This window comes from Amblyomma maculatum, chromosome 11 (assembly GCF_055883805.1).
Source record: "Amblyomma maculatum isolate TAMU_Amacu chromosome 11, ASM5588380v1, whole genome shotgun sequence".
NCBI lineage: Eukaryota > Metazoa > Arthropoda > Arachnida > Ixodida > Ixodidae > Amblyomma > Amblyomma maculatum.
The window spans coordinates 18,692,373-18,764,461 of record NC_139354.1 but is presented as its reverse complement, the minus strand read 5'-3'; the positions used below and the strand labels follow the sequence as shown (position 1 = coordinate 18,764,461).

The window sequence follows — 72,089 nt, the reverse complement described above, 5'->3', positions numbered from 1 at the left end:
CAGATGTGCAGACAAAGAAAAAAGAAGATATCAAGCTGTTTCCTGTACACAAGTGCCTAAAGAGGAGATGGTGCAAAATACTTTATTCACGCAACTAGCGCTCAGCTTGTGAGCGCTCGAGTTTTTGGGCCCACTTCAGGTGCCAAAAGTGACGCAAGGCCAGAGAGTGTAGAAGAAGAAAATGTCCTCGCACCAACACGACGGCACCGGTAAGTGTAGATTTGGACTGAGTTTAATTTTCCCAATTCTCTTTTTCGATACTTTACTATCTCTGATACTTCTATTGAAATCCTTTCCATCTTCCTAAGCTATTTTTCCGGCTGTGTTGGCTTTAACTGAGCGCTGCTATTCCATCTCTAATCATAAGTCTGCACAAACCTTATTAGCTGCCCTTTCAGTCGGTATGTGCCATCGGTCCTTTGAGGACATACGCATGTGTTGTAAGGGTGACGGAGGAAAAAGAACGTCTTTTTATAAGTGACGACCAGGGTATAAGTGACAAAGCCTGCTATTGTCAACAGGCGCCGTAGAGTGCCTCAGTGCCAACCTGCTTAATCGGGAGGCAGCGATCAACGACCGCTGTATACATAAATTTCGCATAAACACTGTTGTGATAATTCAAGTTTTATTTTTCTTGTAAGGAAGGAGGGGGAGGGGTACAAAATAAGTAAAAATAGTTTGACAAGAGTACGCTACTGCGCGTTTTGGCTACACAGCAGTGCACATACGTAATACAAAAAGGTATTAAAAGTCAGCCTTATGCATATAATCTCAATTTTGCTGCGCACTCGTTATAAGTTTAAATTTGTTTACAAACACTATTGCACCCAAAAAAAAAAAAATGAAAGTAGATTCATAAGTGAGCAAACGTGGAGAGACCACGCGCATTACAAAACTGCACGCCAGATTTTTTCTGATGCTGAAGCGATTATTTCTGAGATATCAGCCTAGGGTACCCTCCTAAATATAATTGTCATCTTGTGCAAGCGATTTTGTTTGGCACATCTTTTTAACAGAAAAGAAGAAAACAATCGTAGCCGTTCGCGTAGTCTAATTTTGCTCACGGGTGCACATGTCTGGTTAGTCGATGAAGAAGTGAGTTTCAGTGCTTAACACAAAAACAACAACAAAAAAAAAAAAACTTGAGTTTCTTAGTAACACCAGCGTACAAGAAATGAAGTATGAAAGCAAAACAAAAATGAGAATAGAAACAAAATTGAAGGCTCCTTCACACTTGCACTGATGACCGTATGTTGAGGAGGAAGCCTTATACATGCCACATTAGCAACAAAATCTGCATTGTCTAGGAAAAGTAGTCTGAGAGCCTCAGATTGGTCAAGCAGGACTGTGATGTGGTCACCCCGTTGGCCAATCAGCAACAGGAGACGCTCTTTGCCCTCGTGAAGAGCTCATCACAATCTCTGTGGGGTTTCTCCGTGTGTTCCGACAATCCACGTCGCGGGCTGGAAAAGGATTACTCTTCAGAGCCAGAGAACCGCTGTGGAGTGTCAGAGGGAAGCACGGCATAATAAGAACGTGCGTGCCTTGTTAAAAAATAAAAAGTCACAGAAATGAGTGAAAAGGAAAAAGCTCATGAGACATTCATGATTTCGCCTTCACAACTCGAAAGCAGTCTTAAATTCCCTCCCTAACGTTTCTATGGTTTCCTCTCCCGCTGTAGTCAGCTGTCTTAATCAGTGAACCGTGCCTTTGAAGCAGGAGCTGGCGAAAAACTTTGCCTTCTGGCTGCATTACGCAAAGTTCAATGCGGCCTGTGCCAGTGGAAACAGGCTGGCGAATGAGGGGGTCGAATTACCCACAAAGTGCACTCGGACGTTTCTTTTAGGACGCGACTTCTTCTGGGCAAAAGCTACTGCATTGCGTATTGGCTCTAGTCGCATTCTTTCTGAGAGCTCCTGTGCATTAACCTTATTCCAGGTGACGTAAACCTTCTTTGGTATGTCACAGCGAACCATGCAGTCATCCACAAAAGTTGAAAGTGAGACTTCCTCCCCCCCCCCCCCCCCCCCCCACTAACCTCCAACCATTTTTCCTTATGTCGACGTTAGGGAGCGACAATCATGTTAGGTGGTATTTCCCATGGTATTATAGCTTTCGACTCCGTGCTAATGGGCGTGCAGAATAATAGAGACATATATGAAGGGATTAGTGAAAGCAAATGACTGAGTGCCTGTACTCGAACGAAGAGCTTTAAAACTTTCGCGTGGCCCAAGTGTTCCCCAAAATTGTTGCACCGTCGTGACCTAGACGACATTAGGGACCCCGATGTTGACATGTGCTAGAGAGCAGAGGTGGGCATTTGACCTCAAAAAGTGCAACCTCACCTCAACCTCAATAAAAATTTCCTGACCTCACTCAACCTCAACCTCAGGCTTTGAGGTTGAGGTTTGACCAGGTGACCTCACCTCAATTTTTCTGATGCCACCACCGACCTCACTCAACCTCACCTCAAACTCAAACTGTGAGTTTGAGGCCGGTCGCTCGACCTCAAAAAAAAAAAAAAAAGAGAAAAGGTTTTTCACTTGAGAACACTAACTATAAAACGTCATGGCACAAGTCCTGTGCGGTGACACGCCAGAATGACGACATAAATTTTAAACATTGAATATGATGAGGCTTACTTGTAAAGTAAAAAAAATTGAAATAAACATTTGCCAGCGTGGCTACTGATTCATAGCAAGCTGACCTAATAACGGCAGTTCAAATTGGTCAGTTTCAACTCTTCAAATTTTATTTTTATTTGTTTTGATATGGTGACTTTTGACCTAATTCCCGCTGTAATGCTTGTGTGTCCTTGGCACTGCTGGATGCGAACCCCCGAAGGTCTGCAGTGAAACGTCGCACATATCTGTGACCGTCAAATAGTGTTTCCTCATGACAAGAAAGTCATAATTTCTTGATGAAGACATTTTCCTGCGATTTGAAATCGAATCGGATGAGAAAATCACAAGCAATCTAATGTTTCTTCAGTGTTACGTCTCTGTTACAAAAAAAAAGAAGTAGATCGACCACTTACGTATATATGGAAGTTGCAGTACCATAACATTCTTTTATTAAATTGACTTCTGACGTGGGACTTATCACAAGAGGCGGACAGAACAAAATGTTGCGATATGCAGAGACGCTTAGTTACAAAAAGGTAAAGCGTGCTTGACTTTTAACATTGTGCTACTTTCGATAATCCTGACGAGTGGGTTGTGCTGTATAGAACAAACGCCGTGACAAATTATTGGAAAGGTTACCCTCCCTTCTACTTATAATAACTAACGGTGAATTTGCAGCCCCAAAACATTAATTTTATCATTGATGTAAGTTAAAGAAATAATACGTTGGATTAGGGATAATTCGCACATTACCTTGAGATGCCGAGAGAAGCTCAAAAGCTGGTTTCCTTGTCACACAGTTTCTTGTCGCAGTGAATGCATTCCAAGTTTACAATGCTTTTCGTTTCTTTTGCGTGGCTTTTGTAACGGAAATGGCCTTCGATGTCTTTGTCAATTCGACAACTGCGCGCGCGCACATCATCGTCGGTATATTTAGATTTTTTCGCTATATCTGCCATAACCAGACCTGCCATAACCGCAACCATGTCATGCACCCTCGACGCCGAACGCAACAATGCGATAGACCTCTAAGAAGAAGGGCGGACCTCAGCTGGAAAGGGCGGAAACTTCCGTCATAAATTACAGCAAGTCGCCGACCACGGCATGGCTGCGTGTCTTCGCTTGAAAAAGACGGCCACGGTAAATGGCGAAGAACACAGCATGCTGTTTAGATGCTGCCTTTTTTTTTTTTTGCCGATTTCGGGCGGCTCACCGACGCCGTTTAAGGGCGACTTCCAAGCAGACGTTCCAGGAACGATTGGTGTCGATGAGAACGTGGGGCTGAGACACCAGCTTCTAGTCGCGACGAGAGAACCACGCCCACTGGGAGAATGAAGCGCGAACACTTAACCCATGCTACGGGAGTTGTTTCGTTTTTCTTCGACTGCACAATATCCGTCAAGAGAGGAAGACTAGCGGGGGATGAGCAGGGTGGCAACGCGTCTACACGGAGGAAGAGCAGAGTTTGAACACTGACTAGCGTGTCCCTCTTGCGAAACGATGAGATGCCTGCATGGTCGACAAGCGACAGAAGTCCGCGCAGCCGCCGCGGTGTTCCGAGAAGCGAGAAGGGCCTGTCTTTATATTTCTTTAGACCAACAGGAATACGCCAGTCGGAAGTATAGCACACAAGCAAAAGCTAAAGAAGGAAAAAAAAAAAGAATGTTGCGAGAGGAAGAATCTGAGAATTGTCTTCTCTGATTTTTTTGTCTTTTTTTTTTTCTTAGGCGGAGGGGGGGGGGGGGAAGGGTGACGATTGGCCGTACCGCAGAAAAGCGGCCGGTTGTGAGTCAACGGGGGTGCACAAACGCGAGAGGGGGAACTGGTAAGTGACCACACAAAACGAAAATAAGAAGTGAGGGAAAAATAGGGGTGGTGCAAGTGTACTGAAAAACTAAAGAGAAGAGGAGACGCAGATCTTCACTCGCGCATTCACACGCTCGAGCACCGCGCACACATCTCGCTCTCTCACCCACACTTCCACTGTCCTTGTAACTCTCGGCCCCGTTGACAGAAGCGCACTTAAAAATACCTAAACTCACAAACTCCCAGAAGCGCGCGTATGTGCAGTGGCTTACTTTCCAAGAAATGCCGAGGGGTTCCCGGGTCCGCGCTTTGTCCGCTTGTTGAGATCGGACACCGGCTGCGGAGCCGAAAGCGCAGAAGCCAGCTTACGAACAAAAGGCGCACCCACCACTTTGGCTGCAAGCTGTAAAACGGAGGGGAGGCCCTCGATAAACAAACATGTAAATGAAAAAGGCGCAAGCTCATGTAGGGTATGAGAAAGGAATGACTGCAAAGTCACCTGTCTTTCAATGATTCTTCGAGAAGGGCACATTAAATTTATCTTTTTATGTAAGGGTTAATTTAATGTCTAGTGACTAATAATAATAATAATAATAATAATAATAATAATAATAATAATAATAATAATAATAATAATAATAATAATAATAATAATAATAATAATAATAATAATAAAAGAGTGGATTGCACTGATACAACTACGAACTACCGTCCTATTGCTTTCTTTCGCTTTAACTCGTACCATATACAATAGCAGAAGCAGATTTTATTTACTAAAATACAGTCTTCGTGGGGTGACTTCTCGTCAAGTCATTTATCTCTCGTCTCTTCTGCATCCTTGTTCTTTCCATATGCCTCTCTGAAACCTCCTCTCTCGTGCCATCCTCCCCAAGCAATTCCTTGGTTGCTGGATCTTGCGCTTCCCTCTTTTCTACTATTCTAGCTTTTCTTTTTTTTTTTTCCCCGAGAAGCCGACACACCCACGTAGGTCTGGAAACCCTTCGAGTTTGCGCAGACTTTCTTTACTTCCCAAACTCGCTCGGAATGGTGGCGGGATCTTGTTTCACCTTCTTTCGTGTCTGCAGCCGTCGTCCGACCCCACTTGTTTGCCGCGCTGCACTTTACGCCCCCCCCCCCCCCCCTCCTTCTTTTTTTCGTGTCGAACGCAAATGCACAAACGCAAACTGTTCGTTACGTGCGCGTTGGTAGCCAAAAGAGTGTACACGACAGGCATTATGAAAGGTGTTTTGCCAGCTATTTTATCGCTGTGGGAAACAATAATTTCGACCTCACAAGCCGACCTCACTAAGTTACGACCTCACTCAACCTCAAACTCACGCATGAGGTTGAGGTCTCATTTGCTGACCTCACTCAAAAATATCTCAGGTGTTGCCGACCTAACCTCAACCTCACCTCACTCCGTGAGGTTGAGGTCATTTTGAGGTTGAGGTTGACCTCATGATGTCGAAACCTCATGAGGTTGCCCACCTCTGCTAGAGAGTAAATGCCGACTGCAGTGACTCAGTGGAGGGTTCGGCGACCACTCTCGGGCTTTCGCAAACCGACTTCACGGGAGACGCCCAGAGAAGCGAAGAGCGATGCTGGCGCGTGTCTCCAATGTTGAGATGGCCGGGACACGTGGGTGAGAAGGTTTTACTATTGGCGAAATTCTTACCGTTGTCCTTCTTACATGCATGACAGGGTGCGGGTCGCAGACGGCATATCCCCTTTATACTGGCATTGTAGTCACAGTTGAAAGAAGGTAAAAAATAAAGGCGGCAGAATGAAGTCGGCATTCGCCTGTACACAAAATTCATAATGGTTAGATCCGACTCAACGCTGAAAAGAATTCAATTGTATCATTGATAGCTCGACCACTGTTAACGCACGCTCTTCCTTCAGCTACCCGAGATAGTCAAAATTTCCGGAGTCCTTCACTAATGCGTCTCTCATAGCCTGAGTCGCTTTGGGACGTTAAAACCCAAAACCAAACCAAACCAGATCTTCCTTCAACTCTTGCTGCAGCTGTACAAGTTAACTGACACTATTGTCAGGGATTTTTCTGAAGAATTAACTTCAGATTATCACATCTGTCAAGCGAAAGTGAGATCGACCTCATCCAACTAGGGAGGGTTGGGAGGCGGCCTTGTCCATCTCGGACTTGGAGGCCCAGCGAGCTCTGCACCGTACAGAATGCTCGGGCAGCGGCCATGGTCAGTCGTGTCCCGGAATAGGGACTTCGACCCAGCGCCCCACAACCATCTCCACTTCCCTTTTCAAAATCATTTCAGGGCCTGAATAAACATTTTCTCCTTCTCCTCCGAATCCACCCTGGCTGTACAGTTTTGCTTTAAAAAAAAGTCGCGCGCTCAAACGTACGGGTGGCACACTGATAAACGTCCCGTGGGTTCCCAACTTCTATGTCGTCGCCTGTTCTTGCCTTGACGAGGATTGCGTTCTTTCGGGGTCGTCCCTCTTCCTTCTCCTTCCCCTTTATATAGTTTAAGATGTTTTCAGATATCTTCTCGCCTCCTCTGTCACCTTCTTTCCCATCATGGCAGAGTTTGCAATAAACAGCTGAAACAAGTTTCCTACAAACCTTTGCTTTGCCCATTCCGCTTCCTGGCCCCGATTACACTCTGCCTTCATGTGCGACTTTGCTTGTGGACCGACTCTGCGGTGTTAATTCACCAGGAATTTGTTCGAGACAGGCCTTTGTTGTTGTTGTTATTGTTGTGGCTGTAGGAAGAAGGAAAAGAAAATGCACGGGCCTGCTACTGGCTCTGTAGCTGAGCCACCTCTGCTGCCTCGTGCGGACAGGAGATAAAATAGAGTAGAAAGGAAAAAGAAGAGGGAGAGAAAGACGTGCGCCGCAGCAACAGCCGTCGTCCCCCACCGAAGCGGTGGTGGGTGCGATGACGGCCTACAACAGATAAAATTTATCCCCATCCATGGCCATGAGCCTTCCCATTCAATAAAGGACATTCAATCAATCAATAAAAATTATGTGGCAGGCTAGCCCCCGCCGCAAGCGGCGGTGACCTACCTGTCCCAGCCCCATCAGGGGAGTACCAAAAATTCTGTGGCAGGCTAGCCCCCGCAGCAAGCGGCGGTGACCTACCTGTCCCAGCCCAATCAGGGGAGTGCCATATGGGCCCCGCCGGGGTGGTGGAGCAGTGGCAAGACGCCCGACCACTGTCCGGAATACCCGGGTTCGAACCCGACCTCGGCGGCTGCGTTTCGATGGAGGTGAAACGAAGAGGCGTCCGTGTGCTGTGCGATGTCAACGCACGTTAAAGATCCCCAGGTGGTCGAAATTATTCCGTAGTCCTCCACTACGGCTTCTCTTTCTCCCTTTCCACTTTAACTCCTACCTTCCTCCCTTCCCTTACGGCGCGGTTCAGGTGTCCACAGACACAATTGTGTGACAGATACTGCGCCTTTCCCTTCCTGTGAACCAATTATTATTATTATTATTATTATTATTATTATTATTATTATTATTATTAGTACCATATGAGAGGCGCGCTTTTGGTGTGGTTTTTGTTTTTCGATGTTTTGTTTTCTTCCTTTGCTTGTTGCTGCTCTGTTCTTTTTCACCCCGTGTATAGCCACTCCGTTTGTCATCCTCCTCAATTCCATCCCTCCTTCTGTGAAATAAACGTTCGCTTCAAATCCGGTGCTTGTCCGTGTCTCTCGTGTGCTGACTCGGCCGCACTGCATATTTTTTTGCATTCTTTTTCGGACGAGAAATATTTATACTCTCTGGTACTCACTCATTGCTTTGAGTGGATCAGTATGGCGTCGGGGGCGAGCCACACGTTAAAATTTAGAGGGTCTCGAAAGCCTGCCCTTTCTCTCCTATCACTTGCTTCTCATCGTTTCCCGCTTATCAGTGTCCGTTGCAGTGCTACATATAATTATAATTGGTTTACAGGAAAGGAAAGGCGCAGTATATGCTACTATTTTTCGGGCAAGTGTGAGTTTCGACGGTACACCATCGCTCCTGTCGCGTGGCGTTCCTTTGGCGTGCGTTCAAGTGTGGGATTGCAGACGGCAGGGACGCTAGACAAGAACACATCTCTCAGAATCTCGCGGAATATGACAAATCTCGCGCACGTGATTTCGTTCCATGAGCCTATTAAGGCTTTAGCCTTAATACTTCCTGAGCCGTGATATGAACTCCGGACAACTCTCCGTGTCTCTATGTAGTTTTATTTACAGAAACGGAATGGGACAATCCAGCTGTTCAATACGTCCCTGGAGCGAGACTTCCTCCTACCTGTATCTCTCTACCTTTTAAAATGACTCGAAGATGGGCTATGTGGTATGCTTTCTCCGGATTCGTTTTAGCGGAATTTAAGAGACGATCACAGAGGGAAAGAAGGACACGGGACTAACGCTATTCTTGTGTCCGCTGTTCTGGCTCTTAAATCCTGCGTCCTTTTTTCTGTCTGGGATAGTCCCTTATATTGCAGTGTAATGAAACCCTCAACATTCATCACCTTCAAATACTCATGATTGTATTATCGCTAGCACAAATATCTGGAAACTCTCATCCTGGTGTGTGAATACCTTGCCATACCACACTAGTCCTGAGACAAAGTGCAGCACTGCGCAAACTCTTCAAACTTATCTTTGCACTGTGAATTTATTGGTTTTATATTTTCGTTTCACTTTCAGATGAGCGGCCCGAGTAAGCAGAAAAGTCATTTTGTTATTTCTATTTCAAATTATGGGGGAGGAAAGATTGTTTTTGGTGCATGAATTTGATATTTCAACATGCAAATGTGCCAAGGTGTCCTCATTTGCCAAAATTTTCCAAGTGGAGATCTATCCAAGCGCAACTTTCTTTAGCCATCCCGGAATGATTAAAGCATATAATCTTTACAAGCATCGCCTTAGCGCCACTTTCAAATTAGAAATCGGGAATAATGTAACAGATATTTCGGATTTTATCCGAACTGAGATGGAGGCGAAACGAAGTGGCGTCCGTGTGCTGTGCGATGTCAGCGCAAGTTAAAGATCCCCAGGTGGTCGAAATTACTCCGTAGCCCTCCACTATGGCTCCCCTTTCTCTCTTTCCACTTTCACTCCCACCTTCCTCCCTTCCCTTACGGCGCGGTTCAGGTGTCCACAGAGCAAGTGTGACAGATACTGCGCCTTTCCCTTCCTGTGAACCAACCAACCAATATTTAAATAATCGACGTATCCGTTCCATACTTCGAGAAATCAACTGCGACAGCTGGATTTTCTTCGTGCTTCTTTTTTCGCGCTTCTTTTTTTCATGCCGTTACCGATGCTTAAAGAAAGGTGCTTAAAAAGTTTGCATGGTTCAACAGACCTTGTAAATGCACTGTAACGTGCCCCACCCGACGGTCAGCGCGTCTGAATGGACGTACGATACGTGCTCGCAAATATGAAGAATAAAGAGGTATACAATACATAATGAAAGAGCGGCACTGACTTGCCAATGGTTGTTTTTATTGCTATCGCTTGCACAAGGCATTATTGAAAGGTATTCCTTGTAATGAATAATGCTTGTATCCTTTAAAATGTAGGAAGCACCGATATAATTAATGGTCTAATCTTCCAAGTAGTCTATGAAGTTTGTGGTGTTGCCGAATAGCTCGCCCTAGATCAAGCTCAGGGTACAGCCAACGCCTCATCTATTTTAGGAGGCGTTGCTACAGCCAGCATTCACCGCGCGCCTGTGCTCTCACTCAGAAGGAAGGAAGGCGTAATTAATACAGAGCACAAGCGTTTATTGACGTCATACACTTCTCATCAATGGAAATCAAACGACATCGACTGTCACCACATCTTTTATCCCCGATAAGGCTTTTAATAATATCGTACTAATATACAGCGTTACCGGTAAAGGGTGCGAAGGTAAAGCCGTCCGCTGAAGCCAAACACAATTTCGCCGTCTCATTCCCTCATTGTTAAATGGCTTGGCTTGGTTTTGGGGGCCTAACATCCCGAAGAGACTCAGGCTATGACAGACGTCGTAATTGAGGGCTCCAGAAATTTCGATAATATGGGGTTCTTTAACCTGCTCTGACATCGCACAGTACACGGACACCTTACTTTTCGCCTCCATCGAAATTCGGCCGCCGCGGCCAGAATACGATCCCGAATTCTTGGGCACAGAAGTCGAGCACCCTAACCGCTGCATCACCTTGTCGGGGCACTCGTTGGTAAATGATATTGCCTTCCTAGCTAATAAAAGTTCTGACTTAATAGCAACGGTGGCGTTAAACAGGGATGAAAATTCTACGCGTGTTTGCTTCGCTTTGCAAGCATTTAAGGAAACACTGATTGAGAGAAGTGATAAGATGGGACATGTACTCTTTTACGTTGTACTTGTTCTCGCCTACATCCTCTCAGAGCCAGCACTACTGCCAACCTGTGTTTTCATACATCTGCTTGTAGTGGCCCGAAAAATGGTATACTCATGATAGGCGGCTAAGTGCGCGGCTGTGTTTTCTATGGTTTTCACACAGCGCCAGTGAGATCGTCCAGTACAGCGGCGGCAGGGGCGTTGGCGGGGCTAAGCGAAGCAAGAAGGCTTTCATCTTCGCCTGCCTGGCCTCTGTCGTGCTCGTCGCGGTGCTGTTTCTGCTGGCCTTCCGGAACAACGGCAGCAAGCCAGTGATGGGTACTCAGCGGCTGCTTGTAACTCCCGGAGAGGGAGGTCGGCTGTAGAGGTTCCCGATTGATGTTGAGGCCAGAGCCAGAGCTCGACGTCGAAGGATCGAACTATCCCATGCCTTCTTAGGAGGCGCAGAGATGAAACGAATTTGCATTTACGCAGAGTGCACGAAGTTGAGAAGCGCAAGCAGAGACGTGTTTACAAGAACGTCCGCGCAAGACATCTCACATCATGAGCCCACGCCATACTATCTGTCCGCGTCACGAGTCCCTCATGATTACACCGTCCCTGCAGTGCCAGACGCATGTTGTGTACAGTTGTCAGCGAGTCGCTGTAGCTGTACATGTAGATCCTTATGTCGGAGCTGGGCACATGGACAGTCAGTGTGTGGAACGTTCTATCACGTGCACATTCACACCGTGGTGTGTAAACCCGTGAATCTCTTTCAACGCCGCGTCACCGGCACGCCCTTCGCACATAGCAAGTTGCGGCTAGTGCGCGTACGACCACGCCGTTGCGCTTGTAGTACACGTAAGCTCTCATATAACCGATCATAGCGGCACATATGCAATGAACAAAGCTCTGCACTTGTTATGTGCACTGACAATGAGCATCGGGCATAGAGATAAGAATATATCGGAGCAGAACATCCATGCAGCCTATAGTCGCGAGCTTCTGAGTGATGATTAGGGAACGAGCGATAAGGTATGTTTCTTGCTCCTTGTGCTTGCCGTCGTGTCTCGCTATTTGGATCAGTCTCACCTCGGAATGTGGCATAGGTGACGGTGAGCCTGGCAATTAGTGCTGTTAACTGGACGATGAAGAACGAGAGAAAGGCTACGGTACTTTGCCGCAGCCCATTTCGTTTCGAGCCGTTGTAAAGGCAGAAGTTATTAGAGCATTTTTCATTGGCCTACTATGCCCAAGAAAAGTGTTATTCCTAACTTTCTCGGATAATACCCTGCGTCATCATCAGATGTATAATAGTCTGTGTCTTAAACCAAGCACGCGCCATTGCCTGTACCACTGAACGTACAGTTGGTGAGCAGGCCCGAAAAAACATTTCTTTTTTTTTTTATATATTGTGCAGCCACCGTCAAAAGTTTCAGGGCAAAAGGGCTACATGACTTTACCACCGTCTTTGCACGCAATCTGGAATAGATGTATAAAGCCAAACTGTCGTTGTAACGATTTCATAGCGAGTACTGTAAAATCGTCGCGTCGACATTTGAGACATCCCTACCTGTAGGTGGGCTCTTATCACGCGGCCAATTGGGATGCACACTCTATAGTGGCCCTGCTGAACCGAGGAGGAACGAGCCAGCTAAAATGTTTCTCGGCCAGGCATCACTGCCAGGGGGAGTGGGGAAGGGTGGAGACCGTTGACTCGGTTATTATTGGCTGGTAGGAGATGTTATTATGGGCAAACAAATCGGCGCTTCTTTCTCGTCCACTCATTCTGGGTGGAACTTGGTCCGGCGCGGCAGTCTCGTGTCTGAAAAGTTGGCTCAGCGTGTGAGGTCGTCTCGCAGCTAGCCGTCTCTGTTTGTGAAAAATTGTTCATTATGTTTGCCTCAATCAAGTTCCACAAACCATCTTGTGTGCGTACATTGAGCCTGTTCGTGCAGGTCCCGGGGCAGGGACTGAGCTGCACGCCATGATATGCGCAAATCCCTGCCTCCAGCCGAGCTTCGTTTGCCACCCGAGCTCAGACCGGGATGACAGGGGCTGCTTCGAGGCCGGATGCACTTGCTGTAAGTGAGCGAATGCACAGACTGCACTGAAACAGAGGTAACGCTGTTTAATGAGGAGCCGGGATTGCTGACGTCACCATGTCAGAGGAACTGATACCAGGGGCATTCTGTCAACGACGCTGACTGGAAAGTTAAATAAGAAGCATGCAGAACGAACAAAACTTTACGTTGGTCCCGAAGTTCGATAGAAGTACCGCTGCTTGCATCTTTTTGCGCACCGGGTCTCATGTTGTGCTTATGACGTAAGCACTCGGAAAACGAGGGAGAACTCAAACCTGGACATTGGCAGTGGCACAGGAAGCAGCCAGTTATGCTATACTGTCATATTATATTATACTATACTATACTATATTACACACACAAAAGCTATATTGTAGTTAAATAGGTATAGGAGGAGAAAGTTAACTGCGTGACGCTGTCAAATAGAAGCAGCTGGAAGAAGAATTAACGCTAACTCTTCTTTGTTGTGTCGCCGAGGTGCCTCATTTGAAATAAAGAACGCTAGAGGGCATTGTCGTATGCACTACTCCATACCCTATCTATGTGCAGCAGTTAGAAGACTGGTGTGGTGTCCGCACAGCAGACTGTAGCTTAGACCGTTAACGAATGTTATTGAGAAATGCCTCTCTCGGTTCTCAAACCTCTTCACACCTAAATGTGACAATGTGGAGTATTGATATTCTTAACTGCATTAGAATAACGTTCATTCTACTGTGGCATCGCTCACAATCAAGGTAATCTAATCTCTTCTTTATTCGACAGTCCCAGAGCACTGTCCCAAGCGGTGCCCCCTACACCAAGAATGCATTGTGGAATCCAAAGTCGACGCGCGGGGTTGCTTTAAGCCCAACTGCAAATGCGGTAAGCACAATTGCTGGTGTACGTACACTGCACGTCATAGTCTACAGGCGTTCTACATGCATGGAGCAGCTGTAGGGGGAGTGACACAAGGCTAACACGAAGTGATAAATGGGTCGTCACTCCAAATAGCACAGGATTGCATTTTGAAAACGAAGTGTCTAAAGGTACGTCCGACGTATCCATTCGATTCTCGTAAAGATACGGCGGACGTCGATATACATGGCTCATGGCTGTATGCACGTCGAGCGCGCGGCCACCCGGCCACATTCCGCTCGCTACGCGTGAATGGATATCAGCTATCCGCGACTCTCGATGAGGTGCTACGAAGAGTGCATCCGTTCGGTCTTCTCTCAGGGTTGTGTACGGCAAGCATCGCTGTCTCGCACATAGCTGCAGGCGATGCTACGTACTGCACCAGCTCTACCAGCTGGCATCGAGATACGCACATTCACGAGCAGCTTTCGCTTCGCACTAAACTATCACCTCGATCTGCCCGTAATGCGAGCGAGCTATTCCTAGCATTTACGCTGTCTTAGGTCCTGCATCGACCACCGAAGATCTAGCGCCGGCACAACACACACACACCTCGCCGTGCAGAACATTCGGCAGTCCAAAGTATGTATGTGAAATGGCATTATGCTCGTTCCTCTTAGCAGACCGAGGAAAAAGGATGTTTCTAGCTAAATTATTCGTTTAAATTCTACCTCAGAGCCGTGGCAGAAGACATGCCGAATCTACTATGAGGCCTGCGCTGCTACTGCGGCGAGCTGCACATCGACTCGTCGAGGCGAAGACCTACTGCACCGCACCGCAAGAGTGCACAACCGGAAAGCCGGAAGCGCGAGTGATCCGAATTCCCTGTGAACAGCAATGTTCTTTGCTATTTAGGGGAAGACTAGACTAAAGTGCTTAGCCTGCATCTTTTTCTTGTCGTTGAATTTTGCGTACATGTAGTTTAAACCCCCGCATGCTCGAAGTTAGCCTGACCCGACTGAACGGCCGCGCAGCTTTGAAACGATCGGGATCGATATGCATGCATCGCCGGACTTAGGTACGCGGTAGAAAATGTGCGCTGCACATTTCGTTGCCGAAGCTGACTCTTGGAATTTTGCAGAGTGCGCCATGCAAGTGATCGTTGCTACAACCACGCATCTATGTTCCAAAGGCTGGCCTACCCCGAGGCGCATAAATGTTCAACCGTGGACGTATCAATGATCGAAGAGAGGACAGATTTTCACAATATTGGGCGCGAAATCGATAGCTACCAGTGCTCAGTGTTAGAGAAATTCTGCCTTGATCATGCGCAATTCAGTGTTTCAGGTGTGGTCAGTAGCTATAAGTTTGAACAGTTCGCCTGTCAAGTCAGCGGCGCCAGCGATGGACCGGCGAAGCGATTTTCCACGCTACACCGCTGTCTTGCTAGAAAGCCTACCTAGGCGGCGTTTGACATTCAGCAGCTGTTTTTGGGCCCCGTAATTGAAAGCAACGCCTTCAGAAATGCGTTAAATGCTCAAAAATGTATTCTCTTCAACAGTTTCACTTCAGGCTGTCAAAGCAGGCGGACGTTGATAAAACAGTTGAGCACTCCAGTCTTTAGAAATCTGTAGAATCGCCTTCAGTTTGTAAAAGTATTGGAATAGGTCACTTTCCGATCGCTGGGACATAGACCCTCATGACAGCGCTTTCACGTGAATAAGGACCACACCAGACCGAAAGCTTGTCTCATATAACATAGCTAACTATACCTTACAGCATTGTGTTGATTTTTATGGTGCATAAGCGACTAATGCTGCCATGCACCAAGAACAAGGTTTAATGTACTTATTTTGTGTGTAATGACTAAAATGTTTTTTAGGATGTAGCTTGTTTAGGAACATTTTAGGAAACCAAAAATGCAGGAAATTTGCACGTCTCTCCTAGGATCATGCTGGGATGGAAAGGGATCTGTTGCAAAATTGTACAAAATGTTTCCTCTTATTTTCTCGACTCTTGCGCACGTGTAAGATATGGTTTATTGTTAGTTCATCTCCACACTCCTTGCATATTGGTTTGTCCTCTTCCATAAGTATGAAGCTGTGTGTGAGGTGTGGGTATGTGTTTTGTGAAGATGACCTAAAATGGCCTCCATGTTGTGTTTTTGTTTACTGCATGATTTCCATTTTTTAATGACAGGTTTGACAAGTATAGTTTGTAGTTTATTTCAATGTTTCAAAAATCCTGCCATTTCACTTTAACTTTTCTTTGTACAAGTTTCTTGGTATCTTCATGCAGCATATTCACCCTCTGTAATTTAGCATTGTGTCAAGGTAACCTGGTTATTTCTTTTCATCACCTTTTAATCCTTGGAAGTCATAGAAATAAATGAGATCCACAATCATGAGCTATCTAGGGTATGCATATGTCCATCGCTCAGTGGAATGGTGTCAGTACGCTGTCAGAACAGGTCTTGTGGTAACAACAACCATTGTCTGAGGTGGTCCTTTAATGGGCATTGAAATGCTATGTAACTACAGGTACTGATAAAACTCTTGATCATGTTATGTGATGATGCGATCCTTGCATGCATATGGGTATACATTTCAGAATCTGCAGTGCACCACTTGACCATTTGCCACCAGTTTGTGTGAAAATGTATTTTTCATGCATGTTAACCAGTATTTAACAGATGACCCCTGTGCACAAGCCAAAAGTGCCATGAGCCAAATCTCACGAGGCCACACGACATGGCAGGAGCTGTTAAGTCAAGCTTACAAAGTTATATTTGAAATATGTTCTGGGATATTTCAGCTCCAATTAAGAAAGGTTGAGGCTTACAGAGGTCTATGCCAGGTTGTCTATCACCTTACAAGGCAGCCTACGACCGTATGCTAATGAGTATATCTGAGATAACAGAGACATGAATTAAGGAATTAGTAATTATGTTTGTAGCAAAGGGCATGTAAATTAACGGGAATCCACAGTGGGATCTGCAGACAAAAACCATTAACGCTGGCACACCATACCCTTACAGGTGGAGATTAGGAGTCCCCCTAATTTTTTTTCTGCTCAAAGCTTGTCATTTCCTTCATTCTTCCAGATGAGGAAGATGTGAAAATGATAGCATCGAAAATTCCAGAGACCATCGTTAACAAGGATGCTGATCCCAACAGCGTAAAAAGGAATTTCAGAAAAGATGGGTGACTAGTAATGCTGGCAACAGTTGAAGCTAAGTGGAAAGGCATGAAATTGAAATGCAACATATGCAGACATATGTTGCGAGACGACCAGTCTGTGGTGTGGCGACATCTGTCTCAGTTAGTTTCATCAAGTGATTGGCCGAAGCAGATGGGGCTTGTGGTTTTGTGATAAGTGCAGTGTAGTAGCATAGATGCAACCTTGCCCATTAATAGTTGGAGTGGAGTAAGTGCATTGTTTTGTTTTTGTAAGATGTTCACGGTTTCCATGCAAACATTATGAGAATTTTTTTCCTAGAGAATATTTGCTGAAATGTGAATATAATGTGCAATAAAACTAGTGTTTTCTTGCTATTTACTTTTCCTTGTATACATTAGTTCTGTGAAGAAAACCACAGGCTAGAAACAATGTAATGGCATGCATTTTGATACTTGGTCCCGTTGTGCTGGATCAGTAGTTAGAGTGCTTGGCTGCTGAACCCAAAGATGCAGATTTGGTTCCAGCCAGAGCAGGAGCATTTCAATAGAGGCGAAACAATAGGCCGTCATGCACCGTGCGGTGTCAGTGCATGTGAAAGAACCCCAGGTGATCGAAATTATACCGGAGCCCTCAACTATCGTGTTCCTCACAGCCGTAGTTATTTTGGGATGCTAAACCAGGTATATATCACATCATACTCTGAGTAAGATGCTATTCAAGGTCAATTAATCATACACTAAATGATCAGTTTTTTTCTGCATGGTACAACAGCTGTTGTACAATTTTACTTTAGCCTTCATGAAGAATATCACACTGGCTCCGCATGGCCTTCTGTTGACCCTTGATATGCGTCACAATCACACACCCGAGTATGTATTTGTCTAAGGGCACCTATGCATGCAAGGAGGGGACCGTTACTTTCCATTTGTCAGAACTGAAATGCACGATCCACATCATTTCTGTAATTCAACTGCCTGCTATTTGAACTGTCCAGCACTGATGCAAGTTTCAAAGAACTGCAATTAGCAAATTAATCCAAGCAGGAAACCATGCCAAGAACTGCTTCGGTTTCATCTTTAACAACTGTTTGAGAACTAAAATTAGCCAAATGTTGCAAAACATAGACGAGAGGTAACAAAATCTAAAAAACAATGCAACCTACCTGTGGCATGTAGAGTTTCACATCCTAAAGTGACATATGTAGCTATGAAAAATACCGTAGTGGAGAGCTCTAGACTAATTTGACTGCCCGGCTTTGTACTTTGCGTTGACATCTTGCAGGAAACAGAAGCATTTGCATTTCACCTGCACCAAAGTGCGGCTGCCATCACTGGCATTAAACATCACGACCTTGGGGCAAGTAGCCGAACGTGCCACTAAGATGTCGCAGCGTCTACGTACATATGCTATACACATCAACCTTTCTAGTATTAAAGCTGTCACATGCATGGCAGATATTCATGTTCAGCTTTGGACTGACAAGTTTAAAAGTGTACTATTTGTTTTTTTTCTAGCATGAAAAACAAAGGAAACTAAGGAAAAACGAAAAAAAAAATGAACATATGTTGAAAAAGCACTAGTCATTGACACATAAAGCATATTCGTTCCTTTATTAATGATAAAGTGGCCTTCAACAATAGTACAAAGCCTGAACATTTAGGAAGGTGCTGTGCCAGGCAGCTATTTTACAGAAACCTGAACCATTTCACCTGTAGTAATGCGCATCGGCGGTGTGGGCTAGGCACTTATTTTTCGGTCCACTCCAACATGCGAAAACTGTATCATGTGCATTCCCATTTTCCGAGTTTTGAGCTCTGTAGTGCAGGCTAACAAATTGCCGATGACTTTTTTTCGTCTGATTCTTGCACAGCGCGTGTAAATAAATTACCACTGCACCTAATAAACACTGACATGCACGTGCAACATCGCCGATCATAAACGGACACACTGATGTCCGTCTGGACATCGGCGCACTCATCACAGCACTCTTCGTAGTCTCACACAGCACTCTAGTAGGACGTAATCCGTACATCACAGCATCTCACGGTAAGCACAAACCACACCTACAACAAACACGAATGACGCGATGCTTGGGCTAGAGACACGCCGGCGGCACCTAGCTTTTTCAGCGCCGCTATGTACTACGTGGAACCTGCAGCACCAAACTTCAATGCGAGCAGAAAGCGATGCGTTACGTGACGCATCTCATCACAGATGAAAGTGAGCAAACTTTGAAGAATCAAAACTACATAACGACCGTCGTAGACGTTAATCCACATGATAACGAGGACCAAATGAGCGGGCCGCAGGCTGGCCGTCAACACTGCGATTACATGCGCTTGCGCTCTGGTCGTGCTTGCCACCCTGCCGCGGTCCAACCAGTCCAACTCACGTAAACCTATCATCATGCCATCACGTAGTATATCACCCATTCTAGGCACTATTCTTGCCACTGTACTACTCTTTGTAATTTCACATTTCACGCATGCAGTATGTAGTACCGTAGTACATACTTCTTGCACCTCGCACGTACACCTCATACAAACTTCGATTTGGCTACATATGGCTACCATGTTGTTGCTACAACCACATCTGGGGATCTCGGATCCGTCCGGCTTTCCCGACGGATCCCAAGGCCCATATCGGAGAAAAATGCGTTGGGTCCGTCGGAAGAACCCTACCGATCGGGTCCGTCCGCCGTACCTCTGAAAAATATTTCCCGGATCCGTCCGTCGTATCCCGAAGAAAAACGCACCGGGTCCGTCGGACGTACCTTTAAGACCATTGATCGGGTCCGTCCGACGTACCTTTAGCCACAGCCTTTTGAAAACTGCGATGCCATAGTAAGGAGGATACTACACATGAAAATTATTTATCGGATTTTATTTTCTACAAATAAACTTGCAAACTATAGACGCCGCAAATATTCATTTCATGTTGGTGCGGATCTAAGTGGTGTCCAGTATTTCCTCACAATCGAAACATTTTTCCTCGTGGAAACCTAGCTGAAACCTTTTACTTTTACCGAAGCAGTCAAGGTTCAAACAATACTGCCCACTTTAGAGTGACCTATGAATCCGTCATGGTGGTTGAAGAAAACACACGTGCTGAGCGACGAACAGAAATGAAGACTGCTTCCAGGGCGAACACACCCAATCGATTCATTGCATTCCCTTATTGCTTCACCTTCAGCATTACATCTGCACATTGTTTTCTGTACATTCCAGCCGCCCCTTTTCAAATCCTATTATCGTAGCTCACTATCTAAAAAGCCATCATCGTTTAACATACTGGCAGAATTATGTACAGTCTGACTTCACGCGAAAGTTAATTATTAAATAAATTTAACGGTGCAAAAAAACCAACAAAACACATAGGGAGACGGCGAGACGAAGCCTCATTTAATGGCGATTTCCACTGGTCGATCGGAGCTGGGCGCCCGAGCCGACCTAAAGCGCTACAGAGCGAATCAGCCTTGGTCGACCAGCGGAACGCAGCGCGCGGCGGAAGTAAAGCTGAGCCGGTTTCGAAAGTTGTAGCCGCATCCCAGCGCCAAAATGTTTGCGGTTGATAAATAGGCAGGATTGCGGCCCTCAACAACTTGCTTTCTCATTTTTTTAACGCTGCAGACGTTTTTCGATAGACGCACTTCGACGTATTCGCGCAAAAAACGGAGACATCCAGCGTCCTCTGCCGATGGGCCGACGTTGCTGCGACCCGGTTGGAATAAGCTAGAAGCTTGGTGCAACCGGGTGAAAATAAGCAAACCGTTAGTGCAACCCATGGATTGGCTTGGCTTTGTTTATTATTTTCGGATTGGGCTTTTTGCAGGAAAGCCCAAGGCAGATCACGTGTCGTGTGTTTGTAAACGACGTTTGGAATGTGCGGTCGTGTGAATCGCGATTTTTGTGCCGTGCACATTTCGTGCCTCAGTGCTCATCTTGCAGTTTCTTCATGGATTACGTTAGTAACGACAGAGGCGATAGACGCAGTAGAGGCTTCGTGCATCCACGGAAGTTGAGAGAGTGCTCCTACCTGCGGACCCCGTCGGTCTCTCCGTTCATTCTGCAACAAATCATATTTGCGTGTTGCTTCACAAACAGGGCGTCTTGGATTTATTTTTGAAGCATGAATGGTGCACAGTGTGGCATACTAGAAACCAAGAGCGTATGTAAAAGGCCTGTGTATGGGGATCGTGATTTGGTTTGTGCTGCCATGGAAGAAGAATATTCTCAACGTGTAGGTGGTCTTGGCTTTCGTTTTGAAGTTTGCGGTGTTTATGTAATCACCGTATGTGATCGCTTGGCTGATTCTGGAAGGGCGTTTATGTGCTCTTTCTTTTGCAATGTCGGGCACTCAGATAAAACGGGTCTTTTCGAAGCTGCGAGCAGTTTTCCCAAAACTGCCTTAGCGAAAGGACACTTCTATTTCGCGTTATTCACGAGGTGTGCACGTTCGCGTAGTGTGCAAGAGTGTGTAAAAAATATTTAGCATTCTCCCGTTCCTACGCTCCCTGAATCGCACAGGGTATAGGCACTAAGATGGAACCGAAATGGTGCCTTTCGCCCTTAATATATCCCAATATTAACTTCTAAAAAAATATCCAGCAGGTTCGGTACTCGATTTTCTTTTACCGCTTTTTCCAAGTTGCGTCGCCTGTCTGCACGCATTTTTCACGTTGCCCGCATTCTGCTGAAGCTGCCTGAATTGAACAAACCTCTATCCACTAGTTTGATCCAAGGCTTTCTGACCGACCGCGCGCGGTTTGTTACTGCTAATACCCAGTCCTCTTTTTCAAAGTTTTCTTTCAGCTATGTGTTCCACAAAGCACTGTCCCTTACTCTTAACAATCTCCCTTCAGTAACTTCTACCATCCACATTTTAGTTGATGACTGTGTACTTCGCTGCTCTGTAACCAACTCGTCCGACGCTTCTGCCTTATATCTATATCTAATTCGCATACAATAGTGATGTGCTATGTGGCCTCCGTCCCTGAGAAGCTTTAGACTGTTGATTTCTTCTCACCACTGCCAAAACAACACATCCTACTTACAAAATTAACACTAGTACTACTTTTTCAAAGAATTTGTTTAAGTACCTTGGTGTTCACCTCACTAATGGCTTAACATTGTCTTGCCTTGTAAGCCATGTAACTAATTACTCTAATAGAACTGTTGGATACCTCTATCGTAACCTACCCATGGCTGGCACCTTCTTGTGTAAAATTACTAGATTGCAAAACCCTTGTGTGATTACAATTTTAATATACCAGTCATATAGTTGATCCACACTGCTGTAACTTTACTGAACCTTATGAGCCTGTTCAAAACCATGCCACCAGTTTCATTCCCTCGAATACTCCTTCAGCATCTCTGCCATGAAATCTGTTACAGTCTCTGTTCTCGTCACTGTACTTCATGCCCCTGCCTTTATCACAAGCTTTTCATACAAGACCTCATGGCAGTCGTCTCGGCTAACCTGTGTATAGAACACCTCGCACAGGTCATCGTAAAAGTGGCGTTTCACCGCATGCCCGCACAGCTACATTTCATGAGTCATTCTTCGCAAGCACTGTTCACAACTGGAATCATCCCTCATCAGTGATCCTGTAAGCTTCAATACTGCCATCGAAGAACCTGTCTAATCATAGCCATGTATACCACTAGCCTGTTGCCATTTATCACTGTGCACAAGCCCATTCCTTCTGTAAAGTCTCGCATTAGGACCTCTGAGGTATCAATAAACACATAAATAAAAGCATGGTTGATAAAGATTCCTTACAATATGGGAACTGTGATTATGTTCGGCAGGAATATATATATATGTAACTGGATCATGTTGAACGGTGTTAAGCTTGAGCTTGGCACAATTGTCTTTCCTGTGATATTGAACTTAGAAATTAGGATACTGAGTGATAACACTGACATGGTGGCTTGCCTTTTGAACTTAGAATGAACTTAGAATTTTATTGCAGTATTCCTTTCTTTGCATTCATCCTAAATGCAGGGGTGGAAGTGCTGCTCCATTTGCTTCATTCTGCTCCAGCCTGCTTTCCCTGCTCAAAAATTGCTCCAACTCGACTGCATCAATGTTCTGACATTAAATTTAGTGGAGCACGGTTTTGCCGCACAGTGGGCCATTACTGGTATTGACAGCAAGAACCGCAATCCGAGACGATTAAGTTAAGCGACTATGAGAAGCGCAGCTGGGCAATGGTCTGTTATGAGTTCTGTATACAGGGTATGTGGCTAGTGTAGTCAAAACGATGGCAGCACACCGGTAGCAGAGGTATAATGCATCTCACCCGAGCCTAATACGTATAAAATTTTAATATACTAGAAAAGTATGCAGCATAATGTTTGCTTATAAGCAAATTTGAGGAATTCGTTACAGAAAATGTTCTGTGCACTTGATATAGCACCTACTCCCAGCCTTTTGAATCGCCTGTGGTGAGGGAAATGAGATCAGTGAGTGAAGCAGGCGCACCAAACTACTACGAGGTAGCGAGGCACTGGAAGTGGTAGGCGAATATGCTTACTTAGGACAGGTAGTAACCGCAGATCTAGATCATGAAAGGGAAATAACTAGAAGAATAAGATTGGGATGGAGTGCATTTGGTAAGTATTCTCAGATTATGACTAGTATCTTACCGCTATTGCTCAAGAGGAAGGTATACAGCAGTTGCATCTTACACTTACTCACCTATGGAGCTGAAACGTGGAGGCTAACGAAAAGGGTTCTATTTAAGTTGAGGACAACGCAGATGACTATGGAATGAAAAATGGTAGATGTAACTTTAAAAAATAGGAAGCACATAAAGTGAGTTAGAGAAATAACTTGAGTTAATTACATTCTAGTGGAAATCAAGAAGATGAAATGGGCATGGGCAGGGCATGTAATGCGTAGAGAGGACAACCGATGTTCGCTTAGGGTAATAAACGATTCCAAGGGAAGCAAATCGTCGCAGGGGACAGCAGAAAGTTAAGTGAGCGGATGAGGCTAAAAAAGTTTGCAGGAGTAAAGTGGATGCAGCTAGCACAGGTAGAGGAGTATGGGAGAGGCCTTCACCCTGCAGTTGGTATAGTCTGGCTAATGATGATGACTACGAGCCATTGGAAACTTGTCCAGCTGCAACGAACTACACAGTTTGTTTCTAGCGATTCTGCTGTGAATACAAGCAGGTGCTTCACCATCTAGTCTGTCATGCCTACGACAGACAAAAGCACACTTGGAACTCTTATGGAAGTGATGCCACTTAGGTGCCAGTCACTAAATGTGTTTTCAAAAGTGTTGGAAAGTCATACAGGGCCTATCGCCAGTGTGTTGAAACTAAGATAGCTCAAGCAATAATTTGAGCAGCCACAGAGGGCCATAAAGCAATGAATTTGAAGGGGAAAAAGGCTATACTTAAAGTGCCACCTATCTTCCCTGAAGGCGTTACTGGCCAGTACCCAGAAATTTATCGGCACAGGCGCAGGATCAAAAAGAATATGCACAAGATAGAAAGCAGAAATGTACTGTTCATTGATGTGAACTTCGAACTAGTGGCAATACTTGAATGCATCGAAGTGGTGAAGTCCACCTTTGAATCTTACAAAACAGTATAAATCTCTTAGTTAAACGATCTTCAATTATGAAGTGTAGAAGGCAGCATTCCATTTTCTGCTATTTAACCCTTTGACTGGTTTTGCCGTACAGGTGCTGCGGCCGCATGCCGTCCCGCGGCGTTTTTGCAGTACGGGTATTGCACTAAACGTATAGCGTTTGAAACAGTTCAACACTGGAGGTGATTTTTTTTTTTTTTTTTTTCGGAATATTCGACAGTCGAAGAGTTAAGTGAGGAAGCTAGAATTCTATTATTAAAAGCGAGTCTAGAATCTTGCTCCAAGACATAATGTGATTGCTCCAAAACTCTCGCTTTATTGCTTCAAAGCTGCTCCGAAGTTACTTTATTACTGCTCCCTGAGCTGCTCTAAAATGCTTGAGCCTGCTTCCACCTGTGTAAATATGATTACTTTCTTCCCCTGTACGGCGCTTCAACCAAGAAAAAACTCTGTTATAATTTCTTTCCCGTGTTTTTTTGTTTGTGTGACTAAGCTATTTAAACTAATATTCTGCCTTGAGGTCTTAACCAACTTAATAATCTCCTTAATAATAAGTGAAGCATATAAGCAGAAGGAGCGATCACTTTCACTTTGACATTAGATGTTGCAGAAAGTCAAGTTCATCATGGTTGACAGCAAAGTCTTATTCATTGTAATAAATTTATGACTGTATCAATACTTGTGCATGTTACTATTGGAATGAGGTCTTTGAGATTGAGATAGATGTGGTCAGAGGTAGGGAGATGAACACAGCACCAACTGTCAACTGAGGTTTACTGGAAAACGGAGGAATTTATGCACATTTTCAGAACATGTGACTCAGCCGAAGTCAAAACGTCATATACATGTATACCAGTTTTCTCTCCTAACAAAGCATTGACAAAAAAAAAAGTAACAATAAACAAGAAATCACAAAAATCCAAAACGCAAGTGAAGTAGTATACACCATGAGCAAGCACATGCCTCACCGCTAAACATTCGATGTAGACAAATGAAAGCCAGGTTGAGCTGTATATGGGCTTCCATTGTCAAAATGTAAAGTATGAATGAGCAGGATTAAGTCGTGTCGTTAGCCTTAAAAACCACCAGATATAGAACCGAAAACTGCCATACAAGAAAAGGTATAACATACTAAGTGTTTTGAGTAAACCTACGCTACTTACAGGATCTCAAGTTCTTTTTCACTGAGCATTATCGAAGGTGCACTGACGCACAAGCCCTTTTTCTATTTGATGACTCTTGCCTCCAGAATGTCTCTTGTAATCTGCTTGTTGCTTCTACCAATAATCCTTGTTTTGTGAAGCCCAGTGCTTAATATTTAAAGTCTGGCTCAATCGGAGGGGGTCTGTAGTGTTCAAGCATTGGTGGAAAGGGAAATAAAGAGAGAAAGTGGCTGGTTGCCTGTTTTGCAAATCGTTTTATACAAAGGGGAGAAATCATTATTTTTCTCCATCTCTGGTTTTTATTAATACTCAATGTGAAACGCACTGTTGAAACGATAGAGAAGAAATCTTTCAATTACACCACTGACAAGAACAAAACAATGGTTACCTGGTTTGTATTCTTACAGTCCTCGTGCTTGAATTCAAGCTTGTGGGGATCTCGGACCCCTCTTAAATATTACGGGGGGGTCTCTGACACACCCCCTGGCTTTAAGCCCTGTAGAAGCCAAGGCATACAACCTGTGCACCTGCTGCAGTGCAAAGCAACGTTTCCTTCGCAGATGTTTCTTTTTTGCAAGTTTTTCATAGGTATAATTGTGTTCTCAGAGCCGTTCATTGAGGCATCTACCCGTTTGTCCAATGCAACGTTTCCCAAAGCTTAATGGGATCTCATACACCACATCTGTGCTGCAGGGTACAAATAAAGTCGGGTGTTTTATGCTACATGCGCGTCGCTGCACACCACAAGTTTGAGTGATCCTACAAAGCTTCAATAACTTTTCCGAAGCTGTAAAAACTACTTCGATATTTACTTTTTTGCCTATTCGTTTCAAATCATGCGATATGCTGTGCAGATAGGGTATTGCAACCAGATTTTGTTGTTGTATTCTGTCCACTGTGTTAGGCATAGCTTCCTTGCTGTTTGTTTTCATTTTTTTATAGGTTCCTTCAGCAACTGAAATGACACCACGTTCCGGATAGCCGGCTTCTTTCAACCTGTCAATTTGATGAATGAAGCTGCTTTCCAGGCATTTTCGAGATTATCTCATTCTTCTTTTGACACCTCTTCCTTTCTTCTGTCACTAAATCTCATGTCAAACGTAAAATGGGAACAAATTTTCTCACCATCCCGGCACATTTCATTTTCCGCACTTTTGTTTCCCGACCTGGTGGGCTTGGCTAGTCTTGCATCAGCTGACGGACTGGTTGGCCTTGGTGACCCGTACTCAGGATATTCTCGGTGCCTAATACTCCGTGTCATTAAAGTTTCTTCCTCCTTCTCCCAGTGCATTTCTTTCTTTACCGTTTCCACCTAAAGCATGTTGTCCCAACTATATCTCTCATTTGCATTAACCTAGAACACTGCTTTTCCTTTGCACCATTGCCATTCAGTCCCCCATTTATCTTGACTCTCCTCCTTTTAATTGGTGTACCTGGCTGGAGTCCTCCATTTCGAAGTGACAGATGGCCCTGGTTCTACAAGTTGCAAACCTCTTTGGCACTCATTTTTGTAGCCAAATAAAGTTTATTACTACTACTTCTACTAGGTCTTGAAGTACAGTTTAAAGAGTTGAGGAAAGGTCTACAGGGACCAGCATAGCTGAGAGCGAAACTTAAAAAACACAATTAGACCTTAAACTTGGGTCGTTTTATTTTGCAGTTCATAACTTATATTTTTGATAGTTACAATGAAGCTCTGAATGGTCGCTTTTGATCGTGCTTCTATACCGGTAACATTTCTAACTGAAGGTATGAATGCATTCTAGAAAAGAAAGCAAAAGCCTTCAGGGCTAGGCTTTTTTTGTGCTTCTAAGTGTTGCAATTTTTTAGAAAAATTTGGCATTGGCAGAACAGCCAAGTTGAGTATTAAATTTGGGTAAACTGAATTCTGCTTTAACCATACACACTAAAATTGCCCAGTACTGTTGCTAAATTTTGGGGGTGCTATTAAAATCATTTGTTTTGACATTTCAAAAGCATTTTTCTATTTCTTCTTTGGCTGCATATACTGCAGCTAAGTCTCTTGATTTTAAGCGAGTATCTCAATTTTAAGGCACTTTTGATGACTCAGTACTCGCGCCTTTTCCTTTCTTAGAAACTTTCGCCTCAAATTCAAGTTAGTTTTTTATTTCATACAAAGAGGAAGCAGCCACAGTTAAGCAATTACTGTAAGTGTCTTGATGAGCTAGCCCATCAGGTGATGAGGAATGCTTTGTATATACTGATTCACTAAATGAGAAGCATGGGCATGTTCAACTCAAATAAAATTAGCTACCTTTTCTTAATCTTCAAAAAGCATTTGATACAGTGACCATTAAGATTTTAACTACCAAACTGAACTACTTAATTGTCTTCTGCTGTCCATTTATTGCTATTATGAATTTTTGCATCAGATTAAACAACCAAATCAAACCTGGTGATAATGTATCAGTAAAGGGGGTTGTAAAGGGTGGGGTTTATTCCATCTCCCATACTTTTTTCCTTAATTTAATAACACAAGCCCCAAAATTTAAGCTTCCACGAGTTTGTCCTTCTAGAATGAACAAATTATGTCACTAAGTGTTCTGACAATGCAGTTTCAGTGAATAAGAATCTGTTGGCACCATGCAGGGGGTCATGCCGACGCCCATGTCAGTATCTATATCAGTGTAAACTTTCCCAAAACATAATTCTGTTGGCGTATTTAACGAAAGAAATTTTGATGCGCGGGCTAAATTGAAACCACTGTGATGATCGAGCGCGTACCTGGCCATAGCCTCCTCTATTTTTTCGAAAAAATAGAGGAGGCTATATGACCTGGCTCTCTTATGAGCCCGCTTCATATGTGCGGGTATACCTTGCTCTCGAAGCTTGCCGTCCCTCTTGGGCGCTACGAAGGAGCAAGTGACAACTTCGGAGCAGTACGCTGCCATCTACACTACCTGCTCGGGTAGTTTCGGCCGTACACAGGCGAAATCGAAACTACACAGCGGATGAGCGCAAATCGCCATGCTAGTCATGCATGCTGATCTTTACGATTCAATACGCGCCACGCACCGCCGCAGGTGTCACTCCTTTCATAATGTTCGGGAGCGCCCGGGAGGAATGGCTAGCGAAGCGATCGTACAACGTACAACCGTACATATATATGCCGCTCGTACTAAATTATCCTCAACCGAGAGGTTTCATTTTCTGCCATGCGCGGCCTAAACTCATGTGGTAAAAGCGGGGACGATAATGGTGTTTCCAAAAATTAAAAAAACTGATATAGATATTATAATTGCGACCTCAGCAAACCTATAGCTGTTAGTAAATGAGGCGCTAGTGCGCATGACTAGTTAAAAAGTATTATCAGTTATATACCAGCGCCTGCTTAATTAATTGTTACCACGTGTTACCTATTGCCTGCTCCACACCACCGCAGAAATCGCACCGCATACACGGGCACAATTAAAAGCCTCCAGCCGAACCAACCCGTGAAACTGCATGTTAATTCTGCAATGCCCGCAGTCCCGGCATAGTTTCTTTTTTCACGACTCGCACCCGCAGCAGCGGAGGCTGCAACGAATTGCATGCCGCCCGTAAGCGTGTACGTGGCGTCGATCGGCATTGCAGTGCACCGTTGTGATCATTTAAGAGCCAACAGATCCCGTACGTCTTTGTTGGCCAGCGTGTACAAACGAGCGACTCGAGCAGGGTAAGCCATGCTAATTCGACCAGGGGGCGACTTCGTGCCAGGAATTGCATGGTTGCGATTTTATAGGAAGTCGAGATTGAATTGCGATGGCCCAGTGGAAGCTAGGTGGAACGGGACTGCATGGCCATGTCACAAAAATGTAGCAGCAGCGGGCAAAACCAAGCACCCAACAACGCAACAGTGTCTTCTGCAGTCCCCCCCCCCCCCCCCCCCCCCCCTCCCCCGCTGTGCTGGTGCAGTTGGCGTACTCGACTTCTGTGTCCAAGGGTGTGGGATTCAATCCTGACTGGGGTGACTGCTTTTCGATGGGAGCGAATACTAACAAGGCGCCCGTGTGTACTGCGCGGTACGGTAAAAACCCAGCTATGGTCGAAATTCTCGGAGCCTTCCACTATATACGGCGTATCTCATAGCCTGATCGAGTTGCTTCGGGACCGCATAAACCAAACCAAACCATCTTTTGCAGTGCAGTTTAATTCGTCCCCCACGTACCCACCTTGCATACACAGCATATGTAACGCGACTCATTCGAACATTTGACCTCGAGGGCTATTATTCGAACTGAAGTGGAAGCGCGAATTTTCATGTGGCACTTGATCTCAGTGCGTGGTTATGCATATGTTTGTTGTGAACATAAAATATGGAAAAAGAAGTAATTTTTTTTTTACTATATATTTTGCGCGGCCGGATTTACAAGCAATGGTATATCCAGCAGCCAAATGACCATTTATATCGAACAATTTGTTCAAATTATTCCATGTTGGTCTCTAACAAATCCAGTGCGTAAGATATGCATCAGAGTGAATCGCCGAACTTTCATCCTCTGATATGCTCTTTATTCGCTTCGCCGATTACGCGACTGCCATAGGGCTGCGCTGTAAACTAAACTCGATAAAATATTTTATTTATGTGCTCAATTAGTAGAGATGGCTTACCTGCTTATAGTGCAATAATCAGCGAAAATTGATGGCCATTAGCAACCAAACTGGAAAGAGGGTTGAATCTGTGCCACGGAGGGCGTGGTGTCGCTAGGAGAATCGACGGCGACGATGCGCCGGCCGACAGCTGCCAGTCGATGACCAGACGCATAGCATGCTTGGTTTGTAAAGGTGACCACTGCTCAAGTGCTGCCGATACTTTACGTCGCAGTCGACAAGAAAGAAGTGAAAGCGATTAAGTTGATTTACGTTGCACTCTCTCCAGGCGTTTTAATTGAGCAGTAGCCCGTCCATGTTTGGTGTCAGTGCTGCGTTTTCATTTTTAGTATCAACCAAGCAGCTCGATTAGACCACATTAATTGTGCTTGAGGGAGTATATACGACAAACACTAAGTGACGACTAGATATACCAAATTTTCTTTATTAAAAATAGTAGTTGGCAGGGCCCTTACCTGCAGGTATACTTAAAGCCTGATAGCATCTGGTTTAAGCACCCTTCCATATATATTTCATGGAAATCAAGTTAAGCCTAGCTGAGTCCACTTAGAAAGGTACCCTCTCGCAAAGCATGGCTTGCCAGTGCGAAAGCACGAAGGTGCTGTATAGAAACTAGCAGATGTCGTCCTTGCATGATGGAAACTGGCAGCTTGAAATATGAAATCTATATGTGCCAGGAGGAATTCTATGTAATATTAAGCATTGCAATACTTTGCTTGAAGGCATATGCTTTTTTTTTTTTGCTCATTAGTTTCATTCACAGTGAACATATGAGGTGTCTACTCGGAGAAATTTACTCTATTTTCCTTTTCCAAAAGCTTGCTTCGTCCCTGACAGAGTACTGCCAAATTTTTCAGTTTTAAGCTAAGAAAATTTCTCACTGCAAAATTGGAAAGTGTGCCAAGTAATTAAGTAAGGCAACAATGCTATGCTTCAGAATACTCAGGCTACTGGAGGCATTAAGCTGAAAGTTTCATCATTAAAATATTGTCAAACATGAGGATAGTCCGAAACTGAATTGATAAACTACTGATGTTAATACTGCATTTATGGTTCCAAAAATGGCTGGGATCACACGTGTATGCTGATGGCACAGTGTAGCAACTTTTGTTGCTATACGTACCTTAATTACTATTTTTCAATTTTTGGAGCGCTGTCATCTTGACAATGCTATTTTTTTAACTGCCGATTTTACTTATAATTACTGTGCCTAAAGGTTAAAGGTGTGGGAAAGGTTATACCAGAAACTGAAATACACATAAATTGAGCAAATGCAACAAATATTTCGGGGGCACTTCAGCACCGCTGTTAAGGAAAACATGCCACAGCATTTACGACTCCTGTATCCTCATCCCTGTACATTTAGTTGGCTACTTGTTGACTCACCAATCTTAGTTTGCACTTCTACCACACATACCAATTTGTAAAATTACTAATTACCACATTATGTAAATGAACTCCCAACTCACACATCTGACGGGATTCTGAAAGGCAATGAGTTTTTCTCATGTCAAAGGAGCTGCTGGGTAGGCAGCTGGACCATACCATGGTCCTCGCATCACACAGACCAATCCATCCGGTCATACTATCTGCCACTCATCCTTGTCTCTCAAATTGCCTTTTTTGGTAAATATGGCCTTTTAATGCAGTCACATTAAATTAGGAGAGGGCTTCAACTATTGTTACATGTTAAGAATTACTGCACACGCTTTTTATGCCCTTTTAGTATGCTGCCTCACCATCCCAGTAGCATAGAGGCACAGCAATAGTGTATTAAGCGGGCATCCAAGGTTAGATCTAATCTCATTGCTACAAGCATGTCACCTCGCTTTGAAGGGCCAAGAGTTCAATATTTTAGTAAAGTGATTAGCACTGCCAAATGTTTGAGCATTACATGAGGTGACAGTATGGGTGTAAGTAAGCATTGCAATTAAGAAAGTTGCTGCTCATCTGCAAAATACTGAATTAAACAAATCTTATGCAATTCAACAAACACCGCCCACTTTGCCATTTTATCATCAGTCCCTGTCTGCAGTTCGAAACATCTTCATTGGGCTTACCTCTAAAAATTGTCTACGAAATATATCTGTGAACTTTTCTTACTTCACTGGTTTTGCGGATTATTTCCCGTCTCAAAAGGAATAACAAATACATGTGGTTCTATGACACATACAGTAAATACTTACCTTTCTAGGTAGGTTACAAAAAGGGAAGTAATGCAGAAGGTAGGCAGTCTAAACATAAATGAGTGTGTCAACATGGTGTTTTGGCACTGGAGTGTTTATTACTCCAATCATGTGCGTTAATAATGAATGAAAAGGCACATAAGTAGGAATACTTTATTTTGACACAGAAGCTATGGCCAACGTGTGTGTGTTGCCATTACGCTTGTAAGTGAAGTGCAGACTTGTGAGTACACTGTTGAGCCAGTAGCACAGGGAGCAGTCAACTTGGGCCAGGGAATGCCATGCTTTGAAAGGTGGGCAGCTGTTGTGATCTCTCGACTAGTATCAGTCACGTGCAGGATCGGCTGTCACGGGGAGAAAAAACAAAAGAATGCAAGCTCAGAACAATAACAAAACACCCAGAGAAACTCAGAGATGTACCAAATTTAAATAAAAAGATAGCAGGACTGCAGCTAATGCAGCAGCTCATATATTCTAATAGTGGATTTGCATATGGTCACTACGCCCTCAAAAAGGAAAGAAGCACAAATGCTGAATTCATGACTCGTCAAAGGAACCAGACAAGAAGAAAAGTGTGCACCCTGTAGCATAGCTCAAGAATGAGAAAAGCCAAAACAGCGAAAAGGTTACCCTAAGTAAGGCCAGTACTAGTGCTCTCTGCATGCGTGTGACAATGTATCACTGCAGTGCACATGCACAGCAGAAATGGACACCATGGGTGGTAAAGAACTTTACCAACACTGGCCGCAGACATCAGAACAGACAGCTGATTGTGCTTTGGTATAACGCAAGCGTGCGGGCTTTGGTAGGTTGTGAAGCATATAAATAAACGTTAAGACATCTTGAAAACCATGTGTGCACATTTTCATTTGCTGCTGCATCCAAGAAGTTTCGCTTGCACTGTTCATTAGACGACATGCGTTGCTCTCGGATTGTAGCGTTTGTCGACTACACAGCATGATTCCAGAATTGCGACTGACTCAGCTGTGAACATTTCATTTTTCTAAACTTGCGAAATCCTTCCTATGGGCTGTGAAAAAGAATGAAGAACTGTTCCACCGAAATGTAGTTGCTCGCCCTCTATAACGCACACGATGGCAGCCATAAGTCATTTTGTGCCAAACAGTAGTTTCCATACAAGTAACAAAAAGTTCTCAAACTATGTGACAGGACCATAGCTATTTACTTTGAGGGTGGCCACAGCAAACGGGCAACAACGACAAGATGGGCAAATCCCTCACCGAACTACAGGACCACAACAGTTGCTACAATGCTAGCATCATAAAACCTCTGGCTGTCTGATATATGGTCCTCATCACAAATACACCAGTTCATGTTGTTAAGGAGGCTGTCCATGAGCATCATACTTCTCAAAGCAGCTAAAAAATATTGCAAACAGAGACCAACACTTGATTTTAAGTGCAGTAGCAGCACTACTAACATTCAGTGTGTTAATGGAGTATAGACACCCTGAAACAGATGACAAAAATTCAATTATAAATTATTTAGCGGTTGAAGATAAAAACCAGGTGGTGATCTGTACAGAGTAATGTTTTGCATGTCGTTAACAAGCAAAATGCGACCAAAATTAGGTGCATATGCTCCTGTAAGATGAAGTGCTGCACTGGCCTAGCCCAAGCAGTGAGAGTACCTCCAGTCAAAACGCTTTCAAGTGCCATCATCCATGAGATGGTTGCCCAATAGCAATCGGAATTTTCATAATGCAGTGTTCCTTATCTTCGGCCAGCATTTTTCACTCTTCCCAATGGATGCAACCCTCCCCAAAACTCCAAATTGAAGACATCAATTCAGTCATGCAGAATTGTCAATAATGACCAGAACCACAAACCAACTTGGAGAGGTGGAAGCAGGCTCGAGCACTTTGAAGCTATAAAACGGGAGTTTTGAAGCATTCAAATTGTTTTGAAGCACGTTTCTAAAGTCAAAAGATTTTATTAGCTGATTTTTTTTATACCTGACATACCAAAATAACCTATTTGATTCCTTTTTATTCAAAGATCAATGCATTGCTGAAAATGCAAGACTAACAGCCAAAACATGTATAGATGTTTAAAATAACACAAATGACCTTAGCAACAATTTGGAACAAACTAGTAGAAAATGCAATGCTTGTTTCTATACTTGATGCCCGAACGATAAGTTTGACTAAAAACATGACTCTTTTAGCTTGAGAAATGTGGACTATACCACTATAATGTGCTCAAGCACCACTAGACTAGTTCGGAGTTCACATCAATAAGCAGCACATTTCCACTCTCTATCTTGTGCATATATTTTTTTTTATCCATGCCTGTTCTGATAAAATTTCCAAGGCACTGATCAGTAATAACTTCAGTGAGGATAGACTGCACTCAAGGATAGCCCTTTCCTCCTCCAGATGCCCTACTCCACGGCTTTCTGTCAGTGGCTTCTCATGTTTTCGCTTGAGTGGCACCGGAGCTTCCTTAATTTTAACATGTTAATGATGGGCCCTCCATGCCTGCCCAACACTTGTGACATTTCTAATGATTGACATCTTCATGGTGTCACACCCATAATACTGTATGTTTTTGTCTGACGTATGTTTGACAAGCTTATTATTAACAAAGAGGTTCAATGAAATAGATCTACGACTGCCAGAAACGAGGCTCATGCTGGTCTGGCTTATGGGATTTAATGTCCCAAAGCAACACAGGCTATGAGAGGCTCATGCTCTTCTATTTAGCAGAAAAGGAAAAATATATAAAGGCCCTGTTACGACACAGGTATGCAAACGAACAGAATGAAATTGAGGAAAGCATATAATTAACTAATAAAAACAAAATATGCATTGGTGATGAATGGCAATTAGCAGTGTATCTACTCTCAAATGAGAAATAACTCATTGCAAACTAGGAAAACAAAACAAAAACAAGAAACATGCCACTGTTGAGGTCCGTGACCTCCACATGCTTTACAAACTAGCTACAATAATGGCTGTGCAATCTTTTACTTTCAAGCTATTTATGTTGCATGTATCCCAACATAGACAGCGTTCATCAGTGCTAAACTAAACCACAGCAGCAGACGTGGGAATGCCCTGTAAATACAGCAACAAGGTTAACGACTGGGCGAGTTGGTAATCATTCACTTAAAACCAGCCAAAAGACGAGACACAGAAGCCAGCCTCATCTCGTTCGCTTCTATTCTCTGTCTCGTCTTTTGGCTGGTTTAAAATGAAATAGAGCAAGTGCCAAGTAGAACATGATGTGGAGCGTGGTGTCTGAAGGGTTGTGTATGAACGAGCCGCGCCGGCGTGGCACGCCACTGCTCGTAGTGTGCCCAACCTCCGACAGGCAGCGAGACCCACGGATTCGGGCAGTACGGCCAGTGTGACTCTTTCGTCTTCCCTAACTCTAGACTTAGAAATTAGCTGAAAACGAATGTATTAGTTTAGGCCGTTTACAGTCTCCAAACACACCACGAAATATGTCAGCTGTATTGCATTTCGCTTCTGCTTAAAGGGGGACATGGCTCTTAAAATTATTTTCCAATTTTTGACCAAATCTGATAAAACCTGGCATTCTGATTCAGTTTTTTGCACTGATTTCAAACATGGAACCATTTTTCCAACTGGCCAATTAGTTCAAGAGATAATGAAATTAATTGTTCATAATTTGCAGAAACAATGAAAAAATAACAGCACTACAAAAAAATTCACATGGACACTTTGCTAGGTACTAGAAAGCATAATGAATACAATGTTAGGAGCATTTCTTTTTTTTTTAACAAATATTAGCGATGTTATAGCAGTTCAAAGTTTTCAATTTTGCTCTAAATCAGACAGGAAGGCACTCACATTTGGAGCAGTGAATTTTAAACTGCTATAACATCGCTAATATTTGTTATACAAAAGTGCATGTAACATTGTATTTGTTATGCTTTCTAGTACCTAGCAAAGTGTTCACGTGAATTTTTTGTAGTGCGGTTATTTTTTTATTGTTCCCGCAAATTATGAACAATTTCATTTTATCTTCTGAACTAATTGGCCAATTGGAAACATAATTATATATTTGAAATCAGTGCAAGAAACTAAATCAGAATACCAGGTTTTATCAAATTTGTTGAAAAACGTAGGAAAAAAAGCTTTAAGAGCCATGTCGCCTGTTAAGGATGGCGACAACGAGACTAACGCGAGAGCTGCCGCTTTCAACTATTGTGACAAGAATTCCCCACCGGAAAGGAACGCGGGGTGTTTGGCCAGACGGCGACAGCAACCCAAGTCGGGCCATCGGGAAACAAAAAGGTTCAAGTGAATCCCGGCGTCTTCCCGCCTGGGTCAGTACCCTCAAGCCGGCCACGCGGTCATCCCCTTCGTCTGGCCGACAGCGCGCAACGGCCCTTGCGACGCAGACGGTGTGGCCCAGACCAAGTCCTCGCTAGCCATCTACACTACGCTTCTCCAATTCGTCTTGCCGACAGCGCGCAGTGGCGCGTTCGACATGGGAGTGCCCCCGACAATGGGACGCAGACAGACGCCGATCGACGCAGGTGTGTGCCAGACTGTGAGACGCCGGCAGTCAGTGAGCTCCTCGTGTGCTGCCCTTTACACTGCCACAGCGGCTTCCTCCTTCCCCACCAAGTCTAAACTTTCGAGGGGGCCCCGAAATAAAAAAGAGAGAGAGAGAGAGAGAAAGTAATCGGATTTCTTGTGAGGAGGCTTTAATATTTAGACACCGCGTGCAGCAAAATATAACATTAAAATCTCGAGGAAACGCAAGGCAGCCAATTGCATGTGTATGTAGTCTTCACGCCATGCCAAAACGGCCGTTAGTTAAGCGTAGGTATCACCTCCGTCAAAGAAAGAGAAAACCAATACTCTTCCCAATTTAATGTATCTGTGAACTGGAGGCGACGGTGGTAGAAGAAAGACAAGAAGCTCAGGCGGCGTGCCCGCCCTGTGGTGTGCGAGAGGCGCTGTTATATCATAGCTATATTTATCGCACCGCTGCAAGGGCCGGCATGTGTTCTGGCTGCAATGCTCTTCGTTGATTCTGCATGTAGAAGGTCCCCCCCGCCTCCAATTTCCCCTTTCGAGAAAGATGGCGCCGTTGCGGCAGCAAGACTGTATCTGTGGCTGAGGCGTCCCGAGTGTTGAACAGCAACCTTGGAAAAGGCCAAACCTCATAAAGCGTTCAGACGTTGGCCCTTCCCAGTGGTTTGTATGAGGTTGCCAGTTCCTAGTCTCCAGTGGTATACAAAACTGATCATATGCGGAAGCACCTTATCGCAGACCAGACTGTCTGTGCTCGCTGATAGCTTAAACAGCCTCATCCAGCGCTACTCTAATTTATTAGGCGAATGCCACGCTGCACCACACTAGAGTAACCCACACATGGCATTTTAAGCTTTAAAACATGCAAGAGTGGTGTCTGACTGCTACTCTTCAGTCACAGAGGGGAGTAATTTCATATATTCGTTTGAATCGTTCAATGGGCCGCGCACGTCTAATTGCTTACGACATTAATTGACTAATTTAAACATTGCTCATTCAAGATTTATCTTATTTCAACGTCAAGGAGATTTCTAAACTCTACCAAGCCTTTGCGGCTATTTCTGTTATGAGACGTTCCAATCAACAGCTAAAAATGAAAACCATACCTACGTTTGGTTTTGAATTTTCTCACAACGAAAAAAAAAAAAAAAAAAAAAGTGTACATGACATCAAAAACAAAAAACAAAAGTGCTATGTCTGGAGTAATGGTCCCCAACCGGCTCAAGGTATGAGGATGCTGTAGCACAGGCGTTCGGATCACTTCGGCCACATGGGGTTCTTCAATGAAACTGTCATCTATAGCATATGCCTGCCATGCTTTCAGCTCCGACCGAAATGCTGTCTCCCAATTAGGATCAGACTAGGGTATCCCAGCTCAGTACTCGAGAGCTTTAATGACTAAGCCACCGCGGTGCCGTAATAAGTAAATAAATAAGCTATGAAGACTAAACCTTTTTCTCTGAGCGTACCAGTTATTTCATCCGTTTCGTTGCTGCGACGCTGCGGATTTTTACTCTGACAAAGTGACTATAAATCGGACATCGGCTCTCTGTGTACAAGCCCGAATCCGGCTCGGGCCCGCACGTTTAAGTCCACCCCGGGTCCAGCAAAAATGTTCACGAGTCGGCCCAGACGACCCGTGGGCTGAGCCGCAGCCGGCTTTTGGGCCGGCCCATGCCCACGCAGTGTCGTGTGAAGCACGTGCTACCTTCACCTGACACTTCTACACAAGGTTTGACGATCTTCTATTTTTTCGGTTCCTGGGGCTGCCTTTCAGTGGGTCGCTTTCTACTTTTCGAAGTCTGAAAGGTAGGCAAGGCCGGCAGAGAATATCGTGGGGACCGCTTCCTTTGCTAGCAACGAGCAACGCTTTGTAGCACATGCCCATTTAACTCTGTCATCCATGTTTTGGACACAAACCTGGGCTTCAAATGCCCCTCACAAACAGTGACTGTATAGCTCGGTCCTATCTTGGTATGCCGGCCGCCATAGCTGAAGCTGTTCGACATCTTTTCGCACCGAAAAAAGCTGACATTTTTCATTGCAGAATACGTAGCCTGTATCGCAGTGGAGAACAATGCACGTTTTTTCCACATTACATTACAACTTAGAATATACCATGATCGAAGAAAGGCGTGGAGCGGGGGCGTCAGCGAAAGTTGAAAACTGACTGCCATTCCTTGCGGCAACCAGCGAACCCGCGGCCACCAACAGTCAACGCAGTCTCTCGGCAGCCTACAGAAATCAGCGCATCGGTATCGCCACTTACTGCTTGGTGTGGAGCAGCCCGCTCACGCATTTCTATTCTAACACCATGATGCGGAGGTTGTGTGTCCGGGCCGACCAGTGGCATATGGTAGTTTTTTGCTTGACAATTACCTCAAACTCATTATGAAATCCATTGATAGCCACGCCATTATGGGCATAGAGCAGCGGTCTCAAACTCATATTGCTACGTGGGCCGCATTGACAAAGCCTTATCTCTCATGATCCAGGAGCCAGAAAATAACAAAATAACAGAAAACAAAGTACAATAAATAACGATAAAATGAACAAAAAGAAGCAAAACTTCTTTTTTCCAGACCAAGCCCTTCCATTATTGCAAAAGAAAAGCAACGTGTGCTCCTTTCCGCTTGAATGCCGGACAAAAGCAGTTTCAGGATCACTTGGAGAGAGGTACTGAAATGACATACCTGTTAATAAATACCACACTTATAATCCTCAGCAAGAAAAAAAAAAAAAAAAAAAAAAGCACACTTGAAAATAAAAGAAAAGACAGGATGTCTGGCTCCTTGCTTTTGAAGGCATAGTGATGTCAAATGAAAGTTCATGCAGATTAAGTGGTCAACGCCTTATTAAAAATGAATGCGTACTAACTGGGTACTAAGTCTGAGCTTATTTTAGTTTGAAATTAGGGCTGGTGGTAATGCTTTCAAAACGTTAGCTGAAAATTGAGCTGGGCAGACTGCATCACGCAGCTTCGCTGGCCGTGCTCCAAGACCCCTGGCATAAAAGGATCATCTCTGATGAGCGGAAAGAGACTGCCCGGCGCTGCTGCGCCAGAAGATGCAGGAGATGACAAAGCAAGTGAGTGCAAGGGCGTGCTCACAATTCTTGCTGCTACAGTGAGCCTCATTTGCTAGGCTGCTTTGATTAATGTGAAGCAACCCTGCCACAATCGGCTGGTAGGCATATCGGTGCCCGGAGAAGCTGTCACTGTTTTTAGCTGCTCAACGGCCCTGATAGTAACCAAATAAATAAATAAATAAAGTTCTTGCAGCAACTTTGTCACGCACAAAAAAGCGACACGACCAATCTGTGCAGGAATACCATTCGTTAAAGAAGGCAGCTTTGCTAGTTTCTCACAGCGAATTGAGAAGACAATATAGCGTGGTTTGATCTTCCATCTCGTGCAAACATTTGTTTGTTTTTGGAGCTAGTCTGGTTTTCTTAGTCTGAATCAACTGTTACATTGCACACTGTTTGCGATGCATTAATTGCAGCTGAGAAAGAAAGGCTGCGAACTACAAGCTGGACACCGCAACTGCAGGAAGCTGCAGGGATGCTTGCTTATTCGAATCCTTCATGCACTCTATGCAAACTGGTGACCTGTGCCATGTTCCCCATGTAAAAATTAAAACAAATGACCAGTCCCAGTGGCACAGCAATTGTTTTGAAATTAAGTACAGGGCTCACCTTGTGGCGTTGGAGCATATGCTGCCTCCGCCTTTCATAGTCCCATTTGTTCAGCCTCAGCAACCAGCAAGCCCATGCTAGACTCCAAAACACATATCAGGAAGGTCCCTGCGTACAAATATTAGACGTCAGCTTATAAGCGATGTTTACACACACAAAAGAAATTAAGACAAGTACAAGGCGAAATCCCTTACCTCACCGTAATTAGAAAGTGGCCCTGCATACACTTGACAGTGCGCAGTCATAAAATGAGGTATGAAATCATTATTCTACACCGCGTCATTACAATGCGGATCACACAAAGGGTCACGTCGCACAAATGGTCACGTCGTGGTGCACCGAAACAAAAGCTTCCCACACAGGCCTGTGTGATCCTCGCCTTTCCTGCTTCTACGCGTTGTTTTGTCATGTCCTAGTATCTCCTCAAGTCCCTCCATCAGCTCAAAGACGTTACAATCAATAAATATTCATTCAGACCGCTGAGGAAAGCTCACCCAAGTTTCCCGCCCTTTTTAGGCGCACGCAAGACTGGTAGTCAGGCGTGTTTTACATGACTGAGACTTTCGTGCGGTTGGCCTAATAAACGGTATTTAACCGCATGTTCCTTGGTGTAGAACTACGTTGAGCTTTCGATTGAAACTTTCTATAATACACCTTTGGGCCGTTCGGGCCCACTGCCGGCCAAGCAGGCTCAATGGTCGTCAACAGAACATTTGGGCGCAGGGAAGTTGAAAACTAAATGTAGAGTTCCAGACAGCGGGCAATGACTCAATACATGCATACTGAAATATCTAAAAAATTGAAAAAATTGCTTACGTACCGTACAACACGAGAGCGCACGGCTGGCACGGCGACGCAGCTCCCACGGCTCCGACGACCAGCCATTCTGCTACTAAAAACAACCACCTACCCACCAAACAATAGCCGGACGTGACGTTTTTCTTAAACCGGATAAGACGTCATGGGTTGCAGCAAGCATTTTGCTCCTGCAACCCGGTTGCAGGAAGCATTTCGTTGCTGCAACCGGGTCGCAGCAGACGGCGCCCTGCCGATGTCGCTGAAACGGTCAAAAACAGCCAAAAGAATCCAGCAGCATCCGGAAGTGACCGCGTCAGCGACTAGGACTTCCGGCGAGATCCGACTTCGGTCGGCGGATCGAGCTGGAGCGCCCCGAGCTGCCCCAAACGACCAGCGGAATACGCGCAACCTATCTTGGTCGACCAGTGGAAATCGAAATCGTCGTCCCGGAGCAAGAAAACGTGCTCCGTAGCGACCAGTGGAAATCGCCATAAGTCTCGTCGTCTCCCTACAGGGTGTTGCACAATTAGACCCGCGCTGTAGAATGCTTCTCCCAGCTAAACCGCGGAATCCTTGCAGTTCAGATTTCGCACAGAAATCGCATTTTGTCGCTAGTATTTTTTAATACTAAATTTGTTTGTGGTACTTGCCTGATTCGATCAGAAGAAGTAAAATATTCCCATCGCCTGCGGCGGCGGCGACGCCAGACGAACCGCTGCCCCAGCGATGGGACTGGTGGCGCCACCTCATGCTGCTAACAACAACTCTGTAGCAGGAAAAGAGGGGGCGAGCGTTTCTGGTAGAAGGTTTGAGTTGTTGTTAGCAGCATGAGGTGGCGCCACCAGTCCCATTGCTGGGGCAGCGGTTCGTCTGGCGTCGCCGCCGCCGCAGGCGATGGGAATATTTTACTTCTTCTGATCGAATCAGGCAAGTACCACAAACAAATTTAGTATTAAAAAATACTAGCGACAAAATGCGATTTCTGTGCGAAATCTGAACTGCAAGGATTCCGCGGTTTAGCTGGGAGAAGCATTCTACAGCGCGGGTCTAATTGTGCAACACCCTGTATGTGTTTTGTCTGTTTTTTTTTTTTGTTTAATTTGTGACAAAAATTTGTTTAATTATGACGCAAACCAACTAGGCTTCACGCGAAAGATTGCACTCATTCCAGCTAAATGCATAATGATAATACAGCGCCCATAAAATACTCCAATGCTGTCCACTTAGATGCATGCATGCGGAAACAGGCTGTGTTATTCGAGTATCAACAAACAAGTGATGGAATGTTTAAATATCCATACCCCAGATTAACCGCATCAAAATAATGCATACGCTACGCAAACGAAAAAAAAAACACCCGCAAGGATGCGTTTTAATGCGTCATAATTATAAGCCTCATTGGGAGAAAAATGTGTCACTGGTCCATTTGTTCATTGGCTGAAAAGAAGTGACGTCACCAGAACGGAAGTGAAATCTAATTGTTTCGACGCATCTTCACTGCGACCATGGCTCCATATCTAGACAGCTGGGAGGAAGTATATAACCACTTTGCTGATCCTCCGAAAAGGTGTCTGGTTATGTGCAGGCAGACATTTATGGATCAGCTAGCAGAACTTTGAAAACAAAAATGGTAGAAGACAGGATTTAAAAGCATCGGCAGCTTCCAATGATATTGTTAAGGTTTATTTACAGGGTGCGACTCAACCTTAGCCTGGTGAGATAAGATTGCGAGCTTCTTTCTCTTCCTCACACTTCCTTTTCCTCTCTTCAGCGCTGCCTGCCATTTCCCCCTTCGCAGACGAAGTCCCCTGAGCTGTCAGTCAGAGAGAGTCTCGAAAGTGAACTCTAGTGGAGGAGACTTAGTATGGGGAGTATGGCGGGATTGCTTTGACGGCTCACTGTAAGATTGTTAGACGTCCTTGAGAGGTTTCTTCAGTTCACCTTTCGGCGCTCTCGAACCGAACTTTTACCTCAGTGCAGAAATCTTCAAAAGCGGCGAGTTACTAAGCGTAGTGGAGCAGGGCGCTGCGCGTATTTGTGCCTTTTTTTGTAATGCCTCTTGTTGTTAGGACTTGTGCAGAGTAGTAAGGGGAAAGGGTAGCAGAGGCGCCGCGTTATCCTTTCTCCTACCCGCGGCGGGCACTCCGCCTTCCTCGCAGAGCTTTTAGGCGAGCCCTTCCTGGTGCCGTCACGTGGGCATTATGATGCTCAGAGGCGCGATTAGCGCTAATGACTAACGGTCGTAGTCGCCGCGAGGCAGGGAGAGTTTTTAAAAAATGCAAAGCATCGGTTAACATCTGAAGACGTGTTTACGGCATGAACGATTTGGGGAATTTACGCTACACAATGCAACCATGTGATTGGCACTATATAGCCCAATTTTCAGGATACCTTTAACGTTATGTCGCGTTGATGGAGATTTCCAAAATTTATCGCGGATGCGAGGCTTGTGGGCTTGAGTACGAAAATAAGGCTATGCTTCTTCTTTTGAAGTCACAATTTGCGAGTGATTCGCCAAGGCACACAATTCCCACCTGTTGGCGAAATTGTCGATGGTAGCGAAATTATCGCCGGTAATTTCTGCACTAGACTTACTGCGCTTCTGTTTTTGATTTATCACCTCTTAATAAATTGTCCGTAAATGCGGCGGATCATTCTGAAGTGACATAACGCCTTTATGCTGCAATATGACTGGCCCCTAGGTATTCCGGTAAAAAGTACTAAATATGAAATAGATGGGAGTCTTTTCTTGCACTAGTATAGAGTATCGCCGCCACAAAGTTCTGGCTTTTCCTATTCTCTTTCTTAGCTGCAAAAGGAATCTCATGATGATGATAATAATCACCATTATCATCAGTTTAATCATGCGATTCTTTTAGCCCTGGGTGGCGGTGCGGAGCGCCGAATTACTGGGACTTCATTCTCGTTCGCACGCATCGAATTTAGGCATGGACGGTTGTGGACGTTTTTAAAGATAGCATTTTATCTTTTATTTTAGCCCCGCTTGTATCGTTTTCTGGGTCCTGTCTTTCCTTTTACAGCTTCCATCAGCCCCGCTTCTTCGCTCAAGAACTGCAGCAGCCCCTGCCCTCCGGGCGAAAAGTGCCTCTCATACGCCGCTGTAGATGCCCATGGTTGCCCCCTTCCCGGTTGCATTTGTGGTAAGCCGGCACGCAGTGACGTCACGAGTACTGCGCCGGACGCACGGTGGAAGTCATTAGTAGCCAAGCTAACACTAAATATACACAAAAACTTAGAGGACATTTCAGTATCATTACTTGCGGCAATGAATGGCACAATTAAAGCCTTTTTTGTGTGCCTTTGTACACCAGAACACGTCGAAGCGCCGCTGTCGACTTCACTCTATGGACTACAACTACCAGGTGACGTTGCATATGATATCACGCTCCGTGCCACCCCACATTGTTCTGTTTTCTTTTTCATCTCGCAAGGAAGTGTATCCGGACTTTCTATAAATCGTAGTGATGGCGAGGTGCTATCGCTAATGAGCAAAAAGCCTGTCTTTTACAACGGAAGCTTGGAATCCTCAGCTGCGTCACCGAATAATAGTGACCAATGTCAGAGGAGCAAACAGATCCGAAATAGATAGTGAGTAACGTATCATTATATAAAACTACCCATGCACTGTCTAGACAGCGATGCAATTGTTCCACTGCGCTTCTAAAAATGGTTCCCACCAGCCGAATGAGCCGCTTCAAACGTGATATCACGTGGTTAACGGTTAGAGGCGCGCATTTTGCTGATAATATTTCTTGCCTAGACGCTCTCGATCTAGCCCACACACCATGTGGCCTCGACAGAGCACGCAAGCTTACGCATGTGCAAGTGGCGTGGAAAACCGATACGGGGCGCTGCGGACGACAAGGAAGTCGCAGTTTGTCTACACGTTTGAACTTCGTTGGTATAATGCGTGTATATGCGCCACACATGTCAGGTAAACTATGTTTAAACGCAGACTCGCATGCATTGCCTGCATATACTTCCCGCAGTTCCTGACTGCTTGTCTCCGTGCCCTCCCGGGAAGAGGTGCAATCCGAAATCGCCCCTCGACTACAAGGGTTGCTTCAAGGCTGGCTGTACATGTGGTGAGTTAGCGAAGCTTCAAGCAGGTGTAATTCGAAATCATTCCAACGAAGAAAAAAATAACAGTGATGCCTATGCTTTTTGATATTTGTTGCAATACGCGATTTTGTTCCTGCTCTTCTTTTTTTCTCTATGTATCTTGGTAGTTGGCAAAAAACGTTGGCGTTGTTCGTACACTTCTTCCTGACAGTCACTCTTTCATTAGTATCTTCTCATTCCGAAATGCACACATTTTGGTTTCTCTCACTAAACGCTTAAGCACCCCAAAATTGGTTTGTGCCCGGTGTAACCTAGGAGAACTTTCACCTTAAAAAATGCTTCCAAGTTTGAGTTTTTATTGCCGACTTAATAGAGACTTTTAGTTTAGCGTTATCGCTTACCGCTACCGCGCGAGCGTCAGCACGCATGCGCAGATCACCCCGATGGCGACAGATGGCGCCACGTTCTTGTCAAATTTCGGCGGACGCCGCACGCGGGGACCAATCAGCGCATGCTGTGTTGACGGTGCGCGGTAGCGGTAGACGGCCCCGGTAAGTGGCAGCGCTAAACCTAAAGTCTCTAACATGACTGACGTCGACAGCAGTGACAGCACAATATTACAGATGCATATGCCCAACTCGCTGCAAAAGCATCGAATAGCCCGGCGCGCCTGTTGCGTCGTTAGAAAACACCAGTTACCGAGTAGCGCTTCGATGAAGTTGGAAGCAGGTCGCATTTAGTTGCTTTGTCAAAGTTATTTAGTAAAACCAGAAAACGTGCACGAGCAATAGGTATCCCATCAGCCCTCTCTGGAACGATAAAATTTTAAGCTAGCGTCACTGACACCGAATAGATTCCGATAGAAAATGGCGCTCCTCTCCAACTCAGCGTTCGCCGGCGCGCAAGAAAAAAGATGAAGAGAACAAACCGCGACGTCGTCCCACCACGCCTCGTTCCGATCGCGTCACTTGGGAGCGTCCAATGAGAGGGCGCACCCAGCAAGCCCCGATGACGTTATCAGGGAATGTTTGTGCGCAGGAACGTATCGCTCTAAGCGGTTGCGAGTGGACTATTTTTTTAATATTAGTGGTAAATTATAGGCTCCACGCGAAGCTTTTAAATTTGACTCGGATGTTCACAAAGATCACCTCTGGATCTCTTGCATTATATAGAGTATTACCGAATGTAGTGTTTCAGGGGTCCTTCAAAAATATTCATTTGCTTGTTTCTGATTCCTAACCTTCCTTGCAATCTATAAATCTAGAACCTGACTGCCCGTCTAGATGCCCAGACGGTTTAGACTGCGACCCCCACTCACCGCGGGACCTGCACGGCTGCTACCTTGCTGGCTGCACTTGCGGTAAAAATAGTCTTTTTTTTTTCACCCTTTAAGTCGTGTGTGCGCATTTTGCGTAAAACGAAAGATTATAATCATTTTTATTTCAGAACTGCTGAGGATGTCTACGCCATACACCGCCAAGAAACATTGTAAGTTCGTTTTGTAGTTATCATCTGCATTAACTGCTTAACTCTTACTATACTTATTTTCACATATGCATCAGGGCAACACTTAGCACTCTAACTTCCCATAAATTTTAAATTTAATAACGATTTCATACTTTTGACAGATATGCCTATATGATGTAAGCTCCTCGCCACTTGTGGCTCCTGTGCGATAGGGACTAGACATTGATGAACCACCTCTGTCAGCCTATATTCAGTTAGGAGGCACGCAGGTTTCAATTGTGCGTCTCTTTCGCTCTGCTATATTCTGTCACTGACTATCGCAACTTTGCCATTTCTACCTTTAGCGTACGTTTAAGCGAAAGATTGGTTTAAGATATTGTCACAGTGAGGTGGTTTAAGATATTGCTACGGTGAGGTGACAAGGCCGATGACAAGCAGTGAAGAATCTTGGAGTGCACTCAATAAACTCTCTTGGGCTGACTTGCGCCCACAAAAGAACTAAGCGATGCAGCGGCGGCGATGGCAGTTAATGTGCTCGTAGGTCGTCGAACAAATAATTGTATGTTTCACTCACCAGCGCTCAATTTAAAGGCCGCGAAGAAAGACGTAGATAAAACCGCAAACTTTGACCATAGCATACCCTGGAACATTGTAGAAGCCCACGCACGTGGCTGAAATTCTTCGAGATACATCTCGGTGCATCTTCCGTGACAAAGAAAATGATAAAGCCGCGTCTCGCGACAAAGAACATGAACAAAGAGTACATAATCGATCCCTGCGCTACAACCACAGTGATAAGGGCGCAGGCCGGGGCGGCTGTTAAAATAACAAAGAAAAAAAAATAAAGATTTGAATGGTTCACGGCAATATCAATTCATGTGATCATATAGTTTAGGATTTGACGGAAACCCGTCCGGCGAGGGAAATTCAGCATACTGAAGAAAAGTCTGAAAACATGTGCCGAAACGTCAATGTGTTTATGTTTTGTATGTTTTTCTTTTCCTCTGAGACATCGGCGAGTGCTGTTCTCTTCAATATGCATAGTGATCATAGTGAATCATAGTATTGAACCATAGTGAGTGATAGTGAAGTATGAATCATATTGACCTCGCTATAAAAACTTGCCACCTGTACTGCTCTGCAAGCTGCATAGGTGGCCGTTCCCAATAAACACGAAATCTCAAATTGTCCCAAAAAATTACCCATTGGGATATTCTCTATGTATCTACCCACGACGTCCTAAGTTTTCAAAACATAACCAAAATACGTTCCCACAACCAGCAGCTCCCCAAAATATTTACGTCCCAGGGAAGGCCCGAAAAGGTTACCTCGTGACTTCTCGGCTGTGGTTGGACGCATTGCGCTCTTTTTGGTTCTGTAGCATTAGGTCATCGTACTGGTCGCACGAGCGATATTGCATGCTTTCGGCACCAATACATCGCGAGTTTTCTCCTCCTAATGTGTGCAGTGTGTTGAAGTAAAGACAAGCAGCAGATTTATTTGTAACCTTTCACTAAGTGTTCAGCAAACTATGATTGGAAGGATAGCTGCGTGCCTCTTTAAAATTAAAGTGGAAGCAAAAGAGTTTGAGTCATTGACATCATGTCATTCATTTCTCTCACGACTAAAAACTTTAATGCTATAAATTACCAGTGAATAGTTATTAGTAAACGCAGCTGATTTACTTATCTTTTTAACAGTTTTGGACATTTAGTTAACTTATTACGGCTTTTGCTTTTCTCAGGTTCCCCCCTCTTCGGTATTAGCGAGAGAATTAGTGATCAGAGTTTCAACACGTCTAAATGTGATTACACAATGGCATGTTATCATTGATTAAAGCGGATTTTTGATGCCTGCTCGCATGTCTCCGGTGTAAGCACTTAGGCTCATGCTTATGCTTTAGTTGCACTGTCATTAATCTCATTGCTCTTGTTCTTTGCTTTTACTGAAATGTTCGCTAATAGAATATGTATCTATAAAATAATAGTATGTTTTGGAATGCTTGAGTTTTGTTGTATTATTTATAAAACAATATCCTTGTGTCATGACTAGCCACAATAGAACGTGCCTTAGCATTTCCATGCGTATAAATCTGATTTTGCATATAAGACACGTTTTCACTTTATCAAAGGGTGGCACAAAGTTGTGTTATGAGACTTCCTAGTTAACCGAACAGAGGTAGGTTTCATTAAGAAGTATGCACGTGCCAGATATGATCTCAAGTATGGCGCATCTGTGTTGAGCACGTTGTTCGAAGTAGCCATTGTTTTCTGCCTGCAGTGTGCCTGTCGCCGTGTCCCCTGGGGAAGCGATGTGTGGAAAACTCAACCAAAGATGAGCATGGCTGTTTTCTGCGTGGCTGCACTTGCGGTAAGCTCGAACCGGATCTAGAAATTGGCAGCACTTAGTCCTTCCTTAGATCTTGTTTTGATAGAAATAATGACCTTGCTTCTTGTAGGTCTGGTCCTTACCTTCTAAGCACACAGAGTGTTCTTGCATAGGTAACTTGTGCGGTGTATGAAAGTTTCCACCATTCCCTGGTTTTTCAAGACATTTGCTAATAACTGTCATCAGCATCCTGAACATTATTTTTAATTAGTCGTGCATTTGTTAACGTTTCTGCGCCAGATGTATACTTCACGACCTACGAATTCTGCCAGCCTGGACATTCTCTGCAGTCTAAGTCAGCGTTTCTGACTGAACTCCCAGTGCTTTTCCACCGAGAGGCCGTGCATTTGCATTAGGAACTTGTGCCGAAAGTAATTCTTTCAGCCTTTTAAATCCTGGGCATGAGATTGCGTAATACGTCATCGTGTTATGCTTATGCTACAAGCTCTTGTTCTTGAGTCAACCCGTAAATGTTTTTGTCTGCGTTCAGAGCTGGATTGCCCACATCATTGTCCTCCGGGTCAGCAATGCAAGCGAGGATCGCCCAAGGACTTCGAAGGCTGCTTTATTTCCGGATGTGCATGCGGTAAGAGAGCGAATGCGTAACGTGCTTCAAAAGGCGAAATCACACCGTTGCAGGTTTAGGAGCCGAAAACAAATGGAGAGGGGAGGTGAATGCTTGAGGTTCCGTGCATGGCCTCCTCATCCTGCGCATTTTCACCGCTATTATGCTGGAAAATACAACGCCTACCTCAACGCTTCACTTATAGGGACATGTGTACGTACGCATCATGTAAGCTCAGAAAGCAATTTGTAATCCAGCTTCAAGGCATGTGGTAAACTCAACATATATTGGACAGATAGCATGTGGGGACGGCTAAAAATAATACCTAAAACGTTCATATGTACTAAGCCGTGCGCAGGTGTTTGACAGTGCGAGTATTTTATTGCAGCAGGTATCAAGAAAAAGTACATAAAAATAATTGACTTACTGTTAAAAATAAATTATACTTGCGGTGGAATCAAACCTGAAAACATTTCGTATGGATATCCCTAGACGAGAGAAATATTTCTCAGAAGGTACCCCTTGAAATCTTCCTTTGTTCTGAAGCATTGCAGCTCACTTCAAGGGGCATCGCTTCGGATATATTATAATGAATAAGGAACCACTTCGTTACTGAGAATCCAGGGTGGAATGAGAGAAAGAAGGCTACACAGTGTCGAAGAAAACCGAACAAAGGTTGAGGGAGAACCGCAGTTCGCAAGCCAACGCTTTAGCACTAGGACTTTTCTTCGCCTGGGCTCAGACGAAGACAACTCTTGTAGAAACGTTGGCTTGCGAACCGAGGCTCCCCCTCAACACTTGCTCGGGTTTCTTTGATAGTCCGTTACTGAGAGAATAGCCTCTTATACTATCGGCAGCATAGCTTCCGATAGTAGAGGAGGGTCCACGTCCAGTGCGACCTACAACCCGCTGGCCAGGAGTTATGTATGATGAATGGCATTATGTATTAAGTGAATCCAGCATGACAGCTAGGCACGCCAAACGCCCACTCTAAATTAGACTAACAGTCATCTGCATAACACTATATGTTCAAAAGATTTCCACCTTTTTTTTTAAATAGTTACAATTACACCTTCGTGTCGGAAGCAATACTTGGCGCTGATGTATACGTTGACTAGACACTTTATCATGGTAAGATGTGGCGTTTTGCAAGAGGAAGGATACACAAAATGTAGCCAGCTTTCTGTCGGTCATAAAATTGTTGCTGGAAGGTGCAGCTGACGACTTCTGATATGGATTGTTGTCCATGCCACCGCACCGTCCACAAGAGCTTCCTCGCGGTTGACTAGCCAAAAATAACTATAAGGAGAGCCTGTTGGGAGTTATCATTGCTGCCAGTGGTCCTCGCCAGATTCACATGCAGCATCATTGCAATATTTCGCTCTCCGTGGTCACAGCGGCGTATGCCGGCAGCAAAAATTCCATAAGTTCACTGAAGTCTGCTCAGGTGCACTGATGCGAAAGCATTGGGCATTCTCTCAGGCCACCCGGTGGATTCACCCGACACTATTCTAGCGGACCTCGGCCTCGCGCACTTGGTCAGTTGACGTATGAGTATGGTGTATATAGGTTAAATGGAGCGGTTCAAATGGGACTTCATGAAGACAAATATGTTCACTGCATAGCACGAGAGTGCGTTGCAGCTGGAACTTGATGAAGGCATGTTTACGATACCATGCGTGAGTCTGTTGCAGTTTTACACGAGGCGTGATCGTCTAAGGCGATAGTATAGCGCCCTCTCGCCTGGGCCAAGTAAGCTTCTCAATTCGTTCTGGCGGAGGTTCGAAACCTAGTACTAATTTTTGACAGTTTGTGCAGTACGCTCTGTCCACAACTCCTTTCCACATCACTCGTGAGCCAAGATATGCTTTCGCATTAAAGAAAGAGTTAGAAGCGTTTAATTACAACTGCTCTGGAGTCGTATACTGTTTATCACAGAAAGTTAGAATGCTTTAGAGTTGCGATGTCTCAGGATATAGACGTATCACACCTTAAACTGTTCTAAGTGTGCTGATATATCCTTTATTTAGTGGCTATACTTCATTAAATATATTACAAGAGCCGCCTTCTTGGGGTGGTTGAAAAATAATTTGTCAAATGTTTCACGATTTGCTGTTACACTTGGTCAAGAATAGGATTAATGGAAAACACAGTCGCAGCTGAGCTAAGTTAGTATCTCTAGCCGAACAGTGAATAAGAACTGCTTCTTTCTCAGACGGATGTTTCTTCCGCGGTACTTTCGCAGTTATAAGACCCAGTCAGAAAATGGAGATCAAGCAAGCCACAGTAAAAGGGGCAACATAAAGAGGTGCTCCTATTAAATTAGGAGAATGGAATGCATAGCATGAAAGGTGAAGACTACGAAAATTAAAGGTAGAGGTGTAACTGATAACAACAACACGTGCTAAAGAGAGAAAAGGGTACATATTGCACCGCACGGAAGATAGAAAGCAAGGAGAACTGATTATATAGATTGTACAGAGACACCACTTGATATGGCACTGATAGTTCAAAAGGAGTATACTGGGAGTGTTGAGTAGAACCTCAGCTCTGGAAAGGTCTGAACAGTGGAAGCGAAAAATGACGGCTGATTATTTAGCTTAGCTAGGCGAAATGCAAATTAGATGCACTATAACTTCGGTTTTCACTTCAGTTTCAGATCCCACATATGCAGCCGGCCATAATCTGCGATGTTATGTGAAAGACCGCCCGACATAGGTGTAAAGTCCCGTCTTGATCCAATCGCATACAGAAGTGCATGAATTGTCTAGGAGTAGCACGTCTGAGTCGGGATTCGAGGGTCCCGGCGCGGGTTCGACTGCCATCTCAAAAGCGCTGCCCGAGGTGGCAGCTCCTGATATTTGGCCATGACGAGTGCTCTCGTGACTTCCACATTTCGCTTCTCAATTAGCCCCCATCTCGAACCGAAGACGTATGTATCTTCGATTGTATGCATGCCGTCATTGTAGGTGTTCACCGAGAAGTGAGGCAGATGCTGCGCATTTCTTTTCGCCAAAAGCCAAACCAGCTAAAGACGTTTAACAATTTGCCAAACTCTCTGCTGCAGTATCTTAACACTGAGCCACCAAGCAACATCATGGCAAATGGTGCTTTCGCTCATCTTAATTGATTTAAGCGGTGCTAAACCTCGGCTAATTTTTGCGACAGTACAGTTGTGCGCATCATGTGCTGTCCAAATGTATAGACCTTTGCATCGGGCGAGGAGGTTGTCGAAACGCCTCCTCTCTGGACTGTTGCAAACCGGTTCTGCTGCCGCCTCCACCGTGTTGACGTCAGGCGCACACAACAGCCGAGTGAGCAATATGGTGGCGCCCAGGAGGCCCTCGTTGCAAAGGTCTATAACCATGAGATTTTGCTGCTTTTTATATTCTAATTAGCCACCGTAACCACGTTAATATTGCGTAGATGAGTTTTCAATATTGGATTTAGTGCTATGGAAAACGCACATCTGGTTGCATGCCCCACTTTAGAAATGTATGGAAAAGATGTCATACCTTGATATTTCCTTATTTTTACTTCTCCAGAAAGCATTGCTAAAACATCCTGGAAGTCGAGAGAAACTTCGCCTGGCAAAGTGGCGACTTCAACAGCCTCAAAAGGTACTGGCCTGCTCCGGTTTAGATCTTGCAACTATTAACAATCCGACAATAATGAATAATAAACAAATGAAACACCACACTTAAGTAGTCTGATTTAGAGTGTAGTTTTGCTCAAAACTTTACTGTGATGTCCTTGTACAGAGCACAGGCTTATTTCGCGCTCTTAATATTTCAAAATGAAACGCTTCATCGCATTGTCGGGGGCTTATGAGGAACAGTTATAGCATGGCAGATATGTAAATTTGGATCCAAATTTCAGGAGCGATTTTCGTCTGAAAAGGCGAAAAGCAATCCTGTCCACATAACAAAAGTTTCATCAATCTCATCAACGCACCTTTTTTTTTTTTTTTTTTTTCGCGTCATGTTTGAAGCTTTCTCTAAAGCATCGCTCATGCCCTGTCACAATGCGTGCATTCCTACAGTCATTTTTTTTTGCACTGTAGTGTACCATTTTTATCTTCATGGCAGTGCCTGTCAAAATTTTTCTTTTAAGCGAGAGACGGGGGGGGGGGGGGGGGGCTCTAAGGAATTACCCCTCTGACCTGCCTTGTTAACAAGTTACCAATGTTCGGTGATAACTAGTTATACCAATAAAGAGGTGTTTACAGCAAAACATTCTACCATATTTAGCACGCCTACTGCTTCATTCGAAGTGCATAATGGTGCTTGATCAGTGCAGGAACCTACCAAGGGCCAATGGGAGAAAGGACAACACGCACTAGTGCCGACCCGGGCAGCTTCCCTTTGAGTTTCTTCGACCACCACATCTTAATTCCAGGTGAGAGGTTGGCTATTATAACATCTGCAATCTCAATTACATTCACGCGTTTCAAGAGTCACTTGATATAAAAGTCTGCTTTAATCTCTAATCCAGAATGAGCTTGCTGACAAGAGCCCAACATCAGATACAATAGCACAGTCGCGAACAAAGCATTATAGACCACACATGGGTGTTCGAATTCATCTCTCTACTTGTGTAAAGGAAATAGAAATTGTTGGCACTAGATGCTCTAGCGCAAATGGCTATTTACTTGATAGAATACCCAAGAATATTCAATTCGTTGGCAAACACTTTGAGGCTCCGACTTCCTAAGCGTGATATGCATTATGACCACGACTGTACGACACACGTAGAAGATGCACAGTCCCAATGGATATAAAAGGCGAATTCGTCGTCGCTTGTGTTTGAGGCAGCGACATCAGTAATGCGGAACTTACAGGAACATTTAAGCTCCGTGTTAAGGGTATGGCGTCATAACTTAATAGCTCCCATAAGCGGTTTCTATTAAGACATAGTTACTGTTCTTTGTCCGCATTGCCACATTACTAAGCTCCAATTAAACTAACACATGCACACTTCAATAGTCGCTCGGGCGCCAGTTGGGGGCTTACGTAAACATTTCCTTGATTTGCAGATGACTCTAGGGTGCCCACGTCCTACGTTGTTCAGGACACTCGCAGCTTACATCTACACAAAGGTCAAGAAAAGTGGAAATGGAATGCTTCTACTGCGTCCATAAAGTGGCCTTCTGCAAGCGTCCCTACCGAACACGAACAGCACAACAATGATGCACATTCATTGAGGAAGCCGTCTGAAGACAGTGAAATAAGTCTTCCCAGAATGGAGTTGCGACCGAGAGGAAATCGCAGTGCTTCAGCAATCGGTGGCATGCAAGGTAGTGCAACCAACGGCGATGTCATTAAAGAGAAAGGGCTGTCCTCATCCCCTCAAACGCTACCAAAGGAAAGCGGCGAGACGATATCGCATTCGCTGTTAGGAGTAGGCCTGAGTGTCGGAACCTCCTCGACTGACGCTGCTCTGAACGACGAAGCTAACGACGACGAAGAGTACAGCATTTTGAGTGATTTGCTCTCGGAAGAAGATCCCAGCAGGCAAAGAGTTTTGAACTTGAATAAGACAGCACAGTTTCTGGACATGCTACGCCTTAATCGGTCTTCTTCTCGACGGGCATTTGACAGTGATGCACCTCCATCTGTTCATCGACGGAAATCCATATCCCAGACTCATAGGTAGCGAACACCCTGAATGCGGTCATCTTGATGCAGCCAGGCAATAAATGACAGTTGCTTTAAAAGGAGAGGACCCTGTAATCTGCTTTGATTTATTCAGTTTCCGTAGGAACTCGAATGAGGGAAGGTGCGCGGGTCAATGCAGACTCCTTTGCTTAATTAAGGTCAATTAATATTGTTAGTTAACCTGAAACTTGCAAATGGTGCATGTGCGGCATAAGTATTCTTTTCTAGCAAGATACGACCAGCATCGTCACCCTGGCACTCATCCCTTTCTACCCTTGTGGAGACTGCGCAAGCAGGCCTCTTCCGCACTTCGATCTTTCGACAAGACCTGACCGGAAACCACCGCACATAACTTTCTTCCCGCCTGACTACTTAAGCGCCTCCTGTCCCGGAATTATTTCAGTGGGCACGTCAGCTGGTCGTCCATCGGATCTATGACCAACCCAAACATGTTGTTTACTCAGGTTAGTGACAAATATTCTTCCGTCAAAACGTCTGACCACTGTGTCCAGTTGGCGTGCCCTTGCTGCATTTGTGCTTTCTGCATGCATCCAAATTTTCGCTTTCTTTGCTACTGCTCAGCGAAGAGATTAAAACCAATTTAGTTGATGAGGGTACTTCTTGACGGTCAAAAAAACAAAGAAACGATTAAATGCTATAAAGTCTAAGCTTTTGACCGTGAAATGCATAGCAGCCAAGCGCACTATATGCTGCCTATATAATGGCAAACATATGTCGCATAAGAAACGAAATTAAAATAACTGTCACCGAGGCTTTCCATCTATATTGCTCTTACTCCATCGCTGCCGGAGCTGCGTCGGGCTCTGTTAGTATGTTATCGCTGACATGAGTGCCGCCTGGACTTTGTGTCCCTCGCGCTCCTGATCTCGCTTTAAACTTTGTGTCTAGGCTGCAGCTCGGAAATGAAAGAGTATTTCATTTGAAGGAGGCCGAGAAGGAGAAAGGCATGGAGGTTAACATGAAGAAGAAGATGGCTTGTTACCCTGCACTGGGAAAAAAAAGATGAGCGGATAGAAAAATTAATGGGGCAAAAGGAACCAGTAGGCGAAAAACGCACTGAAAGGCACAACATGTCGCGAAGACGCGGTGCTTTCAGGAAGCACAAGAATGTCTGGCAGGATTTCACCGCAGTTTATCGCCGCAGCCACCGCCCGATAATCTTAATCTCCGCAACTATAAGGCTAGGGTCAAGATTTTCCAGGGCACAAAGTAAAGATGGTCTTTTGACACTGTATTTAGGACATTCGCAAAGAATATGTCCAACAGTTTCCTCATTGCCACAAATATCGCATGAAGGGCTACCAGCCAAGCAGATAATAAAGGAGTACTGGTTTGTAAAAGGAACACTTAGTCACAAGCGACACGCTAAAGTTGTTTCATGTTGTGGTAGGCCTTTTACCTTTTATTATTCCTCTCAGAATATGACGGAAAAAAAATGTAAAAGAAAGAGAGAGGGAGCCCGAACCAGCAAAGCTTTGCCAGGCTTAATCCAATTTAAGATAAAAGGAGCTAAACGCCCAAAATAAAAAAATAATTTAGATGAAAAAAAAAAAAAGAAAACATGGACATAAAAATGTAAAAAAATGTACATTAAAGATACAAAAGGAAACAAAGATCATAACTGCCTAGTTACAATAGATAGATATATGAAATGGAAAAAGGATAAAGAAAAAGAAAAAGCGAAAGAAAAGCACAAAAGATAAAGTCCAGGAAAGAAGGAAGCAGAGAAGAAAATGTCCGTGGGTAGCCAGAAACTGCAAAAGAAGAGAGAACAGAAATATAAAAATTGTGCATTAAGGATTAGCCAATTCGCAAAAAATATAACTTTAAAGTGAATATGCCATGTGGTAGGCCATGCGGAAGTCGGGGCATCAGGTCAGGGATTATAGGAGCTGATTCCAAAATGGTTTGAATTCCACGATTCAATCGTAATCTCATGCGCCAGTGTTCGAAGCCTACTCGCTACATCAGGTCTTGAAAAGGGGATAGACACTCTTATGACTGAGGTTCCAGATTAAGTTGGCGGGGCTCCTGCAGCGGATGAAGGCAGGAGCCGAGCGAGTGCCGGCGGTCGTCGGACATCTCCGGCTACATCCCTTGACCAGCCCCGTGCTGTGCCGTTTGGAAGCGACGCACTGAAATGAAATCTCGGCGTTGGACAAGGCTGAACGCGGTCTAGACTGAGTGGCACCTCTCCTCTTCCCCGTCGTACCGCGGCAGATTCGAAGCGGGAGACCGGTACGCTCGCTATTGGGCCTCTTGGGCAACCGCCAAATGCTAGCTCCGGATTGGCCATACATGGAAGGTATGGGCATTCCCTTGCAAGTCATAAAAACAGTACATAATCTGCTTAAGGACAGGACGTTTTCTATCCGGATAAACGGGAAACAAATGGGCAATTACACCTCGAACAGAGGTGCGCCACAAGAGTCAGTGTTAGTACCTTTGCTATTTAATATCGCACAGATCCCATTGGCGGGGAAATTAACTGAAATACCAGACGAGCGGTTCATGATATAGGCAGATGATGTCACGATTTGGTCTGCTCATAAACAACTTGAGAGATAGAATCAGTATCTGCAAGAGGCTTTAAATGCCACAGATGAGTACGTCCAAGATGCAGGTCTGGAATTGTCACCTCAAAAGTCCAGCTGCATTCATGTTGCGAACAAGAACGGAAGAAAACGATTGGAAACGCAAATAGTCAGCCTAAAGATTGGAAATCAGGCACTGCAAGAGTTGGACGAGTTGAGAGTTCTTGGCCTAGGAATTCACAAACCACAAAAGCAGGCAAATGAACACAATGACTCCATAAGGTGAAAAAAGTAGCTGCGACTTCCTTAAACTTGATAAAACGCATTTCGTCTAGCTCGAACGGACATGGCAAGACGTCTTGTACAATCGGTGTTACAGCCGAGGGTACTATACCGGGCCCAATTTCATACTCACAAGGCGGCAGTGGGCGGAATTGGAAACAAAAAATAGAAACGCAATGCGCACAATTACGGCCTTACCAAAACTTACCCCTATCCTTATTTTCCAAGAATTTGCACAGCTGAATAAGTTGACAGAATCGAACAGCGAGAAGCAGCAAGAAATATGAAGCGAAAGTATGTTATGCCGATAGCATCCTTGTATAACGAAGTGACAGTGCAAACATCATCAATGGCTGATTCCCCTCCGTAAATATTCACGACTATTACGACAAACAAGACTGCTCGGCTTCGTCGTAAAGAAAAGCTGGCATCTCGACCTCTGGTTAATGTACTTCCAGGTACCTACCTCTATTGCATATACGGACGCATCAATTATAGAAAATGGCGGTTGAACAGCTGCTACTAGCACAACACACAGTGAACTAAAGGTACATAATGAATACGTTTCAGAATACCAGGACCCGGCTGTGATGGAACTATACGCAAACCGCGATGCTGTGGAGGCCATAAATAAAATAGATTCCGTAACAGAAGCCCACATCTATACAGACTCCTTAGCCGCCATGAAACAACTGAAGAAAGTGACAGACACACTATGTGTAACCCAGGAAATGGACGCACTCAATAAAAAAAAAAAACAAAGATACGCATCCAGATACATTGGACACAAGACGATGCTGAGAACGCTGAACAGAGAAAAGTTGACCACATCATGCACGAAGTTCCAAACACTAAGGCACCCGCCCCCCCCCCCCCCTCCCCAGGCTCCCTTTTGATGCCCGCTCCGCTGTTCCCCATCTTATCATCCTCTATAAGGAAAAGTACATGTGCCCTCATTCCCCCGTGTACTTTCACCCTCCCTCATAGCTTAACAAGATTGGAGGAGGTTTCCCTTAAAGGGCCACTGTCCAGGGAAGGCCCTTTTAAGCAAAGGAGCCCAGTGTTTCGATCAGGTACCGGAGATAGTCTGTGCAAAATGCTAGAGTGACACGCGCGCCGCAAAGCATCGACAATACAATTCAAAGCTTTCTCATGCTCTCCTTTGGAAAGCCAGCTTCCCCGTTTCCTGCGCTGGCCCGACGGGCCCCAGTAATGACATACGTACCGTGAACGACGTCCATTGGTCCGTCTCGCTGACTGACGGGAGAAGGATGGGTGTCTACCGCTCGCTGCGCGCTTTTTCCTCGCCACGGCCAGACTGAATCCAGCGGCGCGCGCTCCCTCGGCCGTCTTTTCTTTTTTTTTTCGCGCTCGCGGAGTGCCACGCCCCACCTGCCGCCAAACGCGGAGGAGGAAGGGGAACTTGTCTTGCGGAGGCTAGACGACCCCGGGCAGGAGAGTGAAAAACCTTTGGGAGGGAGCGGAAGGAGAGAAGCATGACAGAATCGGGTGATTGCGGTGGCTGTAACTGCGTTATTAGTTACTCTTTTCAAAAACATTTTGCGGCCTTGCGTTCTAGGGGCGAAGTCTCACAGTCATCGGGGAAGAAAATATTTTCGACTGGAGGGTGGACAGTGGGCATTTAAAAGGATAAGAGCTGGGGCGGCCCTTACCCCGTCGTTAACATGCAATGGGAATCTCAAGAAGACATCGGACCCATCACATGCCCAAAGTCTTCCACACCAGCTGCAGAAGTAGATATTCGCCACCTGCTGTGACAAGGTCATCAAGGACACAGAATCTGCAGGAAGTGGGACTAACCGCAACAAGGGAAGCGGACTTCTCCAAATGGCTCACCGACAACGATAAGAGCAGGAGCCTTCTCCGGTTCCTTACGGAAATAATTTACATGGGTTTTTGTAATATGCCTTATGGCAAGCTTGCGTAATAAAAGAAAGAAAAGAAATATACGAAAAAGAACAATTGTTTGCGAAAGAGGACCAAATAATTTCGGCAGGGAATTTGTGAGGTCAAAGTGGAGCCATTATTTAATTAATTATAGCCAAAAACACCAACCATATGTAGAAATAGCGAGGCGAGCTATGTTGACGTTCAAACAGACGTGTCGTCAAGCAACCAGAAAGCGACGAATGTTTTGGCGTCAGTGCGAAAAAGTGATAATAAATGATCGAGATCGATCAAAAAGTGACTAATGAGTGTCACATAAAAGAATATAATTAGGGGAAAAGAGGGCGAGGAGCATTATTATAATAATTGATTCAGAGGAAAGGAAAGGCGCAGTATCGGGACCATAATATGTCACACTTGTCCTGTGGACACCTGACCGCGGCATAAGGGAAGGAAGGTGGGAGTAAAAGCAGAAAGAGAAAAGGGTGCCGTAGTGGAGGGCTCCGGAGTAATTTCGACCACTGGGGATCTTCCACGTTGGTAGGTGGTAAAAACTGGCAGTTCCTGGCCTCGGGGCTGGGACGGTAGGTCAACGCCGCTTGCGGCGGGGGCTAGCCAGCTACCGAATTTTATCCGTTGTAGGCCGTCATTGCACCCGCCACTGCTTCGGTGGTGGACGACGGCTGTTGTTGCGGCACGCCTCTTTCTTTCTCTCTTCTTTTTTCTTTCTTCTCTATAGGCAACCTGCAGTGGCCAGGCGGCGCTAGTGGAGCGTAAAGTGGAGCGCAGCGTTCAGCGCCGCCAACGGCGGTGCCGAGTAATCTGAGTAGGCCGGCGCGGTCGGGTTGCGTTCGCGTTGTACGGCTGGAAGCATCTCGCCTCTCATTTTCTGTGGTTTTAAGGCAATCGAATGTCCTCAGAGCTACTTCCGAAAACCAATACTGACGAAAGGACACCGCCTGTGCGAGAATGCTCACGTTTAAAACGTGGACGGTGTCGAAGTCACGGCGAAGCGCGCGCCGCTCGCGACGGAACACCCGCGCACACAGCTTTGAATTTCGTGTGAGTAGACGGAATTTTTTTTTTTACGAAATTTATTCTCTCAGGGCATTAGTCGGATATGTGATAATGAATTAAGAAATAATTAAATGAATGAAAAATGTTGTAAACGTAGCTTTTCATTTACCTATTGCGTTCACACCTCATACCCAAACATTGAAAGTGCAGAGAGAACCTGAGAAGAGATTAATCGCCGTTTCTTCTTTTTTTGTTCTTGCTGTTTGATTACAGCAGCATAATTTTCTCGCGGTTTGGCTTTACAGTTTAATACCATGACGAACACCTTTGTTCGTGGTGCACCTTTGGACAGTGCCGCGGAAGTTACAGGAGGCATGGTGCGGTGCCCGCTACGGATGTCGTGGCGATTGCAAGCACTGTGCGGTTGTAGCGTGCGTCATCAACGAAAACTGTGCGTGCCGGGGGCGGGGAGTAGGGGACCTCCTACACCGGTGGAAAAATAAAGCTCTTAACAACAACAACTGGAATGGAATTTGTACCTCCGTACCTCAATCTTGGGGAAAGCCGGCGGGTAATGCTGGCACTCAACGGCAAAGCTTTCGCAAAGGAAGTCTTATAATTTTTTACTGTTGCTACTAATGATGAAATAGTCTATCGTCTGGGACAAGAGTCTCTTGAGTAGCTTGAGCTGTCGGTGAAAGAAATATTTGGCGCGGTACGATAGAACGAAGTTCCATTCTCAGCGTACATAGTATCACGGGCCTCTACACTCCGCCACATCGACTTTTTCAGTACCTTCAGAACTAATTTACAGATAAATAAGCTTATTGAAATCTGTAATTGGAAGTTTTGAAGATATTTTGGCTTTGTGGTTCCGAATAGACACCGCATTAGAAATCCGGTTCACAGATCCACGAACATTTTCTTTTTTATTTCGCCTCCGTTGAAATGCGGCTGGAATACAATGCTGCGGCTGCGCGGCTTTACTGCTTTTCTGGACGTATGCCACTCGATCTTGCACAGCATATACCAGTACACGCCAAATTTTCCAGCGCGTACTGAGTAGTGTGCCCCAACCAGCGTGCGACTCCCCGAGTCAGAAGTTTATACAGTTTCCTCCACTCACGGGCAATCGTCTTATTTTAGCTTCTTGGCGCCTGTACGCCAATGGCCCCATAACAAAACGAATTTCAGTTACATTACTCTCTCGCAGCCAATATCTCCTTCTCTCATCATTCTCCCCAGGTTCTCCCAGCAAGCGGTACGCTTAGGTTTCCTTCGTGATTGTGGCAGTCTTTCTCGCCGCCCTTGCGCTTATTTCTATTCTTGTTCACATCCGTAGTAGTTGAAGCATCGCACGAGACCACTGAAGTCACTAAATGAGTAAATCACACTCACTGGGATAACAAAACGCGAACGCAGAAGGAACACAGCGGCCGCGCAACATATACGGCGTCAGCTTCTGCGCCGCCTCAGTATTAGCTCCCGTCGGCCGCCAGGTGGCGCCACATGTCTCAGCAAACTCCATTGCAGGTTGCCTATTTTCTCCTCTGTCCGCACGAGTAGATGTTGGCACAAGGCAGCGGAGGTGTCTCAGCTAAAGAGCCCGTAGCAGGCCCGTGCATTTTCTTTTCCTTCTTCCTACAGCCACGACAACAATAACACTGGCATCGCACAGCACACGGACACCACTTCGTTTCGCTTCCATCGAAACGCAGCCACCGGCGGTCGGGATCGAACCCGGATACTCCGGCACAATAGTCGGACGTAGCAAGCAAAAAACATAAATGGAAACGGGCATGTGGGGACCTCACCTCGGCGACGTTGCCGTGGTGACCACCGCCAGCGCCACCATGACGCACCTAGCAACAGCATGCCGCCATGGCGCACCCCTATCAACGGTAACATCATGGACAGCCGGCGGTGCTACGTTGGGAGAGGAGGCGCGCCGGTACAAAAAACGTCCCGGTGGCGTCCAGTGTTATTCCGTGGCGCTACAAAACGACGGGACTAGCGGCCCTTAAATGCAGTAATATTCATTTTGTGAACCTTTCTACTATTTGTCGCCAGGTGACGCTCTTCAGAGGAATCACGTACCAGAGCGTCATCTGCTTGAGTGCTCCTACAGGATATGGTTTGGCGATACGCGTCCCGGTGGCATAGTTACGCTACAGTTAGGCCACATGGGGATTACTGTGGAGATATGCTTACGCATTCCGCCAATGCGGGTGCCGCAGTGATCTCAAACGATTTTTTTTATACATGGGCTCTAAACATTTCCCCAAGTGGTAATACTGAAGAGCTCTGCTGCACAAGTGCCACGTCAACGAGCATGCTTTTTAATTATATGCCTTTTTTTCTGTTATTTGAAATCTCGGTAAAATCGAGGTTCTTGGGGCAACTCCTGTATCGGGAAGTCGCGAATACGTGGAACAAAAGAGAAAGATTTCAATAGGCCCCTCTCTGTGCGATCATCTGACAGCGTCAGTTACATTCAAAATTCAACAGTAACACACCAGGAGTTCTCAGAATGCATTTGAAAACATCTTGCCATAGCTCAGACGAAGAATAAAATGAACGATATGATAAGCAAACACACACACACGCATACACACGCATGCACACGTAAGCAATTCTTCTCCTCAATATATCGCAAAGGCACTTAAATAGCTCAAGTTTAGCGTTAGGAAGCATCGTAATCGTCCTTGAAATTTTTTAAAGCGAAAGTTGCAGTCAGTAATTAGTTTCTTACTCTTTTTTGGTCTTTCAGAAACAACCACCGCCTAGCAAATAATTAGCAATTTCCATGGTTAATTCTTACCTTTCAGGTTGCATTCTTACATGCATTCAAGAAAGGAATCGCCTTTTGCAACACTTCCAGACTACCTAGGACATTAGTCCAACGTAATCGTTTAAAGTTCGGAAATACGCTTTATGGGATATTTTTCGTGCCTACCTGGTAAATATTATTCTTGTCACGCAGCTATCGGAATACTTACCATACATCATCCCTTTCTTTCTTTTTTTTTGTATTTCCCTAACGTATTTTCATCCGTGAAATTATAGCTACAGGTTGCGGAAAAAGAAGCATGGAACAACAGCCCCCTCGTGCGTGCGAGGTCATCATCATCATCATCAGCTGCAGCGTCGCAAAGGCAGACAAACGCCACGTTCGGCAAACCTGACCCAACCGAACAGTCTACCGGGTCACCTGCTTGTGCTGAATTATTGTCACACCACCGCACGAAGGCGTCAACAGAGGCATGGATATCCCCTCGTGACCAGAAGAAGAGCTGGAGGCTGCACCTATCATCCTATGTGCCAGCGAAGAATCCTTCGAGGTGATGTCCAGGGAAGCGAACTCCGACGACGCCACCATGAGCATCAATCTCCCCTCGTTCGTCGATGTCTCAGACCTTGTCTTCGAGGTGGTCCAGGACGGGGTTGTGCCGTTGCAGTATGCGGAGATGAGCCCTGGCGCGAATTCTGTTTCAGTGGACGGTTTAGCCTTTACTCCAAATTCCGAACAAGATACCGATGCCGCGAACGCATTCACGTTTCCTGGAGCCATCGAACTCATCTTTATGGAAGACGAGGCCGCATCTAGCCACACTGAGACCGGTAGCTTGGAAGAAACCGAAACTATGAGCTCGGACACTGAATCTGGTATCGAGGACAACTCAAGCGCTGAACTTGAGGACCGTGCACCTCTTTATGGAAAGCGAAAGCGTAGGCTTACCAGGTCAGTGCGCGACGGCCGTAGTATAAGCTCAGTAAGCGTCTCCGTTTGGACGAACAAAGTGACGAAGATTCTGGATGGCAGACTGACAGTGAGGTCTCGGATGACACTGAGGAATATGGATTGCCGCCAGAACCCATACCAGTTTTTCCTCTCTTGGTTTGGCGGGAAGAAATATTTTTTTGCAGCACTGCTTGTTGAAGCAGATGAGCAATAATCCGTTCCTCTGGCTTCTTCGATACAGTCCTGGCGCCGGCGGACTGCAGTTTGCTTGTAAAAGACGTCGAGAGGAGAAATAAAGCGTCCCCGAAGATAACTTGGGTTTTTATTGCTTTTATTGTACAACATTGGCAAAACTTATAAGATGTCCTAATTCAGTGTAAGGGTTTGAAAAACCATCTTTCAAATCTTTTTACCGCAGCCGACTCCAGGACATATGCGCAAAATGTCAGGTATGTGCAAAACAAGGTGTAAGCTCTGTTGGTGAGTGGAGTCCGAAATCATGTTAGCGGAAACTGAAACCATATATAGTGTGAGGCTCCGGGCTGGGTGAAGGCTTGGAGGCGGTCGTGACATGCAGTTTGATAAAGCATAATAACGGTACAATCACAGCGATCAAATGGCGACACGCACAGGGCTGACACTGGGCTCACATTTGCTTATTTGTCACGCATCGAACCAGAACAAGAGTTTCAACTTGTGGTGTGGCAGGACAATCTGATGGCGTGCTGCCATCTGTCAGCATCCGATGTAGGCTTCTATCTCGTACTACCGTGTGTGCTCACACTAGAGAATGTGCATCAGCATCTTAATTTTTGCGGCATGAGCCCTTATACAGAACCAGCCCTTAGTCATAGGGTGACTAAAGTTCGTCCGAGGTGTCATATAAGAGCCGGTAGGAAAATATATGACAGAGATGGGCGTCAATAAGAGAAAGAAACAAATTAAATGGACCATGTCATAAACTTGCAGATAGAAAAAGGCGCATTCCTGCAGTATCATAATCTAGGCGTAGCACGGATCAGACCAATTTTTCAACCGCAGGCGACTACCAGACGTGCGCGAAAAGTTAGGCACAAATTCATGTAGACGTTTTTATCAACAGGTTATTTCTAAGCAACAACATTTGCCGGGCTAGTTGGTTCATAATGAAACTGTGTTAACTGCGCGAAAAAAGTAGGTCAACAGGAAGAAACACATACGGCACTTAGAAGCGCAGACTGTCAACTTTATTCTTCGAGGAAATGCAAGGCGTACTTAAGCGTTGTCTGCGACGTGCAAAATCATTTGCCGTCCACGTGAACACAAGATAAACACTTAAACATTATATTTCCGAAATCAGCAAGAAAGATACTAAACCATGAAAAGACATACATGAAGCAAACTCTGGGCCAACCCACAATCACAAAGGTAATCGAGCTTGATAGCTTAGCAGAGCTCGATATTCTGTGTGTGTGTGTGTGTGTGTGTGTGTGTGTGTGTGTGTGTGTGTGTGTGTGTGTGTGTGCGTGTGCGTGTGCGTGTGCGTGTGCGTGTGCGTGTGTGTGTGTGTGTGTGTGTGTGTGTGTGTGCGTGTGCGTGTGCGTGTGCGTGTGCGTGCGTGCGTGTGTGCGTGCGTGCGTGCGGAGTAATGTTCTTTATGTGTAAAATCTGATAATGAATTAGTCAATAAAGAAACAAAAACACGGCGCCGACGGACCGCGAGTTGAAACTCCTTCATTGAAAAGCCCTGAAGGCCTTTCAGGTTTCAGGTTTTTTTATTTTCAGAAATGTATTACACAAATTAGTATGACTTATTTGGTACAGAAGGAGGTCCTAAAGCAAAGCTGTCAGGAGGACCTCCTATAACAAAATACTAAAAACAAATTCACAAATATGGCAGGTGCACAAACATCCATTGAAGAACAAAACAAGAATCAGAGACCGCGAAATTCAAACTCACGATTTCAATTCACTGCGCCAACGTATTCCCAGCGGAAACTCGCTCCTCGAAAGGACCCCTCAGTTAACACATCAGTTTTATTTAAAGGGTCCGTTAGGCATGCAGTGCAAAAAAGCAACGTCAGGCATCGGTGAGATTCGAACTCACGATCTCCTGTTTACTAGACAGGCGCTTTAACCAACTAAGCCACGGCGCCGACGGACCGCAGGCTGAAAATCCTTCATTGAAAGGCTCTAAAGGCCTTTAGGTGCACAAATATCCATTGAAGAACAAAACAAGAATCAGAAACCGCGAAATTCAAAATCACGATTTCAATCCACTGCGCCAACGCATTCCCAGAGGAAACTCGCTCCTCGAAAGGACCCCTCAATTGACCCATCGCTTTTATTTAAAGGGTCCATTAGGCATGCAGTGCAAAAAAGCGACGTCAGGCACCGGTGAGATTCGAACTCACGATCTCCTGTTTACTAGACAGGCGCTTTAACCAACTAAGCCACGGCGCCGACGGACCGCAAGCTGAAACTCCTTCATTGAAAGGCCCTAAAAGCCTTTAGGTGCACAAATATCCATTGAAGAACAAAACAAGAATCAGAAACCGCGAAATTTAAAATCACGGTTTCAATCCACTGCGCCAATTATTCCCAGCGGAAACTCGCTCCTCGAAAGGACCCCTCAATTAACACATCAGTTTTATTTAAAGGGCCCGTTAGGCATGCAGTGCAAAAAAGCAACGTCAGGCACCGGTGAGATTCGAACTCACGATCTCCTGTTTACTAGACAGGCGCTTTAACCAACTAAGCCACGGCGCCGACGGTTCTTGCTTGGAAACGCTTCACTCATCACGGAAAGAAGAGACCGACCGGTTCTTGCGCAGAGCGACATTTTAAATTCAGCTCATGAACTAAGAAAAGCGCAAAAAAAAAAAAAAAATAATCCAAGCGGTAACACTGGCTCCGCTTAGGAGGTCCGACTGGTGGGCTGGGAACAATTGTTACGTAATACATTTCAGGGCCGCAGGACGCGGCAACATCCCGAGGGGCTTTTCCATGCGACGTCGAGGTACCTATCTCTTTGTTATCTCTCACCTGACGCGCACAAAAACGTGACACCTCCGGGGTACGTATGCTCTGTCGAGTCGGGGTGCTAATCTAGAGTATAGGGCGATGGACCTGTCTGGGTAAACGGGGGCGCAGTGAACACGTTACACGTATACATTTCCACGGCGCCCTTTTCGCTGAAATATGAACTAGTATAGTCAGTCGGATGTACAATATAAGCCTGCAATAACCGCCACACGCAATTCTTCCTCGACGGAAAGTAGTCCACTGTTAAAGCTTTTCTCATCAGACCATCAGACCATGTTCTGACACAGGCATTTCGACGCGTCTGACTTGTTTGGTGTAGTAATATATATATATATATATATATATATATATATATATATATATATATATATATATATCAGTTTTATATATATAAAGAAAGTTCCTAACTATGGGCAATGGCGCGCGGCGTTTGTATTATACCTCTGAACAGTACATGAGATCAGTTTTATATATATATATATATATATATATATATATATATATATATATATATATATATATATATATATATATATATAAAACTGATCTCATGTACTGTTCAGAGGTATAATACAAACGCCGCGTGCCATTGCCCATAGTTAGGAACTTTCCTTCCGCCTCGCGAACCACATGGGAAAGCTTGTCTTACTCGATTACCCAGCAGTCGGTATCTTAGTTCATGAATTAGCAACATTAATTAACGCAACTAATTTACATTAATATAAGGTGCATATAGTGCAGTACAACATTGGATTGCTTTTCAGGAGTACATTAGAGTTGTATTATTGCTTAGCCATAGCGAAATCACGCAAAACAGCTTACGCGCTCGACGAACTATAGGCTTGACCGCGTTGAATCCCTTTAAACTTTTTTTTCTGGTTCTCGCGCGCATAAGCTCGGACATTTCTATTGAAGAAGCCTATGCATTATCTAGCCAGACAATCTTTAATTACTGGTCATCTGCTGCATGCTTTCAATTCAGTCATTGCTGGCTGGTTGTGTGATACGTGTCAGGGTGCCCGTATCCTACGTAGGAGGATCGATGTTCTATATAACCTTCTTGTGAGAATACGTCCGACGTATCCATTCAATTCTCGGTACAGGTACAGCGGACGTAGATATAGCCCTTGGCTGTCACATCTAACTTACGTCTGTATTCCACTTGCTCGCGATGAAGCTCAGCCGTCGCGATTCTCGCGGGGGGCTAAGAATGGTTCGCCCATTCTTACGAATAATTGCATGTCTTCACCAAGGGTTATGTGAGGCGAGGACACCTTGTCACGCGCTCAGGTTGCAAGCAAATGGCGGCGGCAGGCGTCGCGACGTACACCAGCATACAGATAACGCATGCTATTTCACGATCGAGCGGTTTTTGTTTCGAACTAGACTGTTAAGATTAGTTAGGTGCTCGTAATGTAACCTAGCTATTCCTAGCATCTGCACTGTCTGAGATCCTGCAGCGATCTCTGAAGATCGAGCGCCGACCCAAGTAAATCGCCTTGCAGAACGCCCTTCTGTATTTTGTAATCTTTATGACATGACATGCTATAACATCCCACGGAGATCCTTCTTTGCAGGTTAAAACACATCTTAGAAATTAAAGGACTGTAGACACCTCATTTTTGGGTTCGTGTTTTATCATTTATAATGATGTTTAGGACATTTCTGTACACGGATCCCCACATCACATTCGCCTACGACTGCTGCATAATTTATAATCGAATTTCTTTCCTCGCCTGTATCAGTTTCGGTTTCAACAGCCGAGCGATGGCTGTGACGTCGCAGTCAAGATTAGGTCACGTGAGGGATGATCGAAAATACAGCGATATAATCCTTGCTATGTCATTTGAATTCACTACAATGATAAAGCCAGCCTGCCTCAAGAACAGAAATCATTAAAGTGAAGAATCAGCGATTATATCGCTGTTTTTTCATGTGACGCATGAAGACATGATTATTACGTCACAGCCATCTCAGGCCGCGAATAACCAATGTATATTCGCCAGTCCTTAGTCGCGGAGGTTCCAGCCCCCGTTCCTCAGGCCTGCGTGCCAGGAGCGGGGAGTAGGGGGCCTCCTAAATCGGTGGAAATTAAAGTTTTAATCAATCAATCAATCAATCGGATAACGAAACCGAAACTGGTGAGAAAAGAAAATTCAGTTATAAATTATTTTGCGGTCGTAAACGAAAACTGCGTGCGGATCGATATACAGTAATGATTCACGCATCATTAACAGGAAAAAAATGCCACCAAAATTTGGTGCCTATAGTCCTTTAAGGAGCTCACGGGAACATCCTGTGGATGACCCTGTTAGCATCGATGTGGGAGGAGAGGACTAAAACGGCATTTCTCTGGGAGCTAGTGGTGTGTTTGTCTGGGGCAACGTTTTATCTGTGGTACCGAAACTATGAATGCCTCGCGGGATTCATCGAGCTTTAAAAACTGAGGTACCAGGAGAAAATGTACCGGGTCCGTCAGGCGTATATATTTAGCTACAGCATCAAAAAGAAAAAAAAACAGCGGTCGGATCCGTCCGACGTTTCCCGCCAGAAAATAAACTGCGAACGCGTAGAACCAAAATGCACCGAGTAGCGCATTCTGGAGGAAATCTGCTCACAACTGCTGTCCCCCTAGCGAAATGTGCATACATATCAGGCGCCTAGCATGAGTTCGAGTTCTTGGCAAAGTTCGCGGAACAAATCTGGAAACCAGCTAGATACATCGATATGCAGCAGGATATCTGAGAAGATAAGCTATGGCCAGGTTCCACATGTACAGAAACGACTTTTTCTGCACTATTATGACTGCAGTGACACAGCCAGCAACCACCTAGTCCGCTCGACGTGGAAGAACATACATATGCCATCATCCTCATCGATATCCACAGTCTGCATGCAGAAATTACAGAAAAGGAAGAGTTTCCAGCATAGCATATTTCAAATCGTGTCTCCTCAGCACGCCTCCTCCCAGACGCCTGCATCACATGGACTTCGTGACACACACACACGCCCTTGAGGAAACGAGTTCCCAATGTCTCGGCCTGTAACGCCGACCGGGAACCGCTGCCAGAAGGATTTCTGCATTGCAGACTTGACAGAGCTTTTCTTGGCTGCCACACCCGAAACTGTGATACTTATTGGCCTCGTGCATAATCAATCACCTTCATAAAGTCACGCCTTACCTCGCCCACCACATACAGCTAGATATGAATTCAAATTATGTAACGTGCTAAACACCCATATGTGAACATATAATTATATAACGACCTAAGACCTAACCAAAGAGAAGCGGGTTGATCGTACCCTAGCCCTGTAACTGCCCTAACGGCATGCTTAGCCTGGTTAGGGAGATGCCACGGGTCCCGACTTCCTGGACAGAGGAGGCTGCCCACGTGGGGGCGAATATTTCACAACTATCCCAAATAAAAGTTTATCTCTCTGTTTGTCTCTCTCTCTCTCTCTCTCTCTCTCTCTCTCTCTCTCTCTCTCTCTCTCTCTCTCTCCTTGTGTGCTCCAGACGCTCCAGATTCGAACACGTACATATGCGTGACGTGCCGCATGGACGCCTGTGATGAGCAATAGGCGGACATATGTTGGAACCGCGCATTAGAACGCTTGGTAGACTCTTTTTGCTTTTTCATTAGATTGCAGTATAATTCTGGTCGATCATATATCATACGAAGTGTCTAAAGGTACGTCCGACGTATCCATTCGATTCTCGTAAAGATACGGCGGACGTCGATATACAGGCTCATGGCTATATGCACGTCGAACGCGGCCACATTCCGCTTGCTACGCGTGAATGAATCTTATCCTCTATGATATCAGCTAGCCGCGACTCTCGATGAGGTGCTACGAAGAGTGCATCCGTTCTAACATATATCACGGTCTTTAGGGATGTGTACGGCAAGTATCGCTGTCATGCATATAGCTGCAGGCGATGCTACGTACTGCAC

The 72,089-nt window shown here is 45.0% G+C and overlaps 1 protein-coding gene, 1 long non-coding RNA gene and 3 other non-coding genes across 8 annotated transcripts; 1 reads left to right on the top strand and 4 right to left on the bottom strand.

Moving 5' to 3' along the window:
• The first annotated feature begins 12,719 nt into the window (after nt 1-12,719).
• On the top strand, nt 12,720-55,662 carry LOC146172972 (uncharacterized). 4 transcript variants are annotated; one of them, XM_084583323.1, is made up of 11 exons: nt 12,720-12,839; nt 13,602-13,700; nt 44,487-44,606; nt 45,456-45,551; nt 46,793-46,888; nt 46,975-47,016; nt 49,276-49,365; nt 49,874-49,969; nt 53,494-53,568; nt 54,248-54,346; nt 54,984-55,662. In XM_084583323.1, exons 1-11 carry the CDS (start codon nt 12,743-12,745, stop codon nt 55,601-55,603), a joined length of 1,530 nt encoding a protein of 509 aa, XP_084439449.1. In that variant the 5' UTR covers nt 12,720-12,742; the 3' UTR covers nt 55,604-55,662. The 4 variants fall into 4 exon arrangements, with proteins under 4 accessions (XP_084439449.1, XP_084439452.1, XP_084439451.1 ...); XM_084583326.1 differs by having other exon boundaries at nt 54,243-54,346; nt 54,984-55,118; XM_084583324.1 differs by lacking the exon at nt 12,720-12,839 and adding an exon at nt 13,396-13,509.
• On the bottom strand, nt 32,577-41,617 carry LOC146172973 (uncharacterized). The gene is made up of 3 exons (XR_014702289.1): nt 41,468-41,617; nt 40,648-40,755; nt 32,577-32,761 (listed from the first exon to the last, which is right to left on the bottom strand). It is a non-coding gene; the product is annotated as an uncharacterized LOC146172973 (long non-coding RNA).
• Nucleotides 55,663-67,170: 11,508 nt separating the features above from the next.
• Nucleotides 67,171-67,244, bottom strand: TRNAT-AGU (transfer RNA threonine (anticodon AGU)). Its single transcript has one exon. It is a non-coding gene; the product is annotated as a tRNA-Thr (tRNA).
• A 233-nt stretch (nt 67,245-67,477) lies between these two features.
• On the bottom strand, nt 67,478-67,551 carry TRNAT-AGU (transfer RNA threonine (anticodon AGU)). Its single transcript has one exon. It is a non-coding gene; the product is annotated as a tRNA-Thr (tRNA).
• Nucleotides 67,552-67,783: 232 nt separating this feature from the next.
• Nucleotides 67,784-67,857, bottom strand: TRNAT-AGU (transfer RNA threonine (anticodon AGU)). Its single transcript has one exon. It is a non-coding gene; the product is annotated as a tRNA-Thr (tRNA).
• Nucleotides 67,858-72,089: the final 4,232 nt, after the last annotated feature.

Coding starts and splice junctions, on each gene's coding strand:
- LOC146172972 (XM_084583323.1), top strand. CDS start 12,743: ATGATATGCGCAAATCCCTGCCTCCAGCCGAGCTTCGTTTGCCACCCG. Junction 46,889..46,974: donor CCTTGCTGGCTGCACTTGCG/GTAAAAATAGTC, acceptor TTTTTATTTCAG/AACTGCTGAGGATGTCTACG. Junction 47,017..49,275: donor ATACACCGCCAAGAAACATT/GTAAGTTCGTTT, acceptor TTCTGCCTGCAG/TGTGCCTGTCGCCGTGTCCC.